This window comes from Carettochelys insculpta, chromosome 21 (genome assembly GCF_033958435.1).
Source record: "Carettochelys insculpta isolate YL-2023 chromosome 21, ASM3395843v1, whole genome shotgun sequence".
Taxonomy (NCBI): Eukaryota; Metazoa; Chordata; order Testudines; family Carettochelyidae; genus Carettochelys; species Carettochelys insculpta.
In genome coordinates this window covers 6,059,923-6,132,011 of record NC_134157.1, presented here as the reverse complement: position 1 = coordinate 6,132,011, position 72,089 = coordinate 6,059,923, and the positions used below count along the sequence as shown (strand labels likewise).

Sequence of the window (72,089 nt, the reverse complement as noted above, 5' to 3'; positions counted from 1 at the left end):
CCCAGCGTGTGTAAGAAAATAACACCGTAGAAAGGAAAAATCTGTATTAATCGGTATGTAACTGTGAATACGCATGTATAAAAACAGTAACATCGTTCAAGATGTTAAAGGAGAAGGATGAACCTGAGACGCAGCAGCCGATTGTGCTGCACGCCCCCCATGAAATTTCATGCCCCCCATTTGCACACGCTTGTGTTAGTGGATGGCTTAGCATTAGCTGTATGTGGCTGCAGCTGTTTTGCAGGTCAGCTGGCAAGCAAGGGTTGGACCCTGGTCTTTGAGGCTGCCTTTAGTGAGGGGGCACTTCACTGCTTCTCTGCCAGCATGCTGCTATTTTGCTTCCATTTGTGAATGAACAGCAGCTATCTCATTGGTTCTAGCTTCTTCGGTAGGCATGGGTGGAGAGAGGAGGGGAGAGGACCAGGCGTGTGTTAAATGGCATGTTCTCATTTGGATTCACATTGCACATGAAAGGCAAGCAGAAAGCCAATTAGTAACCTCTGAACTAGCCCACTCTTATCTCCCAGAACACATGTCATCTGCCAGGCGTTCTTTTCCTCTGCCCCCTCCCTGTGTCCCTGTCTTCTCTTTCCCAGTGAAAGAAGCGGGTGATGGAGCCAGTTCCTGAGCTAGAGATGTCCCGCACAGGCCATGATTTTGTGAATTACCTGCAGCTTCCTCAGTCACCCCACTTCCCAGTGTCACCTCCCCTCCCTCTCCTCCTGCATTTTGGCTCTGAGGAGGAAATCGCTGGCCACCACGAGAAGGGAGCGGAGTAGCTGAGCAGCCCCTGGAGTGAGGTTTGTTGCTGAACACAAACAGTAAGATAAGAAGGCTGCCTGGCTTAGGCTGCTGGCCCTGAGATTGTGCTACACACACACACACAGAGAGAGAGAGAGAGAGAGAGAGAGAGAGAGCGAGCGCGCGAGAGAGAGCGCTTTTCTAGCTGGTATGACTGGGGCAAAGCTGTCCCGGGCAGTCAGGGTCTGAAGAAGCTTGAGCTGCTAATACGTTCTGGGCACTGGCATGGGAGAATACATTGCTGGCATCCACTCTAGCAAGGAACTAACACTGCTGCAAAGAAATACTCAGCTGGCATGCTAGTTGACATGACTAGAAGGCACTGATGAGAGGCAGATTTCTCTCCTGGGTTATGTTAACACTACAGAGTTGTTCTGGAATAGCTTATTCCTTAGTCATTATTCCAAAACAAGCTATTCTGAAATAACCTGTCCACATTATAGGGACACCCCAAAATAAGCAAACTTATTCCAAAATAGCGTGTCCATGCACAATAGAGCTTATGTCAGATTAGAGTGGTTGCAGGGACTCTAATCTGAAATAGGCTATGTCTACACGGCAGTGTTGTTTCTGCATAAGCTATTCCAGAATAGTCTATTTTTAAATAGATTTTTCAGAATAGTGGCTGTATAGATAGGGGCTGTGTCTACACATGCCCTTTCCTCTGGAATGGGCATGGTAATGAGCAATCTGGAAGATGCTAATGACGCCCGGATGTAAATTTCCCACGCATATGGCCACATGATTCGGAGTCTGGAAGAAGGTCTTCCAGACTCCAAAATATTCCTGTAGATGCACGGCCCACTGGGATCTCCTGGAAGGAAACCTTCCTTCCAGAAGCTCCCTCTTCCTCAAAATTTTGGGACACCCCTACCCTGATCATTGGCACTGTGCGGGATTAGCCAGAGGAACAAGCAGAAGAGCTGGTCGACCCTGGCTGCATGTTTTTGAGAAATTTTGAGGAAGAAGGGGCTTCCAAAAGGAGGGTTTCCTTCTGGGAGATCCCCGTGGCTCGTGTGTCTACCTGGCAATCTTGGCATCTGGGAGAGCTTCTTCCAGACTCCGAATCACATGGCTATATGCTAATGAGGCACGGGAAATTTATATCTGTGCGTCATTAACATCTTCCGGGCTGCTCATTACCATGCCAAAGGGGCATGTGTAAATGCAGCCATGGAATAGGAGCTGTTTTGGAATAAGTGCTGTTCCTCCTAGAATGAGGTTTATAGAATTTAAAATAATCTGTCCGCCATTTCAAAATAGCAGTCTTGCTGTGTGGACACTCGCCAAGTTATTCCAGAATAGCGGCTGTTATGCTGAAATAACTTGTCTGTATAGACATACCCCTGGAATCCTGGCCTCTGTGGGGATGGCGGGGCTGTTAGCATGGTCCTAAGAGAATACCCTGTTCAGCACATCCCCGAGTGAAGCTGATTGTGGTGGCATTCTGGGCACCATGGGAGTAGCGTTGCCATGAGGAGACCCATGCGGCTGGGAGTTCTACTAACAGGGCAGGGCTGTCCAGCTAACAAGCCACGAATGCCATCTGGGGCTTCGATTTCAGCCGCGATGCTGTGGGGTCTGCAACTGCCAGTGCTCTGCTCTGTTCCCTTGTGTTTAATTCCAAGTTTACGGTGCAGAGCCCTGTGCTCTCACAGGGCCCCTGCACATCAGAAGACGTCAGCGAGGTTAATAGCTCCAATTCCCAGCTGGGAGGGAGGATTCAGAGAGCCCCATTAATGCAATGCAGGGAAGCAGGGGGCACAGACTCCTAAGCACCAGAGCACCTTGATGGAAAGGAGTGAGATAAAATGCAGCCAGGGCCGACCACCTCTCCTGCTTGCCCACTGCCTGCTCTCCTCCAGGGGTCAACGGAGCTTTTTTCAGCAGCATGGTAATTGTGTGTTTACAGGAAAATTGACAGATGGGAGTTTCAGTGTATCGCAGAGGCAGATGGTAGGAGAGGAGGGTGGGAACAGCCTGGCAAGCGACTGCCAACCAGATCGCCTTGTGCCAAAGGCGCAACATATGTCTGCCTTATGCAAAGCACCAATGTTTTGCCCCCGAAAACTTACTGTCACTGAGCTGTGGTTAGACAATTCTTTTGCCTGGGTCTCCTCTGGCTAATCATGCATGGTGCCAATGACCAGGGTCAGGTCCCCCTTTCTCAGCTAGAGATGAGCCCAGCTTTGAAACTCTACCTTCCCTGCCCCAAGAGTGGAAATTTGAACCTAGAGCTGAACTGTGCTCTGGTCCTACAGGCGGATTGGTGCTGTAGACCAGGGTGAGCAAAGTGGGGGAGTGGGCCCTGGGGGGGGTGTTGAAATTGTGTAAGGGCAGGTGCAACATGATTGGCCATGAGGCTGTTGCACCTGGTTGGAACCCTGCAGGGAGCATACAGGAATGCTGCCCCATCTGTGCCCTGGAATCCCCACTCCCCTATCCCCAGCACGTTGCTCTGAACCACACCCATTTCTCTGAGAAAAAGTGGGCAGTTTGTCCCACTGATGTGCAAACAGGACAAATGCCTCCTTTTGGGCTGGCTGGGACAGGGCTTACAAATGGGGCTGTCCCGACCCAAACAGGCTGTACGGTCACCAATGCTGCATGTGGCTCTGGAGCCGCAAGTTGCAGACCCCTTAGCTTGGAAAACCTCACTTTCCTTTCACTATGTGGATGAGTGAGAGAAGTACAAAAGTGAGTTTGCATTGGGCTCTTGTGCTGCTTCCCGCCAAGCCTAGGTGTTTTCCTGCTGCATGGCTTTGGACCATACCTTGTGCTAGCCGTGAAAATGCCCAGCTCAGGGCACTGTTGTTATGCGCAGCAGGAGCCACGCTCTGCTCTCCTCATTGGGCCATCTGCAGAGATCAGTTCTCATGCCAGGCAGACGTGGCCCGCCTAGGACAGCCTCTCGGATCTCATTCCCCCAGTCCTTCCCTGACCACGTTGGAATCTGCTTCACAGACCCATAGGCCTTGCTGTCTGTTGTCTGGGAAGGGTAGCCGTGTTTGTCTGTAGCTTCACAAAAACCAAGCAGTTCTGTAACACCTTAAAGACTAGCCAATGTGTTTATTAGGCAAGGAGCTTATCCACAAAAGCTCATTACCTAATAAATAAATGTGTTAGTCTTCAAGGTGCCACAGAACTGCTTGTTTTTATGGTGTCTGAGAGGTGAAGCAAAGTAACCCAGATACAAAATTCCTTAGTGTCAGTCCCCTAAATTCCATCTCCAGAGCGGGCGGGGAGGACAGCTGTATGTACTGGGCTGATGCTGGGGTCATCTTCTTCCCATGCCGCTGACAGTCAGGGCGTGAGGGAAAAGTACACAGCTTTTATGCATGTTAAGTATCGGAGGGGTAGCTGTGTTAGTCTGGATCTGTAACAGCAACGAAGGGTCCTATAAGGTGCCACAGGACCCTTCGTAGCTTTTATGCATGACTCTCACTCCTGGCCAGTGAGGAGAGAGGGCAGGGGAGTAATTCTTACAAGCCATGTACTTTTTCCTCACGCCCTGATAGGGGAACAGGAAGAAGAGCACACAGCATCCCGGTTTGCACAGCTGCTGCCCTCCTGAAGTGGTGCCCGTGTTTCGTCGGCTTGTCCGAATGGCCTGAGACTGAGCTTCCTGGAGCAGAGAGCAGCATTTCTTCAGTGTTTGGAAACTCGCACCATGGGGACAGCCATCAATAAGACTAGTGAGAGGGAGAAGAGACAGGCAGAAAGCTACAAGCGATGCTGAAACAAGCACTAGGACTTTTGGCATCTGTGGTGAGGTGGCATGTGTTCCTCTGGCCCTTTCTAATTACCTAGAGATGTGGATGGACTGGGTAACTCCAGGTTTTACAGTCATTAATTGTAGGCTCAATTTCCATGGCTGGTGGACTGCTAGAAGGGCATTGGGCAGTAGGCTGGATTCAACATTATGTAATGAAGGACCAAGAAGAGAAAAAGTACACTGGATATTTCTAGCATGCTTGACCTCCAAGCCATGCATAAACATTGCTATGCTTGGTATTAAGGATCCCTTCATTAGCCTGCTCTTATTACAAAGAGAGACCAATGCATGTGTGATCACATCCTTACAGCAGCCCTGTGAAGTGACTACATCAGTATTGTTTATCCCATTTTACTAGTGGGAAAATTGACACACAAAGGGCTTGAAGCAATGGGCTTAAACTGCAGCAAGGGAAGTTTTGGCTGGGCGTTAAGAAAAACTTCCTATCTGTCAGGGTGGTTAAACACTGGAATAAATTGCCTAGGGAGGCTGTGGAATCTCCATCACTGGAGATATTTAAGAGCAGGTTAGATAGACACCTATCAGGAATGGTTTAGATGGTGCTTGGTCCTGCCCTGAGGGCAGGAGACTTGACTTGCTGACCTCTAGAAGTCACTTCCAGTTCTAGCATTCTATGATTCTATGAAATTAATTGCCAGCACTTAAGAAATATCACCAAAATGAAGCTGCTGTTGGGGTGGAAGAGGCCCAGTGTTTAACAACACATGGCAAAATTAATGACAGAACAGTGTAGGACAGAGAGTGAAGGATGCTGTAGCCATGCAAAACTGTATGGAGTGGAAATATAGACAAGATATTGCATTCATAGCCATGTCTTTATGAAAAGCAGCATGGGATAGTTAATGGCCATAGATGATCAGGGCCTGGGCTGGATGTCTCCTCTGAAAGCTGTTTTTTTTCCAGTGTTCCTGTCAGAAGAACTGCGTTCAGCCAGCTGCTTGAATCCAGTTTTTCAAGCTCTGTCCAGGTTTTCCATCTCATCTTCAGAGCCCACGCTATTAAATTGTCAACAAGAAGCTGTTAAGCAAGGAGTCCACATTTATGGGGCAGAATAGTAAATTTGGGAATGATCAGGCCGCTCAAACAATAGATAAATCATTGGTAGCAGCACCTATTTTGCTACTGCGGGGAGACCACGCTTGCAAGCTGTAGTGCCTACATCCAATGGAGCCAAGAGTTGTCATGCAGTTCCGGGGCTGTTAGCTGAATCCTGCCAGGTGCTGAATGTTCTCAGCTCCCACTAAATCAAGGCTCTCAGCACATTGCTAGTTTAGGTTCTTTGTGCTCCTTGAGCTGGGGCTGAATCCTTTAATAGGGATCTGAGAAAACTTTCCTCCGGCGGGGGCCTGAAGGATGGTGTGATTGATAGCTGCAAAGCAAGAAGATTGCATTCATGACAGTTCAGGAGACAGAGAAGTCAAATGCTGGTGTTCTGTATGGAAACACAGTGTGCCCTGTCACTACGGATATTTTGGTGTGACAATGTTGTCAGGTTTATTAACTGGACGTTGCGCAGTAAAGCCTGTAACTGAGTCTCCTCTTCCTGTCTTGGTCACTTGCATTTGAATCACAGAGAAAAGACCAGCCCTGAAAAGGGCTGTGAATGCACCTTTGCCTCATGCAATATAATTAATGGAGGTTAAATGAGCTGCCTGTGCTGATGCATCAGCTGCAGGCCAGATGCTAAGTCCATTTGTTATATATCTGGGCCATGGCTAATGAAATGTGAGCAAATGGCCTGATTTATTCCATGGCAGACTTGGCAGATTTGTGGTGGCCCAAGCAGGTTTCACAAGGGATGAGGCAGATTCTTTCTTTCTTTCTTTCTCTGGAGTAATTAACAAAGCAGCCGCACTGGCCCTTCACCAGGAGAGTGGTTTGTAAGAGGCAAGCATGGGGATTGCAGACAGCTGAGGGTTCCAGAAAGGGGTTCATTTGTTTCCTTCAGCGAACTGGTTGCATGATGTCACAAGGATTCCTGGTCCTTGAAAGGCCTAGTCAAGAAGTGACATCTCTTGGCACAGTTCCTCCAAGATGCTAAGCTGAGGTATGGCGTGGGAGTGAGGCCAGGTTGAGGGGCACTGCTCTTTTAAGAACCCTTCTGTGATTCTGATGGGGATTTTGGACCGAAGTTCTGCCAGGCCCTGAAGAACCCATCCCAATCTGGCATAGGACTCAGGGACTTTGAGGGGATTCCCCACCGACAGCCATCCTGCTGAGGTGCTTTGAATGAAGCTGTCTCTTCTTTATATGAACACACATTCTTGGCATATGCATTTCAAGCTCCCCAGCAATCCATGGCTATGACCCCCTAACTGTGTCCTTCAGCCAATTCCCACAGGACAATCCGATCCCACAAATGATATCCACATCTTCCCTCTGCTTCTTCTCCTGGCATCTCAGAGCCTTTGCCAGGACCCAGTGAAGTCTAGCCCAGGATGTGGGATGCTGAGTAGTATCAATGGGGTGGCTTCAAGTCAGCACTGGACAGACCAATGGGATGCAGTGGATTTCATGCTTTGGCCATGTAAGCGTAGGGTGTTCCAAAGGGTCCTTGACCCTTCCTGAATGAGTCCTCCTGTCCTCAGTGTTCCAAGGCCCAATGCATCCTTGATGAAACTCCATTGAGATACCCATTTGTTTTCCCTATCTGGGTATCTATCTTAAAGCCAGCCAACTGCAGTGTAAGCCATTCGCTCCCCTGAACACCAGGCCTTTGGGAACCACTGCTCTTCAGCCAGGGCAAGATTTGTGGGCATACTACACGCGGGAATATGGAGACAAATCTATCATTCCACTGGCCATATGGGTGTGGAGGATGTGATTTGAGGCGTGCGTTTCCACTGCCATTGGGCCAGGTAGCAGCTCTAGCAGCTTGGCTGTCTGATTTGCTGATACGAAGAGCTGTTGTATGTCCTTTCACCTCTTGCACATCTGTGGGTTTTCTCCCTCCCCTGTGTTCTCCTCTTTGTGCCTTTATTAGGCAAGGTCCTATCACCTGCTTTTATCTGCGACTGTACCTAATCTCTGACAGCACCTGGCATGGGGTGTGAGATGGACAGAACGCATCAGCTCTCTCTGTGTTGCTTTTTTGTTGTTCTTGTTTTGATGTGTGTTGGTCTGTACGGAAACACGGCAGCCTTCAGAGCCTGCTTTAGCAGCTCCAGTGCTGCTTGCTAAGCAGGAGAGGCCTAAACTGAGGGGCCCGCATGCTTCAGCGCAAAGGCTCTTTGCTCAGTGTAGTGTGGCTCCTGCTCGCAGCCAGGTGCCCAGACTGCTCAGGTATGTGCCCCAGCACCTGGAGGGAGAAGTGTGTGGTGGTGGCAGCTCTGGTGAGACCCAGACATTGGGTTAGAGCAAGGGGAGGGCAGTTGTGGGGTGCCTGGCTCTGTGGGAGGGTTGGGGTGGGTGCTCTGGGTTACAGCAGGGAGGCTGGGGGTGCCTGCCTCTGGGGGTGAGGGAGGGTATTGAGCCACATCATATATATTTATTTTTTATATCTATAGCTATATTAAATACATATATAATATGTGGCTCTCTGAAGCAGGGGTGGCCTACCAATTAGAGCCTAAGAGCCAAAATAGCTTTGGATAGAGTTCAGTGGTTAGGGTGCTGGACTAGGACACAGGTGGCTAACTCCCATAGAGTGTTAGGCACCCGAGTACCTTTCTAAATCATGTCCTGGAGTTCCTTTCTCAGCTCTACCACTGCACAGCTAGGTGACCTTGGGCAAGTCCCTTTACATCTGTGCCTGTCACCACTGCAATCAGGACAGGAGACTGCCACATGTGCAGACATACTTGAGCCTGCCCTTGACCTATGTAGAGCAAAGCTAGCTCAAATAACAATAGTCCTGGAGCCTTCAATGCACGTTTGAGTGGCCACTGTCTGTGCAATAGGAAGGGAAGTAGCAGCAACTCAGGTGGCTCAAGCTAGCTCAAAGCTCCCATGTGCCTACCTGTGCTCTGAATCATGCTGCCCAACTGCAGTGCAAACACCCTAAGTGTCTCCTCCTGCCTTTTGTGTTTTCAGCTGGCCAGCTCTTTGGGGGAAGTCCTGTCTCTTATCATGGGTATGGTCTGCTTGCCGCAAAGCCAGGCTCTGCTCTTGGTAAGGCCTTGCAATGCTACTGCAATAAATCATAAACACAGCACCTTCCTTAGAGCTGTGCTTACAAGGAGCAAGACTTGAAGGGTCTCTGGGTTCCAGCTGGCTAGGTGGGTTATGCGGCTGTGGGTTTTGTACTGAATGTTTAATTCTTTATTTAAAAAAAGTAGCAGGTGTGGTGCTATGGGAAAGTGGTAGATTAAAGTCTGGAAAATGATGCCCACTAATCATGGGCAATAGGTGAAGTTGCTGGCTGGGGAGGCAGCCTGTGGCCCCGCCCTTAACTCCACCCAGGCCACACCTCCTCCCCAATGCTTCCCTCCCTTCCCACTGTTTCCCTTTTCCCTCCCCTCTCTGCTCACCCCTTCCAGCCAAATGCTGAAGCCAAATATAGCAAATATTTGAAGGAGAAAAAATATAAAACCTCTTATAAAATGTCTTTCCAAAGCAAATGGTGCACGTTTGCCAGATTGTGCATACTGGACGTACAGAATGTACCTAATTAAAAGCACTAAATCTGGGAACAAAAATGTCAGCCACAGTTTGTTTTTATATATACCCTGAATTTTGTCTGAGATTTATTTGCAAAAATGTTGTAGTAAGGGCAAGTTACCTGTCCTGCAGAATATGGCATTAAATATGATGGAATTATGGTGAAGCTCTTCTCTGTTGTACGTTTTCTTCATCATCACTGTGTCAGAACTGATTTTATATTTTAAATGTGTTCTTAATGTCTTTGTTTCAGGGCATTTAAATACTCAGTAATCTGGAATGATTACTTTTTTGAAGACTTATTTTTAATTGTCATGAACACACTAAACGGCTCTGATTAAAGTTCATTGCTTTTGGAAAAAGGGGACACTAATTTATTGTGTGTCATTTCCATAACAAGACATGTTTATGAAATGTCACCAGATGTTTATGTTAAAAATAGGTTTCCAAAGATTTTAGGAATAACAAAGGATTTTCTGTCTTAGTAAAGTGCTGATTTTGGTGGTGGATTCCGTTAAAATTAGCTCATCAGAGATTCAGAGGTAAAGAAAGGGAAATGGACTTGGGCTGTTGTCTCTTTTAGGGCTCTGTTCAACGGGGGTTCAAAGGAGATTGGGGTAGATAGAAAAAACAGGAAGATACTAGAAACAAGATTTTATACCATAGTAATTAAAATTAAAATGGGTATTTTAGATAAGGTTGGTCTTTTGAAGCATTTATTTAAAAAACGAGATGTATGAAGATCCAAACATTTAAAGCCAAAGTTGAATACTCAGATTGTGCATCTAAACATCTCTGAAAGGATTTTTGTTAGGTAAGACTTCAAAAATTTCAGCGACAAACTAATGAAATGTTTAAAGCGAACTTTAAGCTAAGGTCCTGTAGACAGTACTGCCACTAAATTCTGGGTTGGCACCTGCCTGTGAAATGGCTTCATTGCCACTTAATGGCTCTTTCACAGGTTCATTGTTATGCTAATGCTCTCAAGCTGGAAGCCTTTTCACTTTCAGATCCACTTTGAAGGAAGATTCACCATTTTGCAAGCTGCAATGACCTGCTGTGAGAGCCTTCAGGCCTGGTCATAAAGGAAGACGAGAATGGTTGAGCACTAGGACCCATTGGAGGTACTGCCTTCCCTAGCTTCTTATACCCACTGCCCATGCCACTAATTATTCCCACAGCAGATACATCTCAATCCCAGCAGTGCAACCATCCCCTCAAACGGCCCTGGGCATGTGTCTGAGCCTTCCTCACTGGTTTATCCAGCTGCACTGTCTAGCTGCTGATCCGGTGGACAGGAAACTGGACTATCAAAGGAGCTGGTGTCTAGTTTGAGCTCTGCCACTGACCTTGGGCAAATCACATCAATATGTGTGCCTCAGTTTCCTCACCTTCTACACAGAAACATACCCCCACTTCAGAGCTATGTCATAAGGATCTCTTGTGCCCAAGTTCTCCAACTGCTGCTACAAGCCCATTCAATCTTTCACGGTGCTTTAACTAACATGGAGGCAGACAGAGTCTATATTTTACAGCCCTGTAAATCATCGAAGAGTCTGGTCTGAACCTTGGAGTCATGCATTATTTATGTCTCTGTCACTAAAGCCAATCTGCAGGAAGAGGGGTAAGTTTCGACTCCATCCAGTGCATGGAATTTTGTTGAGAGCCGGTGATGGAGGCTTTGCTCAAGAGCGAAACCCTTCGCCACTCTGTGCCTCAGTTTCCCCACGTATCATGATATTGTTGTAACTATCATTAAAGTTCCTTTTCAGCTTATTTCCTCTTCCCCCTTCAAAAGAATACTAAATCAGTTTGTTTGCGCTGCTCTAGCACCTAGCAGTCTGGACCATTTTGCGAGGTGCTGTGTCAACACACAGGGCTTTTTTCCGTTAAAAAACAGAGAAGCAGATATGTCTCCGTACCCTCCCACCCTTCCAGGGATTCTGCAGCTGGGGCTGCTGGCTGATCAGGAGGCTCTGGGTCCTGGGCTGTGCTCCTGCAGGAGGCTGGGGCTCTGGCTCTGGCCCTGCACTGCTGCAGAGCTGGCGAGGGCTCCAGTTGCCTCAAACTGAAGTAGGGTGCAAGGGCTCCAACTCCCAGCCCCATGCTGCTGGGGGTCACTGGGAGCAGAGCTCCCACTAGCAACCCCACTTGCAGGATCCCCAGCTGCAGGGGAACATGGGTGCCGAGGTGCCAGTACTCTGTACCAGCACGTGCAGCCAGAAAAAAAGCCCTGCCAATACAGAACAAGTAAGTGCCCCTCCTTGCATCATGGGAGTCAGGCCAGGCCAAGTTCATTATGGATGGTCACCTGCACAGGTGTTACCGCAGGGAGCCCCATGGAGGAATGATGCAGTTTTGGGACATTCACCAGGTGCAGCCACCTTTTTAAAATCTGACCCATCATCTTCAGAGATGCAGCAAAAGCCTGCAATGGCCACTGTCTCTAAAAATCGGCCCCCCAGGAATGGAAGGCAGTGGAAGCTGAAATGAATGTGGAGATTCTTGTTCAACATGGCAGCTGTCTCAGCCGTAAGGGAGCCAGGGAGGAGTAAATCTGCCACTCTGGGACGGACGGGGGCTGTACAGGAGAGCTCGACTGTATCTAACTCAGCTAGGAGAATAGAAAAACATTAACAAAATATACAGTGTCGGAGTGGTGTGAGAAATGCATCTTTCTTCAGTGAGTTCCTGGACAAATACCGAAACTCATTCAGTGACTCATAACCTCTGAATTCTATGTAATATAATCCTGGTAATAGCAAAGAGATTTAACGGGGAAGATCAGATGAAAAGGAGCTTTGAGCCACTGGATGACAGAGTCAGCAAATTGATTGACATGGGGGAGCTCAATGCACTGGATTTGATAACCTCCCCCCGCCCCATTCTCAAAGGCAAAATTCTGCTCCATGTGACTTGATCTGAAAGATGCAAATGACAAGAGCATGAAACCAGCCTGAAGAGTGGAAGGGAGAAGAAGGGTGAAGGAAACAAGCAAGAGGGAGGGAAGGAGGCATATATAAACCCACTAGGAGGCCAGAGGGGCCTTGGCTTAGCAAATGAAGAGGAGGGTTAAAGGTATATTGATCCATGCAAAGAAAACATATTTTCACTGTATTTCATCCCCCTTATAGATGATCCTGCATCAAATAAAAAAAAGGTCCATTTCCAAGTCAGGCTTTACAGATCTTTCCAACAATACAACAGATAAATGTCTGTTTGCTGATAGTGAAAGTGCCAAAGGGTGATACAAGCTGAGCTGAGGGAAAAGAGGAGGCTGAACATCATAAAATGCAGAGGAAGGTGATCGGCAAAGCAGGAGCCAAGGACATGAGCCTGATGGGAAGCAAGGCAGCTGAGCCCAAGGTGAGAGGGGCAGAGCACGCAGGTGAGGATTGGAGTGGTAAATGTGACGAATTTTCATTTTGTGGTTACTTCTAAGACTGTATAATTGGGTGTCTTGTGAGGGTTGCTGAGCATTAGCTTTACAGTGTAACTGCACCTGCATCCCCTCCACTCAGGGTACCAACTTAGGCATGGGTCGCTGCCCATGAGAGGTGACCACTGCCAGCTGGAAATCTCTCCCTCCCACCTTACCAGTTTTTTAAAGCTGTGTAGTTCCCTGCATCACACTGCGATAGGGTCAGCCTACGAGCCTGCCTAAACAGGCTAGCGTCTGCACATTGCTGTCTCTCTGAGGGCTCTGAACAATGTGTTGCCAGCAGTTACCAGTGACCATACAATTCTTTCTAAGCAGGCACATTTATTCTTAAGGTGAAAGTGCTACAAAGAAAACACTCAAACAATAAAAATAACTTTGCACATGCTAGAAAGCTTACCAACGGTCACTTGGATGGAGGCCTAGTAGGTGAAGTCCCTTCAACCCTTCTGCAAGTAATGTGCCTCCTTCCCCGCCCCCACTTAAATACACTTAATCAGAAAGCAGAATCTGAATCTATTTCAACTCATGCTGTTTATCCAAAAGACCTTTCTCTGCCTCTTGGTCTCTAGAGAATTGGTGCACTTGAGTGTCTTCAGGTGGTTCCTTGTGGGAAGGGAGGACGTGTTACAATCTGGCTGATGTGCCGTAATCACTCCACGTAGAACACGATCACACGTAAAGGATTCATTTAAACCAAAGGGCCACAACAGTAATGCAGGAAGTTGCCCTAACTATCACACTGGCTATCCAGGAAAAGGTACAATGTCATAGAATCGTAGAACCCTAGGGTTGGAAAGGACCTCAGAAGGTCATTGAGTGCAGCTGCCTGCCCAAAGCAGGATCAACCCCAACTAAATCATTCCAGCCAGGACTTTGTCAAGCTGGGCCATAAAAACCTCTAGGGACGGAGATTCCACCACTTCTCTTGGTAACGCATTCCAGTGCTTCACCACCCTCCTGGTGAAATAGTTTTTCCTAATATCCAACTTACAACTCTCCCTCTGTAACTTGAGACCATTGCTCCTTGTTCTGCCATCTGTCACTGCTGAAAACAAAAAGCAGTCAAGTAGCACTAGCCTCTCTCCATCCTTTTTAGAGCCCCACTTCAGGAAGGTGAAGGCTTCTAACAAATTGTCCCCTCAGTCTTCTCCTCTGCAGGCTGAATAAGCCCAAATCCCTCAGCCTCTCCTCATAGGTCATGTGCTCCAACCCCTTAATAATTTTCATTGCTCTCTGCTGAACCTGCTCCAATGCATCCACATCCTTTCTATAATGGGGGACCCAGAACTGGATGCAATACTCCAGATGTGGCCTCACCAGTGCTGAGTACAGGGGAATAATAACTTCTCTAGATCTGCTGAAAATGCTTCTTCTAATGCACTCCAATATGCCCTTAGCCTTCTTGGCTACAAGGCACAATGTTGACTCATATCCAGCCTCTCATACACTGTAATCCCCAGGTCCTTGACCTTGGTCTCTAGAGCTGGCTGAAACAGACCCTAAGCAAGATACTAGTGTTTTCATTTGTTAACTTTTTTCAGAATTGCCACCAAACCAAAGATCTGTTATCCAGAGTGGGGAGCTGAGACTGGGAGATCTCACATGTCTCATGGGAATGCCCTAGCCACCAGGCTACAGGTTCTAGGATCAGGGTTGCAGTGGGGTAGAGGCTTCCAAGCTTCAGTAGTTGTCCTGTCCTCCTACTGTTTTATGAATGGGCAAAACTATTCATGTCAGATTAGTGAATAGTTTCAGGCTGATCAAAACTGTATGTCGAGCCAGAGAGCTGAGCAAAAACATTTTGGAGAACTAGCCTATTTGTCACACCCATTTTAACTGCAATGATTATTTAGCTGCAATTTCATCCCAGACGAGGCCACGCACATGATGAAGCAGAGGAACAAATAATAATGAGTTTTCATTTATCCAATCAGAGAGCAGAATTAACACCCTGTGATGCAGATGCCCACCTGTACAACACAGTTTGTGAACAGTGTATTCACAAGTGAACCAGGCATGCCCACCTGCTTCCTGCATGCTCCTGCCTTTCCAGACCCCCATCTCACCTGCCTCTGGTACCCTCTCTCCCTTCCAGACCCTCACTGGCTCCCCGCTCCCTCTCACACCCACACCCCTCTCCTGCCTCCTCCCATCCTGGTCAGACCCCCACCCCCAGCCTGGTCCTGCACCCTCTGTCACACCCAGACCCCCACCGCATACCTATTTCCTGGCAGCCCCTGCCATACTGAGCCCCACATTTTTGGCCTGACCCCAGAGCCTAGAGGGGCCCACAGAATGTACTAGCCCTGCCCCCCTAGGCTCTGGGGCGGGGGGGGCTGGTGTGCAAAGGGACTGAGGGGTGTGTCTCCTTTTTGTTTGCTTTGTTTTTTTTTTCAGTCAGGGACCCCATCAGTGAGGGTTTTTTTGGGGATTTTTTTGCTTTTGTGGCTTCTGACTCATTTGTCCATGGGTCAGTGACCCCAACCTGAAAAGGATACCCCCTGCTTGGAGGCTCTTTATGGGCTCTATATGGTAGGGGCTTTCCCTCACTTTGCCCAGCTGCATTCACAACAGAGGCAAATCTGCTGGCCCATTTATCACAACAGTCCCTGAGCTGTAGACAGGCTAGGAACTATGCAGACTGGAGGCAGTTTGGATGTAGTCTGTGAATGGTCATGAGCTGCACATTGCAGGCTATATGATGGGGAGAGAAGTTAAAGTGACTCCTACTGAAGTGCTGTGGTGGCTGGGTTGGTCCCGGGCTATTGGACAGGGAAGGTGGGTGAGGTCATCATATCTTTTAGCAAGCAGTGGCAACTGGTGAGGATGGTTCTGGGGCGGGCCACCAGCCACATGCCCCTGCCCTGCCTTGACCCACCTCACCCATGCTCTGCTCATGTCGCTCCCACTCCCTTCCCTGGCTCTGCCTCGGTGGCCCCCATGGGCACCCCCTCCCTACCACATGTTGCCCCGCACTGGTAGGGCACTTATCAAGTCTCTCCACCCTTGCCCTGCTGGCAGCTCAGTCATGCTCCCACTGGACGTTCTCTTAGGCTGTCTCTAGACTGCAGGCTTCTGTTGGGATACCGGAGTTCTCTCAGCAGAGGTCTGCCCTGTCGGGAGCATTCTGCCGACATCTCTGTCTTCCTCATGGAACGAGGCAGAGATGTCTGGGCACAGGGGTTTTCCCAATATTTGGCCCCTTGTGGACTGGCCAAATGTAGGGACAGCCTCTCCCATCAGCAGATATGCAAATGTGGTGTACAGTTTGTGTATCTTCTGCACGCCGTTCTCAGAAATCCAGATACAGCCTTGGTGATTTTAGCTCTGCTCTGAAGCACGGTCCTGCCACAAGTGATTTCAGATCTAATGGAACAATTTAAAAATAACAAAGGAGGCCCCTAATGCAGCCTGTTTAGCTCTATTTTAGGAACAGGGAGGATAAACAGGTTGACCCAGCATTGCAGCAAACCCCCTCAGCGTATGCCTAGGAGCCTACCCCGTCCTTCTTAGTCTCACAGGACTGATACTGGAGGTTTTTACATTGACAGTGGTTTCCTTCATTGGAAAAGGCTCAGCACAGTCTGTCTTTTTCTGTATTCCCTCCATAATTACAAGCATTGGTGATCATATTTCACGCCTCCTGCTTTTAAAGCTAACATTATTTGTGACCCGGCACCAGCCAATTGATCACAGTGAGCACAACACCACTCCATCTAGCACATCCAGGCAAATGGCAGCAAACTGTATTTACATAGTCACACCCAGAATCGCTCTCCAATTCCAGCTAGCCATCAGGGAAGCATTCAGTTAGAACCGGGTTACAGCTGGCCCAGAGGTGAGTGGTGTGTGGATTATGGGGGCGGGGGGGGGGCGGGGCGTGGAACCAGCCATATGCCCCTGCCCTGCCCTGCCCCCTCTCCTTTTCTGCCCTCCCCTTCCCTGCCCAGGGCCCTCTCCAGCTACCCCTACTTCATCCATTCCCCACCCTCTCCTGGTCCTGCTCCGCCCACACCCACTTCTTCCTGCAGATGAGCTGGGGCCCTTGTAGCGAGTGCGAGGCGGTCCACGCTTTCCAGAAGCAGGGCAGCCTGAGAGTACTGTGAGCTAGGAAGTGCTTCAGGCAGGGGGCTGGACTAGATGACCTCTGAAGGTCCCTGCCAGCCCTAGGATTCTATGATTCTAAGTGTGCACTGTTCTCCCGCCATGCCGCTGTGGTGGACAGGCAGGAGCGCCCCTGCACACATCGGAAGCGGCTTGCTGCTGACAGTGCGTGGCAGGGGGAATGATGAGGTGGCGGTCACGTGACCCCATGTGCAACCCTCATGCCTAGCCTATGAGTTGGACCAACACCTGTTAGCAAGAGAGACAAGCTTTTCTGCTTACACAGACGTACGGTCAATAAAAACCATCAGCCACCTGGCAACTCCCACTGAAGAGTTCTGGGCGCTGGGCTCTTTCGTAGGCTCTGCTGTGGTACTTTGCTTTACCACAGGGAGACTGAGGCACAAAAGATGAAATAAATGAATTGACCAAATGCAAAGAAGAGATGATAGTGCTCATCTTTATAAAGCACTTTCAGGCACTCACGTGAAAGGCAGTACAGGCCTGGTTGCTCGGCTTATCACCCACCTTTCGGAAAATGCCTTGAGATGCCTTGCAATGATAAGGCTCTATAGGCTGTGCAGAGATAAATTCCCTGTGAAATGTGTTTTGCTAGAGATATTGATGTAGCATATAATCTTATCAAGGAACTTTGACCAAAAAACGAATTCTGTCACCTGCACAAAGGGGCTTTGGTCGAACTCTTGGGTCACAGTTTTCGGAACAGAAATTCTGGAAAGTTGTTACAGTTCTCCTTCGAGGACCTGAGAGGGAATATAATCCGCAATGACATGTCAGTCTAAAAATATAAAATACAAAAAAAAAAAAAATCCACCTGCAAATCCACCAATGCTGGCATAAGAGAGCTGAGGTGGATTTGCAAAGCAAATGTCTCAGAAGCTGTAGGAGTGGCTGGAACAAGAAAGGGGGCAGGTCACCATAGGGATAAAGGGTAAAGAAGACAGCATATTCAGAGGGTAAGGTGCAATCAATTAGCCCAGAAAGATACCTGACACTCAGAAATAATAATTACTCTCTGATACAGTTTACATTATCCAGAACCGGAAGAATTCAGTATGACCTCGAATGAAACTGGAGCTAACTCTAGGATAGGTTGTGATGTGGACTATATACACATCCAAGAGAGGAATCCTCTTTTGAATGACTACCCAAGCTCCAAACCCCCTCTTGCCCAACACAAGCCCTCCCATGCCTGACCTTGCCCCAGGCATGCACCGGATCACAGCTTGCAAGGAAGGTACCACACACCAATGAGCCCTCTAATTTTTTCCATCCATGTACAGAATACATTTTGTTATGTGCACTGAGGCATGTGTGGATGTGAACCACACATGCTGCCCACTGCGAGTGGCTGAGAGTGTGCTGCTAATCAGTTGGATGGCACCTGAATCTCTCCTGGGCAGCTGCCCAAGTGCTCAGCTTACAGGGAACATTGCCTTGCACCGTAATTTGCTATGCCTAAGAGAATCTCCTCCAAACATTTGCAGGCTCTTTATGGGCTATATGTCACCCAGAAGCCCAGATCCCTCTCCTACAACATAAAGTGGGGATGAGAATTGCCATCCTAGCTTAGACCAGTTCCAAGCAGAGTGCTAAGTGCCTGATTGCATATTTCAGTTCATTGGTTTGCACTGGTAGAGCATTATCATCTACCTATGGGTGAAATTCCCAGCCCAGCAGAAGCCTCTGCTCCTAGGGGGCAGCAGCCGGCTGAGTAACTGTAAAGCAAGATAGTTACTGAGCAGGAACCAGTCACCAGCTCAAAGGTTGAGCCCAGGCTCCCAAGTTACTGCAGCTGATCTTTATTTTCCTTAAACTCAACAGACAGCATCTTCAGAACTTAATTTGATTTTGATTGATTTTTGAAACTTGAGACACTTCTAAACTAATTTTCAGTGTATTACTCTTGTCAAGGCTTAAAGATTTTGTCAGTGAGAATTTGCTGAACAGACGCAGTAATTTTGTTTCTCATTCTGGCAGATCACCCCTAAAGAGGGAAGTGGGGAAGGAGGAGGAGTATTATAGCAGCAGTTATTAGAATATACGTTGCAATTATTCTGCTGCTATTTATGGGATGTTTAGAGCAATTTCTCCCAGAAAGCACTAGGAGATGGATCTGAGCTAACACGCAGAGAGAGGGGGAATGAAAGGAAAGACAGCAAGCTCCGGTAATGTCTCATGCTACACATCCAGCAGTCAAAACAGAGCTTTACTTCTGGGATGGGACTACAGCAGATCTCTGGGATCTGCGCTCCCCCAGAATTCAGATCTGAATGGCGCAGATCTGACCTACCTTGATAATGGTTTGCAGTGGGGTGAAAGTAACTTCAAATTGCTTGTAGGTACTGTCCTAATGCAACCCTGGTCCCTGCCAGCTTTTGCCGCACACCTGCTTACTTTCGACCTCCTGTCTGCAAAAGAAGACCCAAGAGTTCTCCATCCAGAGGTTGTGGCCACTGTTCCCTGTAAGCTGGGCACTTGCGCAGCCAACCAGGAGAGATTCATGTACCAGCCAGCTGATTAGCAGAATGCCCACAGCTGGCAGCATGTGTTTCTACTAGTGGTGCATGTCACACATTTCTTGGTGCACATAAAAAAACTTATTCAGCTCATGGGTGGAAAAAAGTAAAAGGGACCCTGAATGTGGCACCCAGATAGAGTCATGAAAAGATGTCAGGGAGTTACCTCTTGGTGAAGATGCTGGAGAGTCACTTGCCTTCCCTACACTACTAACTGGGACAGGAATCCTAGCCAGACACTGGCTTGTGTAGGAGGGCATATATAGATCATATCTTTCTAGTCCAGCCAGTTTTTATGTTGCTTTCACAGTACTAACAATAAGTGAACTGTGTCAGACAGATAGCAGGTTTCTGCTTTGGGCAGCTTATGGGTTCCCTGTAGTACAGAGAACAATATAGAACAAATACAGGATGGTGAGAATCCATGTGAACCTGTATGCTCCATGGAACAGGGGTCTTTAGGAAACAGATGCAATTGAGTTTATATATACATTATGCAGCCCTGTCTTGCTGACACTTAATATAGGAAAACCTGCATTCAGTTGCCACTCCCTTTGGGAAGCTGGGACAAATTTCAGGGTCTTGCAGGTCATTTGTCCAGTGGGGTAGAATCTGGGTATTTTCTGAGCGTATCTTGTTTCATTTACACTCTATGCACCAGTCCTTGAACAGAGATGGTCAGGCAGCATGTGGTGTAACTCTCCTTTCAGGAATGTCAGCCAAAACAACAATACCCAACTGCCAGGAGTCAGTTTGCTTTAGTCTCTCTACTTAGAATCAGTTCTTGGAGAAGAGAGGAAACCTCCCAGGAGCTTGCCACAGCTCCTGAGGATCCTGCAACAACACCAAGAAAACTGCAGCATTTCTTTAGAGACAGGGGAAATATTCGCAGGGTAAGGAAAATAACTTGGAAACATATGTACAATAGCACTATGTGGTGATTCCTGCCAAATACAACAATGCTGCCAACCTTACGGATTAATCTAGCCAGTGCAAAATGAGCATGCAGTGCTATCAAATTGCTCACGTCGCATAGTTGCAAGTGGCTACACAAAGTTGCAAGACAACTACAGTGAGGGCCAATAAAACACAGTAGCTGCGTCTACACGTGCATGCTACTTCGAAGCAGCGGCACCAACTTCGAAATAGCGCCCGTCGCGGCTACACGCGTCGGGCGCTATTTCAAAGTTAACTTCGACGTTAGGCGGCGAGACGTCGAAGTCGCTAACCTCATGAGGAGATAGGAATAGCGCCCTACTTCGACGTTCAACGTCGAAGTAGGGACCGTGTAGACGATCCGCGTCCCGCAACGTCAAAATTGCCGGGTCCTCCATGGCGGCCATCAGCTGGGGGGTTGAGAGATGCTCTCTCTCCAGCCCCTGCGGGGCTCTATGGTCACCGTGGGCAGCAGCCCTTAGCCCAGGGCTTCTGGCTGCTTCTGCGGCAGCTGGGGATCTATGCTGCAGGCACAGGGTCTGCAACCAGTTGTCGGCTCTGTGTATCTTGTGTTGTTTAGTGCAACTGTGTCTGGGAGGGGCCCTTTAAGGGAGCGGCTTGCTGTTGAGTCCGCCCTGTGACCCTGTCTGCAGCTGTGCCTGGCATCCCTATTTCGATGTGTGCTACTTTGACGTGTAGACGTTCCCTCGCTGCGCCTATTTCGATGTTGGGCTGAGCAACGTCGAAGTTGAACATCGACGTTGCCGGCCCTGGAGGACGTGTAGACGTTATTAATCGAAATAGACTATTTCGATGTTGCAACATCGAAATAGACTATTTCGATGTTGGCTGCACGTGTAGACGTAGCCAGTATGAGCAAAAAGGACAAAAAGACTGGCTATAAGAGAAATATGGCCAAACAGAGGATATGTCTACACTTGGCAGAAGATCGACCCAGACGTTATCCATCTTCTGGGGTACAATTTTGCATGTCTGATAAAGATGTGCGAAATTGATCTCTCTGGGGTTGGCAGTCAACCCCGTATACTCCTGTTCTCGCGAGGAGTAGGGATGAATGCTCCTGTAGACCTCTGTCAGTGAAGACAGACATTACAGTCAACTGCAGATATGTCAATTCTAGCTATGCCATTGCCGTAGCTAGAATTGTATATCTGCAGTCCACCGTAAGGTCTAGCGTAGACCAAGACTGCAAGAGGTCTTTGTGGAGAGGAAGGAAGAAATTAACGTGTTACTTTGTGGCAATGCAACCATCTCTGGGGAGGGCCTTCACAGCTATTGAACAACTAACTCACTGTGCAGTAGGCCAGGGAATAAAGGGAAACTGGCTACTTTATCTGATGAGATGAATGGGCTTTGTTTAATTTTTCCCTTTGATTTGCGGATGTTCTTCTTTGTTTGGGTGCATAATTGCATGACGCTGGCTAACATATGAAATGCTATAGATACAATGACCTCCCTGACCCGGCCCGCATTTGTATTCGGAGCTCTCGTCTATTGCCGCCACCGTCTGCTCTCAATTCAGAGCTGGGCCTGGTGTTCTGGGGATCAGTATCTCTTGGGCTCCTTGGGGATGGCAATATTAAAAGTCCATCAGTGAGCTGCAAGAGAGGAATAACATTAGGCTTATAAAACACATCTCCCTTGCTGGCTCAAATGAGCCACGGCCAGAAGAGGAGCATGGTACGAGAACTCCATGCTGGCACCAGAAAGGTGGCTGCAGGGCCAGATAGCAGAAACCCTGTTGGATGAGGAGCTTAATGAAGGTGACCTTTCAGTGATGCTTCTTAACTCTGCGCATCTCAGGACATTCATTGCTTCTACTCCAGCCATCTCCTGCCCTCTGTCCCCTGGTTTCTACTGTTGCATTCCTACCTGGGAGAGGTTGCTTTTAGTCGCTGCCTCTTGGTCTGCACTTTTCTTGCTACATTTTGACTAATGCCTGAATTAATACCGGGGAGTCTGGGAGAGAGAGTTTAAAAAAAAAACCAAACCTGCGAGCATTAGACTCAGCTGCTTGGAAGATTTTTATATCTCTCCAGAATGCCCAGTTCTCTCCTCCTTTCTTTTTCTCTTTTAACTTGTTATGCAAGGAAAGACTTTTAGACTCAAAGAGAAACTTTCAATGCCCTGATTTGCTTGGACTTTTTGCTGTTTGGAGGGGGAAAAAAATGAAACCACAACATGCAGAAAATAAGACAGGTCAAAGTGCCAGTTTCAGCAACCAAACAATCCAGAAGGGTCACCGGCCCTGCATTCTGCACAGCTAGGGGCTTTCCTCTAACAGGGCAGACAGATCTACTTTCTGTTCACCTGCTGCCTCTTGCATCTCTCATGAATTATCATCATCTGTGTGATTGATATTGAAATGCAATGGCCGAGGGCTTGAGATGAAGTAGAATAATGGAGGGCCAATCTGCGTGAATGATATTTTGTTATTTCTGCCGGAGGGGGCCAAGGTTGGGAGGAGGAAGACAGGTATTAGGAACTATTTAACAGCTGCACTCCTGGAATGATTTTCAGTATAGAACACGGCTTGCTTTAACCCAGTGGTGTGCAAAGTGAGGTAGGGCAGGCTGCCTTGGGAGGAGGGGGAGGATTTCATAAGGAGAGTACGGGACAATCAGTTGCTGGGTCTCAGCCTCATCCATGTCATTAAAAATGCTGAAACATGTTCCTGTTTTTATTTATTGGAATATAAAATATGAATACAGTACACAGACATAAAGTGCTTATGGTCTACATACTTACTTTCTTACGCCCGCCAAACTTTTTTTTTTTTTAATATGACCATAACTGAAATTTTCATGGGTTTGGATTACAACATACAGGTTGCAGGGAGGGGGGCTGTTAATTGCAGAGATGAAAAGTGGAGCCCAACATAAAGCATTTGCTCATCCCTGCATTAGCCTGCTCACCTTCAGGCAATGTGCTGCGTTTGTATGTGCCTGTGGATGACAAGCTTTCTACTCACCAGTGTGAGGTATAGGAATAGGGTGGTATGTCTAGTTGCACGCCCCCGGTGGTGCTCTACTTGGGCTAAGTAGCAGGGAGGTGGCCGTGTTAGTCTGTATCTTCAAAAACAACAAGAAGTCCTGAGGCACCTTGTAGACTAACCAGTATTTTGGAGCATAAGCTTTCATGGGCAAAGACCCGCTTCATCAGATGCATCCTGATACCTCCCAATGCTCCAACTAAACCAAACAGAAACAACCAAGTAGAAACAATGGGTCTTTGCCCACGAAACCTTATGCTCCAAAATACCGGTTCGTCTATAATGTGCCACAGGACTTGTTGTTTCTGTTTGGTTGTTTCTACTTGGTTTAGTTGGAGCATCAGGATGTATGTAATTAGACTCGGCATATTTGCAAACAGTAAGCATGTGTATTTGGTTCCCAACTGTGCCTATATGGTTTCTTCATGTTATATAGAAAAAGAACAAAATACACAACAGCTATGCACACCTATTCAGGTATGGCTGTTGCAGAGAGTGTGCTTGTAACGAAGTAAGGTGTGTGTCGGGGGGGATGAGGATTTGAAGTTGAGGATTGTGTGGACACATGAGAACAAGGAGAGGGTCATGTCCTGAAAGACTGTTATAAAGTGTGCGTGTGTGTTATTTCACACAATGGTCCATAGCATTATGCTGTAACCTACCCTGGGGTGCCTATGGTGAGTTGAGCCACTGTGCTTCAATACTCTGATGAAGTGGGTCAGTCCCACAAAAGCTCATCACAGAATAAATTTTGTTAGTCTTTAAAGTGATACCTTTCTGCTGTTTTGGTTTGTTGGAGTACAGCCTAACATGGCTACTTCTCTGTTTTTTCACAAGAGCTACTGGTGGAAATAACCTCCCGTCTGTGGAACTCTCCCAGGGAAGGGTGGGTTGATTGTTTTGGTGAGAGTCAGATGAGGTGAGGTAGCTGATAAGGTTCTCTGGGCTCAATAGGCTGCTGAGCTCCTTGTTCTTAAAAGAACAAACAAATGCCTCCCTGCAGCTTTGAAAGGAACCACCACAACCTTAAGCTTGTCTGTGAGAACCGGAAGTGAAATTGACTAGATTACGGGCATGAAGCTGAACAGCCCAGTTTCCCAGTAGGGCAGAGAAAAGCAAATACATAGAGCAAGTTGAAGTAATTAATTAATATTTATACTGTGGCAGCACTTAAGGCCCAAACTGAGGGCCCCGTTGTGCTAAGCACTGTACAAGCCTACACGGCCAGACCTGCACCTGAGCTCAGCTCCCCGTGAAGCACTCAAATGATAAAGTCTGTAGCTTTTCAAAACTGCTTAGCATGCAGCAGCTTCCCCGGCTCTCAGTGGGAGCTGTAGGTGGGGCACAGTTGTGCTCATCTAGCACGTAGTGAATGACAGTGCCTGGCCTGAAGATCTTTCAGTAATGCTCTCCTTCCAGCTGTCTCTGCGGAAAGGTGGGACTAGCTGCAGAAGGAAGGGTGGTTGTTTTAAAAACAGGATCAAATTCAATCTTGGAATTGCTCCAGATTTAGTCAAGAATGTTTCATTTTTAATCTGACAGTGTCCGGGGTTGTCCTTCCTCCTGGCTGTCCTGATGTCCCTCCCTTGTGAGGGATGCTCCAGCATCTGCTGTGTCTCTGTGTGACACTTAAGCGGAGTAATTATTAGAAGCTATTTCCTCCAGTGCTGATTTCCCCTTCTTCTCTGGCTTCATTTTGTTTTCAAGGGCTCTCGCTCTCTCTTTTCTTCCCCCCTTTCAGGGAACAGGAGAAATATGGAGATTTCAGCTTACTTGAACTCTATCCCTCTATGTTTACAATACTTGGTGGTCACTGTTGTTAAGGGCCCACATTTCTCTGCCCCATGGAGGGGGGAAGCAAGGCCTCTTCTCACTTCCTCCATCCCCACTGGCTCAGGGTTGCAGTTTTCTGATTAACTCCTCTAGAAGGGAGCCAGATTCTTTTGATAATTCAGCAGGTTTACTGCAGCACCTACCTATCTATCTAACTTTCCATCTCTTCCCTGCACTCATTTTTAAGTTGACATAAACACTCTCTTCCCTGGGAACTAAATATCCTATATGCCATCAATAGATATCCCACTGGCAGATGATAGCACTTTTTATTCTACCTGCCAACCCCTTTATCGGGGATTTGTAGTTGCTACTGCCTCCTGACCAATGTTTCCTCTAATTTTTTCCATCCATAGAGAGAATAAATTTCGTTACGTGCACCAAGGCATGTTGGATGCACACGAAGAATAGAAACACATGCCGTCCACTGGGCTTGTTCCGCTGATCAGCTGCGCGGCACCTGAATCTCTCCTGGGCCGCTGCCCAAATGCTCAGCTTACAGGGAACTGTGCTGTGTGGACTCTTATGCACCAATGCCCGGCCAACACTGTCAGACCGTCTAGGTGTGAGGATTCCCATGCAGCAGTGCCCTCCAGATGTGGGCGAATGCTCTAAGCAGAGGGACCATACCACAGAGCAAGACTGCCATGAGATGGGTCGGCCACAGAAATGGAAAGGGTAAAGAACACTGTCTGTTAAGGATCCTAATCTGCTTCGGCGGATCTGACCTTTGGATTTGAAAGACCCTATTAATTGTGCAGGAGGGAAGTGGCTGCAATTCTTCCGCCAGTTTCCAAAGTTCAGTATCCATGAGTCAGTGTTCACGTGGCTGCAACATCCATAACGTGATGCTGATGCCAGTTAAGAAGCCAGATAGGAAGCATCGGTGATACATGCAACCGTTTGGACTGAGCACTCCTATTATTATCTCCCTCTGCCAGACACACACCCTCACCCTGCCATGAAACACACAAAAAATAAAACCAACAACATTCAAATACCATCTAAAAACTCCCTTCTTCTGTGAACCCACCAACACCAACACCTCTGTGAAAATGCCTTTCCCACCCAGCCCCACTACAACAGACTTTGGATGAGTCTCCATCAGTGTTAGCGCTAATGTCTTCCATCTGTGGGTGGAATAAATTTTGTCATGTGCACCAGCACATGAGCAGATGTGCACCACCCCTAGAAACAGATGCTGCTGGCTGCGGGTAGTTGTGGGCGCTCTGCTAATCAGGTGGGTGGCACCTGAATCTCTCCTAGGTGGTCATGCAGCTTATAGGAACACTGGTTCATAGAATCATACAATCCTAGGGTTGGAAGGGACCTCAGGAGGTCACCTAGTCCAGTCCCCTGCTTCAAGCAGGATCAACCCCCACTAAGTCATCCCAGCCAGGGCTTTGTCAAGCCAAGACTTAAAAACCTCGAGGGATGGAGAATCCACCACCTCTCTAGGCAACGCATTCCAGTGCTTCACCACCCGCCTGGTTCTTTGTAATCAATAGTGATTGATATTGCCCTGGTATATATTTGTACACAAGACCACCCGGTATGTGCTCTCACCTTGCACAGTGCCAGCAGACCCTTGACATACATCTGAGCTTGTTAATCTGGTATTAATGTGCTCCTTGGGTCCAACTAACACTGTGGCCTTGTCTGTAGCCATGAGGGTGCTGGGAGTGAATCCCAGCCCTTGTGTTAATTCCACCTCCAATCCTGAAAGGTGTGTGACAGCAAACCCTTTGAGTGAATCCTGTATTAGTTCACTCCCAGCTCTGGCCCTCTGATCCTCTTGTCATCTGAATGTCATACTACTGCCAGGTTTGCATATGTGGCCTCCTGCTGCTCCACCCACTGCAATCTGAGTCGAGCTGGGAGAGATCTGCTCAGCCTGAGACGGGTGAAACAAGTGCTTCATTTCAAACTGGGTTGAATAAATCAGGGGAGAGAGTGTTGGCTGGGGCAGTTCTGCACCCACCCTAAGGCAGGGTGGATGGATAAGAAGACCTAATAGGACATTTCTAGCCCTAGTATCCATGAGTTTGTGGTACATTCTTGGGTTGTATTCCTCCTGGTTGTCCTGCCCCTGCCCCTCATATGTCTTTTTGCAGGTTCTGAATATCTTCTCCAAAACGAACCTGTCTCTGGGCTCTTTGTAATATATGGACAAACATATGCCATTGCCTGTGACAGTCTAGGTTTGGGGGATCACGAGGACACTGTTTGCTGCAGGGCTCAGGACTTTATTAACTGCAAGTCAGACTCTGCGTTCTACCCCTCGCTATACTGCCTGGCCCAGGAATTACCATGTATTTGTAAGGGACAATTACCATAACAACTGCCTAGCAACACATGGAGTGGGCAGACCATACAGCTCCCTCGCAGGCATCACTGCTGGCCTGTCGCCGGGGAATGGAGAAGGGACAGATCTTGTTCATAAACACGTATAGCACCTGACATCCATCACAGGATGGGGCTTCACTCATCCATCCCTCTGGGCTGATGTAATATTTTGCAGTGTATTGCACGCTACATCATTAACATCAGGCATGATTCCTGGTCCTGTCTGCAAGCTAGGGGATAATGTAGCAAAGAGTGCAGTGTGAGCAGAAAAAGTTACTCCATAAAAAGCTGGCTTAAACAAGGCGAGGTGAGTTGTGCGTTGCTACCTTAGGGAGCAGCCTGTTTTTTCTCTCCCTGTTTAATGTGTTTTTGTACGTTACTATTCCAAATTCTAAGACAAAAAGTAGTGCTACAGAGCAACCTTCTAGCAAAATTATATTTTTTAAAAAATTCTCTCTGTATAAATATTCAATTTTTTCCCTTGCAGAAAAGAACAAACACAATTTACCGTGGAGAGCACTGTTCATCTACAAGGAGCCCGAAGCCTGTAACACCCCCACAGCCCACCATGAGGCATCCAAGAAGAACCTCTGTACCACACAGGAAGCTTTTGGCCAAGGACTTGGGGAAATAAACTCTTTTTTTTCTAAAATAGTTTAGTGCTAGACAGAGCAGAGCAGACCTATGCTCCACTTGGAATACAAGGGTTTAAGTCAAGTAAGTCAGAGCAGATAGAGGCTCAGCTGTTAGCAGATCCACATGGTATATGCCAAGATTTCCCAAAATGATTCATGATTTTGGGTGCTTTGGTTTATTTGTGATACCTTCAAGGACCTGATTTCCAGAGGGGTGTGTGCTCATTACTTTCTAAAAATCAGGTACCTTTAAGGCATCCCCAGTCGGGTTCCCAAATGTGGATGTGTCACGAGGCCCAACCCAGGCTTTCTGAAAACTGGCTTATGAAACCTTTACACAGAGTAAGACAGATTTATCTAGGCTTTTGGTCCCCTTTAGAGGTTGGTTTCTTTGGGTGATGAGCCCTTCTAAGAAGCTGAGTCCTCCCAGATCTGAGCTGGTTCAGTGTCGGTGCTTCTCGGCAGTGGGTAGTGAACTCCTGTGCTTTGTACTGGGGAGACCAGAGGATCAGGCCCAGATGACAAGATGGTGGGGAGCTCCAGAGGTTTGGAAAGTGGCATGATCAACACACCGGGGACAACCCCATGGGGACTTCTGCAATTCAACTCATCACTTGGGAAGGGTGAGGAGCTGAGATAGGATCAGGGCCTATGGCTTGGCTTATTGAGGGCCTCAGTCTGTTCCTATTACTCACACTGAATATTCCCTTACTCCCTGAGTAGTTCTGTTGAAAACATTATGGCTCCTCAAAGGGTAAAGGATGAGCCAGTGTAAGTAAAGGTGGCAGAAGCATGCAACACTGGCGCTACCATTCCGGAACCCAGAGAATGTATGCCACACTATTTCATTCCTCCTGGTGCTCTGCTTTGGAAAAAATAGGGACCAGCCACTATCAAACACCCACCCTGCATTTATTTGCCTTAGTTTCCCTTTTTTGCCCTTATCACTAACCTCTAATGCACAGATAAAGAAAGGTAACCCAGGCAGCAGGCTGCCTTTATCCCCGTTGTGGACTTTATGCAGTTCAATTATTTTTTTTTTCCCTTCTGCCTATGGAGCAACATAATCTCTTTCCTTTTTACCTGTTCACTTGTTCTCTCCTGCTCTCCAGGTTGATTCATATACCTTTGCGATGCATTCTTGGCCAATGTGTTTGTAGAAGTTAAGGCAATTGGCTGTGGAGCTGAGTATTCTGTTGTATGCAAATGTTGCTTAATGCATTTTTGGAGAGCTCTCAGAGACCGTGGGGATGGGGCTGATTTAAGAATCTAACTAGATTATAAGTAACACAATAGCATACAGACTAGAATCTCGGTTCCATTTAGGTGCCCCTCTTTCGCATTGCCTTCATTCCTCCTGTCTCTGGAAACTCCATCATCCAGCGTGGCAAATATTAGGGCCGTGCTGATTTAATTTGCCTCCTTATATAATTCTGCTGTTGATCAAGATAATATTGAGGAAGGGATTTGCTTCTGACCACACCCACTTCTTGGAAGACCACACCCATTCTTTCTGCAACTCCTGTGATTTGCTTCTGACCACGTCCCCTTCTTGGAAGGCCACACCCACTTTTTCTGCAAGTCACGTGATAAAATGAACAATCTTTGGGGCTCTTTCTCTGGTGTCATTTTACACCCTGATAGCAGTCAGTATTTTTCTTATATGCACATTAGGTACCTGATATGACAGATGAGCCCTAGTTATGTCTTACACTCATTTGTCCTCTTCGGTCATGTAATAATTATTTCCAGGTGTTGAGCTGCTTTGGTTTGAAAGGTTTATTTATTTGCCCTAGTTTTTTAATAGTTTTTATTAAACAATTGGTTTTTTCCAGTGGTTTCTTTTATGTAATTGGCTTTAGTTGGAAGTACAACTAAAAAAAATAAAATTAAAATGAAAAGAAAAAAGAGCTGAGAAGAATAGGACATCTTTTGAAAACTGTACAACTTTGCTTTTAGAAAGTACATCAAAGATACAGACTCCTGGTCACCTGGCTACTACTATTAATGATATTTATTAGTAATAGTTTTAGGACACCACTGCAGGAAGAACTGTAAATATAGTACGATATGAGGCCCCTGTCCAAACAGTTTGCAATCAAAGCTTAAAATGAAAGACTGGATATGACATGGGAGGCATGGAGCACACAGGAACACTGAAATGAACATGCTCAGTGTTGTAAGCGGTGGGTAGGAACTAGAGACAGGACCGAATGAGCACTCCCACTACAAAAGCAAATTTTGGATTTAATTGTCAAGTTTAAATCCAAATCTGAACTTTCCCTCAGTTTATAATGGGCCCCATGTAAAATCTTGGATTCTGTCAACAAAACTGGTGGAACATCCACACACAAAACGTGTTTATGTTGACAGTATGTCGACAAAAGTTGACACTTCCTCTGACAACCCTCTGCGTTCCCAGGTGAGGAAGAGCGCCATTTGTGGACAGGGTCCATCAACAAAAATGCTGAATGGATGCTCTGAGGCGCCTTCTCTTGACAGACAGGGTGTCCAGGACAATGGGCAGTCTGGCCAATCTGTCAACAGAATGGAGCGCTCTTCCGATGGGCTTTTTTGTGTGTGACCTCACACTGTAGACAGAAGTTTTGTTGGGAAATCTCTTCCTGACAGTGACTTCTGTTGACAGTTGGCTGTAGTGTAGCTGTAGCCCTTTTGTATGACATAGACACCTATTGGCTGTGTCTACACGTGCCCCAAACTTTGAAATGGCCATGCAAATGGCCATTTCGAAGTTTACTAATGAAGCGCTGAAATGCATATTCAGCGCTTCATTAGCATGCGGGCGGCAGTGGTGCTTCGAAATTGACGCGCCTTGCCGCCACGCGGCGCGTCCAGACGGGGCTCCTTTTCAAAAGGACGCCACCTTCTTCGAAGTCCCCTTATTCCCATGAGCTCATGTGAATAAGGGGACTTTGAAGTAGGCGGGGCCCTTTCGAAAAGGAGCCCCGTCTGGACGCGCCGCGCGGCGGCAAGGCGCGTCAATGTCGAAGCGCCGCTGCCGCCCGCATGCTAATGAAGCGCTGAATATGCATTTCAGCGCTTCATTAGTAAACTTCGAAATGGCCATTTGCATGGCCATTTCGAAGTTTGGGGCATGTGTAGACACAGCCATTGTGTGACATATTCACCCTGGAGATATCTCTCTACCTTCTGCCTTGACACGTGTGGTCTCAAGACTTTCTGCGAATAACCTGCTTTTATCTATTGGGCATGGGAACATATTTTTTTAGTTTAATAATTCTTCACATAGATTCCACATAAATATTGTGATAAAAAGTGTGACACAGGCTTTCAGTAGAGAGTTTATATGTCATTCGCTTGGTGAATCAGGGGATCCTTGTACAGTAGAGCTTTAGTGTTATGAACACATCAGGAATGGACATTGCTCATAACTCTGAAATGTTCATAACTCTGAATGAACCCTTATGCCTGTTCTTTCGAAAGGCAACAACTGAACATGGACTTAATACAGCTCTGAAATTCCACTGTGTTGAAGAAAATCTTGCTTCCTCTCTCTTTTTAGTAGTTTATATTTAACACAGTACTGTACTTTTCTTTCCTTCTTTCTCAAGGCATGCGGGGACTGGTTGGTTTGTAACTCTTGTGGTTGTAATTCTTCAGTTCTACTGTACCTTTATATACCTCTGTGCTCTCTGTCGTCATCCAGAGGTTTTTGTTTCATGTGTAACTTGATCCATCCCTAGTTGGAAGAGGCTGTGGTCCACATTTTGGCAGGTGGGTTTAATTATTCCTGTGCCACACCAGAAGACAAGCATCACAGCCGTAGATCAAGTCGTAGCCATTTGGTGGGGATCCATTACAATGTAAGCATGCTCTATCTGTAAGAACAAAATAAAACTTTTGCATTGTCTGCACCCCATTCTAGGAGTCCCCTGTGTTCAGAAGGAACTTTTACTGCAATTGGCTTTTATGAATCCACATGCCAAACCTCATCCTCGGGCACTTCACCCATTTTCATTGCAGGATTAACTTCTTTGCCATAAGACTGGCCTATAATGTCTAGTTCTTCTGTGTTTCTGTGAACATTTCCCCTTCCCAGAGCCAAAACACAGAGACTCACTGTGCATCCTGTGATTTTTTTTTAATGATCCTATCTCCATATCTGTTGGAACTGACAATAAAATGGCACCCTGAATAGCATGTGGTTGTCAGCACTGAGAAAACAGTTTGATTAGGAAGCACATTAATCTCAACATCATGAAGATAAGTCAGGAAAAAATAATCGGACTGGATTTTTGCAAAGCTTTCTTGTGGGGGACTTTTATCAAAACCAGTAATAATCCCATACATGGAGGCTCTTAGGTACTGCATTCAAGGAGCCCATATACCAGGATGATGAACATGACTTGAATGATAAGCTCTTTTGGGTCTGTTTTCAAGGCATGTGTGTGTATTCGCATGCAGTGAATTTTAAATGTGGTAGGATCTTTCTTCCTTTATTGTCAATGATTCCTTCTATAACCTTACTGCCAGGAACTGTTATTTCTGCCACAAAGTATTTTCAATAGAAAAAGTGAAGGGGAGATTAAATATGTGAGGAACATGGGTAACAACAGGGCTAAATTGAGTGATGTTCCTTGAACTGAAGGACTCCCATGACTATGCATGTGCCTGAACTTTACACTCCCTTTTTACCATTCAGGGACCTGCCGTTTTTGGGGCACAACAAAAAGAGTTCCAGCCCTGCATTCACCATGAAGTTCCAAGGTATTAGGATGTGTTATTGTTATTTAGTACTGCCTGGGGACCCCAGCCGAAAGCCGGGTGTCATTGCGGTAGGAAGTTTCGAAATAGGGTGAGGGACAAATCTTGCCCCAAAGAACTTGCAAACTAAACAGACCATGAGCAGGAGGAATGGAGAGAATGCACAACAGAGTTAGTGGTGGCTGGGCTTGTGAATTCTGTGTTAGTTCCACACTTTTTAAAGCTTTTAAGCTTTCTGATTGATTCAAGAAAAGCTGGGAGGGTTTTTCTGACCACGATTTGCAGCATGGTGTCTGTTGTGAGGGCTAAGTGATCACCTGACAATAACACATTGATTAGAGCTGGCTGCAAAATTTCGAATTTAGATTCAGATACATTTTTGGTCAAAGTTTTGTCAAGAAGTGGATAATTTTTTTTTTGTAAAAAATTGCAAATTTGATATTCTAAGACTAACGGTATCCAGGAATAATGCTCACATGCCTGGTATTCAAGTGTGCACTGAAACAGCTCTCAGCTTTCTGTCCACAGGCTCTGCCCTCCTGTCAGGCCATCTCTTGGTACCGCTGCCTTATTGTCTTAAATAGAGAGCTAAGCAGCTCTTTGCAATAATGACTCTAGTAACGGAGAGTGGCTGGGCTCCTGCTGGAGGCTCCCTGCTGGCTATGAAAAAGCACCGAAAGCAACTTTGCTTTGTAGGCACTGTGATGCTCATGGATTCCTCTGGACTGCTGGGCTTGTGTGTGTGTGTGTGTACTTTATATTAACTGATTGCTTAAATCAGGTCTCAGGGGCCAAACACCTAAGGGACCTGCAAGGATCAGTTGCCTTGTCAAGTTGGCTTTTTAATGAGAGGCCAGACAAAACGATAACAAGACCTCTGGAGCTGTTGAAAAGTTGACGTTAAACATAGAGTGCTGGCTACTCGGGAAAGCTCTCGCTGCAGATTTTGCTGTATATTTTATTGGAGCAGGGCAGTTTTATCCTGCTGCAGGATGTACATCATGGTGAAGTGGCACGACCACGTTGTCAGCACATGGGTGCATAACACTCGTTAGGCAATATTGAGCTCTGAGCTATGCAAGACACCCTTGCTGTTTTTGGGGCATATATTCTGGAGATCGCCGTGAACGATGAAATTGGCAATTACTGGAGGCAGGAGGACTTTGCAACACAGCACAACACTTTGTTGACTGTGTAACAGCAGGTAATACAATGCTAGTTAGCCTTATGTTAGGGACAAACAACATCAGCTTCAAAACAATAGATTTCCAATCAAACTTTAATGCAAAGAAAATACAGAACTGCACAGAAAATCCCTTAGCTGAATGCTAATCACCAGAAGCAGCTCTATGACCTTGCTCCCTGGGAATCTTACTGTCCCTCAGTGTTTGCAGGGCAAACAGAAGTCATTCATAAAAGAACGATGTGATGGGAAGCTGTTTAGACTTTCTTCTTTAACTCCTTAAAAATTTTCCGGTATGGCATCAGTGCAGCTTCAATTTCCCTTTTAACTTTCATGCTCCGTTCCTTTGAGGGATCATATTCAAACATCTTGCCAGTGAGTTGTTTTCTGTATCTGAAGAGCTCAGCAAGTGTTTCTAAATTCAACTTTCTGGTTGAAAGTCATCGCCTTTCCCTCTCCTTTAGCCTCTTGGCCACTGTCTGCATTGCTTGCTTTTCACTTCAGAGCCATAATTAAGGTGGTGTGCTAATTTTTTGCCTTGAATGTACTGAAAAAGCATCAGCAGGCTGCATCACGTGCTTGGGCTGGTGTGGTGCAGCACACTGTGAATATGTGGAGTCGTGAACAGTGAAACTGCGGATGGCGAGGTCTTCCTGTATAACCATGGGCCAGCGTAGGGCTATGTTTACACAGCAGTATTATTTTGGAATAAGCTGTTCTGGAAGAGATTTTCCAGAATAGCTTATTTCGAAATAGCGCGTCTACACACAAAGGCCGTTTCTACACATGCCACTTGTTCTGCAAGTGGCATGCTAATGAACAGCCCGGAAAATGCTAATGAGGCATGGATGTAAATTTCTGGCACCTCATTACTATATGGTCATGTGAGTCGAATTTTTATTAAGACAGGGCTTCCAGAAGGAGGATTTTCTTTTGGGAGATCCCCGGGGGCCACGCTTCTACACAACTATCTTGGAGTTCGGGAGGCCTTCTTCCAGACTCCAAATCATGTGACTATATGCTAATGAGGTGCCGGAAATTTACGTCCGTGCCTGATTCTCATTTTCTGGGCTGTTAGCATGCCGCTTTCAGAATAAGTGGCATGAGCAGAAACGGACAAAAAGAGTATTGAAATAGTACTCGACTATTTCAAAATACAACATCCGCACACAACAGAGCCTGTTTTGGACTAGAACCCTGGAAGCATGATAGCTTATATTGAAATAACCCTTATCCCCCATCTATACAGCCCCTATTCCAAAATATCTATTTTGGAATAGGTGCTATTCCTTTTAGAAGGAGGTTTACAGAATTCAGAATTAGCCATCAGCTATTCCAAAATTATTTGAAACTAATGGTTTTGCTGTGTAGACGCTCACAAAGTTATTTTGGAATAGCATCTGCTATTGTGAAATAACTTTGCTGTGTAGACACACCCGCAGAGAGGTGGAATAGACCATTCCATAGAGCCCTGCTTGGCTGGGGCTGCCTGGACCAACCTGAAGTGGGTTTGCTCAGGAGCTGGTGGGAAAGGGGAGAGTGAGAAGAATAGAAAAGTGGGCAGAACTTTAATTCAGCTGATGCTGGTCTCCAAGGGCAGCCAGTGCAGTTAGCTCTCTTTCTGCATGCTGGCACTCCTTAAGTTCCTGACCAACAATCATGCATGATCATCCACTTCTTTGAAGCAAGGGGGCCAAAGAGCAGGAATTGTGCACCCTGGAGGTGTCTTGTTGGTTATATCGACATTGCACATCCTTTGTGGTGGGTTGACGGTATGTGCAGGTGTAGGCCGCATGGAGAAGCAAGCTGTGACTCCACACATCCATGGGAGGCTGGGGTGGGGTGAGGCAGCGGGACACTAAATGGCTAACAATGACTGGGTAGATGTGGGAGGCATGGGGGATGTGGGGCGACAGCTTCCATGCGCCTCGGGCAAGGTGGAGGGACACCAGCTCCTGGAAGGGGTGAGTCTAGCTCTGGGGCTGGGGCAGCCAGACCTCAGGCCTCCTGCAGCACACCATGCTGGGCCCCAGGGCTGTCTGAAGCACACACCGCAGCACTCCATTCGTGATTTAAAGGGCCACAGTAGCAACGGCAGCAGTGGGAGCCTCAGGCCCCTTTAAGTCCTGGGCCCTGGGGCAACTGCCCACTTTGCTCTCTCCATCGGCGGGCCTGGGGCGACACTGCATAAAGATAGGACTGAACGTGGGGGGAACGTATCCTACATAGCCCTCCACACACCTAAGCTGTGCCTCACTGCACATGGGTATCTATAGCCATGCTGGGGAAAGCAGTGTCTGTACTCTGCTCACTGCTGTAAGAAGTGTGCAGGGTAGACTTACCCTGTGGCACAGTGCCAGCCATAAATGCTCCCAAAGTCATGCCCCAGGCCATAATTAGTATCTATTATTAATTATTATTAGTAATAATGTGTAATGATCTATCCAGAGCAATGCACAGCACAATTTGTCTCCTTAGGCAGAAGTTAAAATATTCTAATAGGAAAATAAAAGAATCATCATATTTCACGTACCCAAAAGGAAGCCGGGATGCCTGCCACAAGATCCCAACAGTAATCTTTTAATTAATAAAACTGAAAATGGGTTCAGGATTTGTACTTAATAAGGATTCATCAAGACAGTCCTTAATGGGCTATTAAGAGACTTAAGATGGAATTCATAGCAGCTTACTTGGAGATCCCTCACACCAAAATAACCCAACTCTTTTTCAGCTATATAATGGTCTAATAAATATTGGAAGGGACAGTTCTGCTTTCACTGCTGTGTGTGCCTTTCAGAATAGATAAGGCTTATGCAACAGAAAGCCATCCAGCATACACCGAGAGCTCCCAGAAACCAGTTTTTCAAAAACTGTCATTGAGAGTCATTAATTATCTGCAGGTCCCATTTGTCCTGAGTTGATGGCTGATTTTGTGGACTCTCGGATGGTTTTCATTAATTCATGAATATGAGTTGTAATGTACTTCCTGTTTGAACAATTGTTCCACTAGCACAGGGGCAGGCAAGATATGGTCTGCTGACTTGACCCAGCCCACCAAGCCTTTCAATCTGGCCTGCATCCTACCCTGCTGGTACCCTCAGGTAGGGAGCAGCCCCACTCCTCTTTAAGTGGCTGGCTGCACTGTGTGGCTTCTCTGAACCACACATCAGGGAAGTAGGTAGACAGGCTTCCCACATTGCCCCTGCCCCTCTGCTCAATCTCTCAGTTCCTATTGGCTGCAAACTGGCCAATGGGAGATGACACGTTGTGCTAAGGGTGGGGGCAGTGTGTGAAGCTTCTTCCTGCTGCATCAAGCACAGAGAGCCACATGGAGCAGCCAGAAGTTTGGAGCAGCCTGGGACTGTCACAGGTGGGGAGCCTGTATTGGAGTCCCTCAGGGCTGCTGTCTGGAAGCAGCCTAGGTAAGGGCCATCTGATCAAAGCCTGCCTCTTGCAACCCACCCCTTCCTGTACCCCAGCTGCCTACCCTAGGTCACCACCCCTTCCTGCCCCAAACCCTCTACACTCCCTTCCTCCTCACCCCAGGTCACAATCCCCTCCCAGTCCCTGTGACACCCCTACTCCAGCCCAGAATCCTCTCTTATACCAATACCCACTCCCAGGCTCCTGTATTCCTCGCTATCGTGGACTAAGGGAGGAGCTACAGATAACACTGATACATCATCCAGTAATCCCCTCACAGAGGAGCATGTATCAAAACAAAAAGCAGTCAAGTAGCACTTTAAAGACTAGCAAAATAGTTTATTAGGTGAGCTTTCGTGGGACAGACCCACTTCTTCAGACAATATCCAGACCAGAACAGACTCAATATTTAAGACACAGAGAACCAAAAACAGTAAGCAAGGAGGACAAATCAGAAAAAGATAATCAAGGTGAGCAAATCAGAGAGTGGAGGGGGAGGGGTGGAGCACGTGTATCAATATAACTGTACGAGACTGATCCTGAAATCAGAATCTTACATCTATTCAGAGCCCAACAGATTACATGCAGCCCAGTGCAGGATTGGAGCCAGGTGAGTGAACTCTAGAATTACACGAGGCCCATGGAACACTATATGCTCTATTTTTAATACTGAGACAAGCAGCATTTTTTAATTGAAATGGTCTTCAAACCTAAACTGAAAAGCTGAACACAATTAAATTGGGCCAGTGAATCTGATCTGATCAGGTTCAACAAAGAGAAGTGCAGAATCCTGCACTTGGGACGGAAGAATCCTAATCATTGTTACAGGCTGGGGATGGACTGGTTAAATAGTGGTACAGAAGGGGATTACAGTGGATGAGAGGCTGGATATGAGTCACCAGTGTGCCCTTGTAGCCAAGAAGGCTAATGGCATACTGGGGTGCATTACAAGAAACAATTCCAGCAGATCTAGAGAAGTTATTGTTCCCATGTACTCGGCATGAGTGAGGCCACATCAGCAGTACTGTGTCCAGTTCTGGGGCCTCCAGTACAGAGAGGATGTGGCTGTGCTGGAGCAGGTTCAGCAGAGGCAACCAAAACGATTAAGGGGCTGCAGCACATGACCTATGAGGAGAGGCTGAGGGATGTGGGCTTGTTTAGTTGCAGAAGAGAAGACTGAGGGGTGATTTGACAGCAGCCTTAATCTTCCTGAAAGGGGGTTCTGAATAGGATGGAGAGAGGCTGTTCTCAGTAGTGAAGGATGGCAGAATATGGAGCAATGATCTCAAGTTACAGAGTGGGAGGGAGGTGTAGGTTGGAAAAAAACTGGGAGGGCGGTGAAGCACTGGAATGCATTACCTACAGAGGTGGTGGAGTCTCCATCCCTAGCGGTTTTAAAGTCCCAGTTTGACAAAGTCCTGGCTGGGATGATTTGGTGGCGGTTGATGCTGGTTTGGGGAGTGGACTGGACTCAATGACCTCCTGAGGTTGCTTCCAGCCCTAGGAGTCTGTGATTCTATGATTCAGTGAAAAAATCAAAAAGTGAAACTCAGGTTTCACCAAGCTCAGTACTGTGTCTATTTGTACCTATTTGTCAGATGATGTCCCCCTGTCCTAGGAACGTCCTTCAGGACACTAGAAATGTCCTAGTTCTTCCTGTCATCTTTCAAAGAGTTACTCGTCATGTTCTGGGATGAACAATCACAGACAGCCCCATGGACTGAATAGCGAGCACAGGGTGATGGACAGCACAGGCAACAAGAACAGGGTGGGTGTTCACTTGGAGCTGCTCTTTTGTTTAAAATTAATTGTAATGACACTTGTTTGGTGCTTTATGATAAATGGAAGAATCATCCACTGAGGCTCACACTATGCACAGTCTTTGAGCCAGCAAAGCTATGTTGGTTTGAGATGCCATTTTTATGCTGATATGGGCACACCACATCCCCAGTTAAATGAATGGAAGCTTTGCCATTGATTTTAGTGGGCCCAGAATTTTACCTATCTTGACAGCAGCATTGTCCTTCTCCAGCAGAGCTTGGATCCTGTTTAATTTTCAGACTTTGTCTTCACCTGCCATATTTTTGTGAATACACAGGAACCACTGAGTGCTCACGAATAAGGGGTAATGACTATAAATTGCAGACGAGCCAAAACCTGGCACTTTCTGTTTTTTTGACATTATTTTATTTTTACATCCAGCCAGCTGTTCCCAATAATTTGTAAGACATTGACTGTGTGTGCCTTTGTCGCCCCCTGGAGGATAAACTTTAGAAGAGGTTTGTGAATCTGTAGCTGGTACAAGGCTAGCAGAGAGGGTTGCTTAGCTCAAAGAGTGCAGCTGATGCTTTTAAATCCAGTGGTCAGTCACAGGGTCACTCCCCATTTGTGATATTGTTATAAACATGGTAATCAAAGAGAGTAAGTGGGTCAAACCCTTTCTCTCCCGCCTTGATGGACTTTTATGGGTTTCCCTCCTGATATGCCTGAGGAATCTTTAACTCCCCACTGTGGAGAATGCTACGGTTCTGAGCATTATAGGCTTGATCAGAGCACACTTTTTTATGATTGCAGTCCTTTCTCATTCACAAACTGCCCAGATGTCTGTATTCTTCCAAGAGCCATGGGGAGAGTGGGGCATTGCCCATCCCTTTGCATGTTATACACAGCCCATTTGCATGTTACACTTTGCCCAAGTGGCATGTAGATGAGCTCCCATGGCCCCTCACAGGAAGAGCCAGGCAGCAGGGAACGTCTGGGTGCCTGATGAGCATTGGTTTTTCTGGTAGGCAGTGTGCAATATCACATCAGCCAGCTGTTTCCTGGCAGCAAATAACCTCATTCTCATTCAGACCCCAAATAAAGGTTATTACCAGCCTGAGCCAAACACTGAGGCCTGAGCAGTACCTGCCTTTTCCTATGCAGACCCTTCTCAACTGGCCTGTGCATCCCCCTATGCATCCCCCATTCTCTGTCTCTCACCCCTTCATTTGTTGGCGTTGGGATTTCCAGCAGACCATTCACCTCCCTGCTTCAAGCACCTCTTGGTTATTAAAATGCAGCTCAGGATGGTTCACGTTGCCTAGTACATTATCATTCCTCGTTAGAGACCCCTCCAAGGCCTGTGATATGCCTGCACTGACTTTATAATTACAAAGTCAATTTCTAAACAGACATTTGCAAATAAGTCAATTTAAATACCGAGATTTGCAAACAATAATTAAGCAGTAGCTTCTTTTTTAATATCTATCTATCTATATATATATAATTAATGCCTGGGGGCTTTTCATTTTACCTTGCGACTGTGTAGCTTGCAATTGTTTGTCGAGCCTTAGCATTCTCGGAAAGCAAATCAAAGCATTGATGGGTTTTGCAGGCTGCTTAAGGAAGCACCTTACCTTTCCCCTTGCACATACCATGTTCTGTGCAATCTTCTTTCACCCCAAACAACTCACAGCAGAGCAGTCGACCTACAGCTTTTGCCATCAGTGTATGGAGGAGCCCTGACCTCCTAGGATATGGAGAGGGCAGGCACCAGAGGGCAAAAGCACAACTGCAGAATGGCTCTGTGAGTAGATGGGAAATCAGGCCTGAGGCTGGGTCTACACTAGGCAGGTAAGTTGATTGTTGATACAGAATTCTAGCTATGGCAACTGCACAGCTAGAATCCACTTATCTGCAATCAACTTACTTGGCTGTCCTTACTAGGGAAGGATGACGGGAAAGCTCCTTCCACAATGGCGAGGAATACAGGGGTCGACTGCCAAACCCTAATAGGTCGATTTCGCACATCTCCCATAGGCACATGAAACTGAACCCCAGAAGATTGATCCAGCAGTCTTGCCCTTCCCTTGGGGGCTTCTCTGGGCCTCAGGATGCTCGGGTTAAGATGCCCTGTGCTCTCATCATGCTCTTGTTCTTCATTTCTCCCAGCAGAGCTCCAATGGCTCCAGTGACCAGACACTGTTAGTCCTGGAGCCTCTCTCAGCACTTGCAACCCCCTAGTCAGCAGCCCAGCAATGACCTTGACCAACCACTTTCTGTCCCTGCTTAGTGGTTCCCGTTTACTCTGTAGGTCACTTTCCTTTTCACAGCACCTGACTCAAGCTGGCCTCAGCTGTCTGCACCACTTGATTGCCTCCTCTGCCCCAAAACATCCACTGGGATGTCTCTCGTGCAGCCCTCACAGCAGGTGAATCACTGCTGGGCTTTTTCTTTCCAGCTCACCTATCTCCATCAGCCTGGGTCACAGCTCCTCTTCTAGCTCAGCTCTCGCATGGCCTTTGTGCTTCCCAGAAGACTCAATCAAGCTTGTTGCACGAGCCACCCATTGGCCTGTGTTTCCCTGAGGACTTCGGGCCTAGTAACTGTGTGAGACAGCACATGGCCCCCTGCACAGGTCAGTGAAGGCACCTGACCTGCAGCACTCTACAGAAGTCTTGAAGAAGTGCTCTGCTCCGATATTGGGGTGTCCAAACTCTTCCCTGCAATATTTATTTCCAAGCGGGCCTGTCAGCAAGGTCACTAATAAGAATAGGGCAGGATTACGGAGCTGTACTTGGTATGGAGAAAAATCTACTGGGAATCAGGCAGAGGCAGGTGATTTGAGTATGGGTTTGGCCATGAGGAAAGACCAATGCTCTAGTTCTGACTGTCCCACAGACATGTTCCAGCATTTTACTTTGTGCCTCAGTTTCCCTAACTGTGCTGTGAGGATCATGACTGAGCTCTGACTCATGAGGATAAACACGCTGATTTTTGTGACCCAGTCTGAGATCCTTTCATGGAAGTTGCTGCAAGTCATGCAACCTTCACAGTTATAAACTCAGTTCACTTGTGATGGGAGGTAGAGACACATCCTGGGTCTCATGCAGCATTCTCAGGAAAACCCCGGTGATTTCAATGGGGTTACACAGCGTACATCGACCCCAGAATTCTGAGCCTTCTTGTGCCTTGATTCTTGTTGCACCCAATGCTGGCCCATGGGTGTAATGCAATAGACTCTAATGGGCACTTTGCCCATAGCACCCTATCCAGATATAACCACCCCAACAATCAGCATATATTCAAGCTGCACAGACCTTGCTGTCAGCACAGGCAAGACTGCTGAGAGCAGACCCTCTGGCACCTCGGAACCAAACACTATACATACCAGCAACGATTATATAACCCTCCTTCTCCCTTTTTATGGGTGTGTGAAGACAATAACTTAAAACACTTGCTGCTGTTCAGCACAGAAACAAATAACAGAACAATGCCCGCTGTGATGCATTTCAGTGGTGTAACTCGGGCCTGCCACTGTTCTATTAAATTATAAATATCTATCGCTTGACGAAGCCAGGGCTGTTTGGCCTGGAAGGGAGTGTAAAAAACACAAATAAATAAATAAAAAAGCCAAACCCTGAGCTGCAGTTGCTATAGCAATTAACAACAGGCATCCTTCTTCGGGAGCCAGAGATGCTGATGCAGCTAAAACAAATGTTTGTGAACGGCCATGGCGGGGATGGAGACGAATTAGGGAGCGCTGGCCTTGAGCCTCAATGTAATCCAATTCTAAATAAATCATAAATCTAAGTGCAGACTGGCAAGCTGGAGAGAATACCAATGTGGGGAAGGTGAAGGCAGGGCAGCAGCGGTTAGGAAGTGGGAGCAGAGGCAAGGAGAGAGCCCAAAAGGGCAAGTTAGCAGTTTGGTTCTCCAGGCAAAGTACAGCACTCCCATCCAGCACTCGCTCCTGCGGGGCTGAGCCTCATTTCAATTTTTCACTCCACGCCAAGGCCGAAGCTACATGTTAGTACAGCTGGGGAGCTCTAGGGTACTCCAGTGCGGAGGTAGCTCTTGTGCATGACCCAGAACAGAAGCCCTTGTACCAGGTGAACTCCCCCCTTACAACATGGGGAGCTACCTGTATCCAGAGAACCCCAGAGCCGAGCACTCCCCTCGTCTTTGGGCCCTTCCACTGAGGTCAGTAGCAAAATGTTCATTGACTTCAGCAGAAGCAAGATGCATGGGTTTGCAAGCTGCCTCCCTTGCCTTCCAGCAGGTGATGCTATAGACCAGCTACTCCCATGAGTTGGACACTGGACCCCAATCCAGCTAACAGCCAAGCAGAGCCTGAGATGCTGCCTTTGAGCTTGATCTCAAAGCACCAGCTCCCTCCCACAAATGCTTAGTGGCCGATGTGGTGCAGGCCCACCTTTCAAGCCTGGAACTCATAGGCCACTGGGCTTCCAGTTGGAAAAGTGGGTCAGCTTGAAGTTTTCCTCGTGATCCCCCTCTCTCTTCCGCTTTCAGGAGAGAGCGTCCTCAGCTTACACATCAGCACTCTGGCTTCTCCTGCTGCAGTCTCCCTTCCCTTCCCTTCGCTTCCCAGACTACCCCTCCTCACCATAATAACAGTGGCAGGCCATGCCCCAGAGAGACATCCTCAAAAGGGATGGTAGGAAAGAGGGAGGGTGATTGTTGGCCTGCAGCGGAACAGCTTCCTGTACACAGAACCTAAGGGTCAGCAGAGGTCAAGGGAGCAGAGGCAAGAGGAGGAGACGCTGGTGCCTGATCTGATTTGCAGGTCACATCACAGAAAGGCCAAGGAATCACCTGGATCCACACACCAGGATGCATACTAGTTTTCCTTGTCGTTCCATACATCAGTGACCGCTTGAGGGCACTCCCCTGCTGCAAGGGGTTCTGGGCTGAGTTACGAACCAGGGCTAGCTCTAGTCTCTGACTTTCTTCGCATGGATTCAGCCTTGATGCAGAGTGAAAAATGGAAATGGGGCCAGTTCAGTCAAGAGCGTGTCTGTGAAATTAATGAGCCCTTTCACCTCCCACACCAGATAATTACATCTTTCAATTAAATGAACTCTTGTGCTGACCAGGATTGTATAAATTAACTCAACGCGCTGCATCTTTGCAGGCTGCCAAACCTTTCAGACTGCAAAATCTGCAAGAGCCTCCAGATCCTCAGAGTGGGGTAAGGTGAGATCCTTAGGGGCTGAGCACCCATCCTGCCTTCAACCCAGAGGAGCCAAAAAGGAGGACCAACCACTGTCACATTGAATGCAGCCTGATGATGCAATAGCACACTCCAGTCAAGAGCAAAAAGTTTCATCCATTGGCCTGCATTAGCTTTCCTCTCGGACAAGCATATAGTTCACTGGGTCAGACCATGCACCATGACCTAAAACATTTGAGTATTATTCCACCCTGGCTCTACCACTGATCTGTTACGTGATCTTGGGCAAGTCATTCTCTCCCTCTCTGGTTCAGTTTCCTCTCCCCAGTCTTTCTCTGTCTTGTCTAGAGAGACTGTAAGATATTTGGGGCCCAGCTGTCTCTCATTACGTGCATATAGAACCCCTAGCACAATAGGCCTCTGATCTCAGTTGGGAGTGCTAATGTGGTATCATAAATGATAATTGCATGAAACCTGGCCTCTCTTGGCCTTTAATGAGGAGCTATAGAAGGGTCAAGAAAGGCAGGCTGCTGATAATAATCTTCAAATTTGTGAAGGGCTGTTACAAAGAGGATGGCAATCAATCGCCCATCGTGTCAACTCAAGTTAGGACAAGAAGTAATGGGCTTAATTGGCAATGAGAGAGATTCAGGTTAGATACAATGAAAAACATCGAACTGTGAGCATAGTTCAGCTCTGAAACAGGTTCCAAGGGAGGCTGTGGAATCCCTGTAATTTTCTTAAGAACAGGTTAGATATATTCTTGTCACAAACCTATGATTGGTCCTGTCTCAACACAGGGGCTGGACTAGGAGATCTCCTAGAATCAATTCTAGCTTTACTTTTCTGTGATTCTATAATTAAGCCCTGGCTGATGAAACCAGCCACCACCCTCTTCTTCTCCCATTACTGCTTGTTCCTGCCAGGGGAGCCCCTGGCCAGGTTGGATGGGAGGTCCTGTCTCTGCACTCACAGAAGTGGGGGAGCCTCAGGCAGAGGGGGCAGGACTAGAGCAGCCAATCTTCCAGGGCCCCTGGAGCTTCACAGAATGCACCACCTGGCACTCTGCCAGTGGTTTAAAGGCTCTGGGGCTCTGCAGCTGGGAGCCCTGAGTCCCTTTGAATCGCCATGTCCCTGGGCCTGGTTTCTTGGTGGGACCCTGTAGAACTGAGCTGCTGGGAGGCCTGTCACTGGTGGGACATGTGTCATAGGAGGAGGGGACTCATAAGAGCTGGAAGGCTGTTATGAGCCCCCTAACCCTGATCCTGCTAATTGGAGAGTGTGTTGGCAGAGACTCATCACTGAGTCCAGTTAAGAAGAGGTCTTGTACTTGGCCACAAATAATTCCCCACAGATGAATGTTGCTTTGCAACAGCAAACTATACAAGTGGCTCAGTGCATTAGGGCATCTCTGCTACGTCTACACGTGAAGCCAACATCGAAATAGGCTATTTCGATGAATAACGTCTACACGTCCTCCAGGGCTGGCAACGTCGATGTTCAACTTCGACGTTGCGTGGCACCACATCGAAATAGGCGCTGCGAGGGTACGTCTACACGCCAAAGTAGCACACATCGAAATAAGGGTGCCAGGCACAGCTGCAGACAGGGTCACAGGGCGGACTCAACAGCAAGCCGCTCCCTTAAAGGGCCCCTCCCAGACACAGTTGCACTAAACAACACAAGATACACAGAGCCGACAACTGGTTGCAGACCCTGTGCATGCAGCATGGATCCCCAGATGCCGCAGCAGCAGCCAAAAACCCTGGGCTAAGGGCTGCTGCCCACGGTGACCATAGAGCCCCGCAGGGGCTGGAGAGAGAGCATCTCTCAACCCCCCAGCTGATGGCCACCATGGAGGACCCGGCAATTTCGACGTTGCGGGACGCGGATCGTCTACACGGTCCCTACTTCGACGTTGAACGTCGAAGTAGGGCGCTATTCCGATCCCCTCATGAGGTTAGCGACTTCGACGTCTCGCCGCCTAACGTCGAAGTTAACTTCGAAATAGCGCCCGACGCGTGTAGCCGCGACGGGCGCTATGTCGAAGTTAGTGCCGCTACTTTGAAGTAGCGTGCACGTGTAGACACAGCTGTGTCCTGGGGCAAGGGGAAGGACACCACTTCCTCCCAGGTCTAGCTGCTTAGCCTTCCACTCCCCTTTCTCCTCAGGGAGTGCATGAGGTAGGGTACACTAAGAGTAGTTCTTGATTACTTAAAGACACAGGATCAGATTCTCAGCTGCTGCATGTCACCTTAGCTGCAACACAGCCTCACCAATTTACACCAGCTGTAGACCTGGTTGAACTTATTATTAATGAATACATTTACTTATAACCCTGCCCCAAAGAGCTTATAGGCCAGCGATAGTATTTCTGCAGCTCCTATCACTGTGGTGTCTGAGGGCTTCCAACTGGTTGAGGAGGATGGGAGCACTATATCACATTTAAGCACCTACCACTACCTTGCTCAATCCACACTCCACACCCACCAGTGTGTAGGCACAGCAGAGGTGCTGGTGAGGTGATGGAGCTGCTGCTTCATGGCAAATGTTAGGCAACAATATTTTATCACTCTCTCCACTTTCTATTTGTTTTTTCTTCCTCTCTGTAGCTGGATGCACCCAATGTGGTCTTTATCACCACTCCGTAAATCCAGCCGCCGTCTCTAAAGCACAGCAGGCAGCTGCTGTGACCATGTAATTCAGCACCAACAGTCAGACAATGGCTAAAACTGCTGAGGCTGTGTTTTCCTTTTAAACACACACACACAATTTCAATTAAGACAATTAGTGGTGACCAAGGTCAACCGAAAAGCTTCAACTAAACCAGCACAAAGTCTCATATCATCTGCGGTGTCATGGAGCTGTCTGAAACATGCCACCCTGGCAGCCTATGCCTGCCAGATTAAAGGGTTTAAACACTCTCTGTTGTCCCTTTCCAACACCCACCCCTGCCCCATGCAATCTCTTCTAATGGAATAAACCTAGGCACTAATCTTCAGTCTTTATAGCTCGTCATTAATCTGGCCCATGACAAGGCACTCAATGGGAGAGGGGAGCTTCTTTGTCTTTTACAGCCCTCCTGGTATTTCTGTCCCACTTACTCTTGTCAGCCAGGGTGCTTGCCCGTCTCGTCACCTTGGGGGGACTGCAAGATGCAGATTTATCCTTCAACAACCTTTTCGCTTATTGCACTTGCTTCCGGGTTTTGTGTTCTCTCTTTCACTGTCAGCCTGTAACTAAAACAAAGTGAAAACAAAACTATAGCAGGAGAGCTGACAAGCCACCCACCCTTCTCCCACTGACAGTGGTTTCCTACTGGTGGACCTGGAACTACCCCAGATTTCCACTGGTGTGGGGATAAACACTCAAGTACTCCACCTGGGATTAGGGGGACTGTAGTTCCCTAGCTGGAATATAGGACACCCTTGTGTGGGGGTGGCTCCCTGGCTTCAGCTGCCAAGCAAGTACAGCTCCCTGCCTGCTCCACATTTCAGGGCACTGGGAATGGAGTTGTTGCCCCATGGAGAGGACCTCCCTAGCTGCCCCATGCCCTAGGGTGCTGCAAAAAGGGTGACAGCCACTCCTCCAGCACAAATATAGGGCAAGTAGCTCCTTTGTTAAAATAAATCGGGACGTCTTCCTGGAGCCCTAAACACGTGGCTGTTCCAGCCAAAACAGGACGGATGCTACCCTACCTGGGATGGTTCTGGAAAGATTTATTCTCTTATATGGGGGTTTTCAACCGTAGTTTAGAAGTGCCTGCAGTGTCTGACTGGTACTAAAGTTGTGATCATTCCAGGCGCAGAGCAGCAGCTAATAAAATCTGCTGTGTATTTGTGTGGAACAGACCCACTTGTTAACTCTCCTGGGAGAAGAACCTGAGTTAAACAAGTCTGGCAACTTCACCTGGTCCCTGGGTGTAAACAGCAGGAAAGGAAGAGCTTGCTCTGGATTTCAGCGCCCTCCACTAATGGACTCGAAAGCAGTCTGGTCGGGTGGTGCAGTGGTGAAGCCTCTTAGCCAAAGGGAAGATGCAGGGCTGCAGTGTGCAGGATTTCTAATGAAAGGGGGAAGGGGTGGGCCTCCATAACACCAGGCATAGCAAATATCGCATGACCCACACAATCACCAGCTCAAATCTGCTCTGTCTTGGTAATGATTTTCACTCTGGCAGCTGTTCAGTGGCTGAGGTAAAACAGCATGGAGGTCCCAGCTCGGATGCTGGTGGACTGTTACCCACAGAACCAAAAACCACCTGCACAGTTAGCACTAATTGGTGCCCTTGTTAACAGTTGCTGCTAAGAGGCCAAGTGCTGAATGAACCTGCACACTGAACTACCTTCTTTTAAAGGTGTTCCCTCCAATTAAGGTTTGAAGAACAGCTGGGGGAAGCTTGCTCTGTGGAGAAGCCAATGACTCCAGATTCCACCAGGGATATCCAGTCCCTTTCAACAAACCTACACTGAGCTCTGAGAGGGACAGCCTGGTTTGCCCAGGGGCAGGAGGAAAGCCTCACCACTGAGTAGGGGAGGTTAATTACAGGAAACTTTCCATAAGTCTTTGTCCATGTGTGACACCGGCACAATACAGCTTATTGTTTTTTAACGGGTGCACATCAGGGATGACCCCCACCCTTTGCCCATCCCTCCCGGCCAAGAGGAGCCATCTCAAGCTTTAGTGGCCCCCAAGAAGCACCACTGAAGGGGCTATTGTGGGCAGCAACAGAGGAGATTAATTTTAAGAGTATCACAGTTTGCCACTGGTATAATGAAAAAGCGCGCTGCCAGCTGCATGGAATTATTACTGCAGGATCTTCGCACACAAATGGTATACGCCCACGAGCCCTGCTGAAAATCACCATACGACCCCATGCTTTTTGTCAGGAGATCTCAAAGCACTTCACAAGCTGCAGTGTGTTTATTTTCACAAGCACCTCTCTGTTGTCCACATTGTTAGAATCAAGGCACAGGGAGGCTAAGTAACTCGCCCATGCTGCCACTGGCAGTCTGTGGCAGAGCAGAGAAGGGCCATGAGGTAAGTCAAAGGCCTAGAGTAGTGCTCTAATCCACTGCAGAACATTTTTCCTCTTTTCCGCATGCAATTATTTCATCAGCTCAGAGGGCTGGTCTAGACCAGGTCATTTAAAATGCAGTGCCGCCTGCAGCTCAGCTGATCGCAGCACAAAGCACCAGTGTAGGTGCACTGAGGTGGGGTAGCCTTCCTGCGGAGGGGGCTGAGAGCAAACAGGCAGGAGTGCTGTCCAGAGCAGACAGCATCTGATGGCTGTGTGCTTTCAGGTGCTCTGACACCAGAGAGCTGGGCCTGGAATGAAACCTCAGCCACATCTACTTCTGTGGATTCCTCATGAGAGTGGCAATTTCTGAGTAAAATGGGAGTTAAATCATGAGATCACGAGCAAGGTTTCAAATGCTTTTCCCACGGACAGCCACACAGGAGCTACCCCGCCCTAAATAAAGTGATGTGGTTTATCTCCAGGCCATTAATTTCAAAGTATTTCAAAAGACCGTGAGAATTCATTTACATCTCGATAAATAAGCTATCAAGCTAACAAGTGGGGGCAAGAGACAGCAGGGTTATTCCCCAGCAGGGAAGAGAAAGTTTCTCTGAAATTAAAGAAGAAGGCAGAGCCAATCTTTAAACAAGCCATTGAATAGACAGGATAAAAAATATCCCTGACATTTGAGAGTAATAAAAGTGAGACTTAAATTTTATTTGGCAGCCCTGTTTGCCATGCCAGGTGCAGCCTGGTCTCCATGGTCAGCTCCAGGTGTATGCCAAGGGCAAAGGGTATCTGCCTGCATGGCTGGGGAGGGTGAAGAGAACCCTAAGGAGCAGAGTTGAGGTTGGGGGTTGCAGGGGACCGAAGGGAGGGAGGAGGGTGGAGGCTGATGGGATGGGAGGGCTGTATAGGTGGTGGGTTCGGAGCATGCGGGGGGAGTGCTGGGAAGGAGAAGTGAAGGTGATGGGGATTGATGGTGTGGATGGTGCTGTGGGGGCTGGAGGACAGGGTTAATTGCTAAGCAGAGAGGCAGATATGGGGGATAAGCCCTGAAGTGGGCCAAAATCACTGTATGCCATGTGGGAGAATAGGTGATGTTATCAGCCGTGCGCTCACACCCTGTGGAGTTCTAGGGGGAGTACAAACATCAAGAGACCGCTCTAAAAGAACAGAACTTGATCCTTTAACAAATGCCTCGAACTTGGGTGCCAATCACATGGTTTTGAGGGGTCCAACTCACAATTTTTCATCTCTTGGAGTTGGCAGTACTGAGAGAGACACAGAGAGATAGAAAGGCTGGGTCAGCAGAAGGCCTTCAGCTATGGGATTGGCTTCCCCAGATGGATTGAGAGAGACCAAAGCTACTTTCTGGGCACAGGGCAAAGCCTTCCTGTCTTTTCTCAGCAGCCCTTCAACCAGGGTGTTGGTGTCTGGAATATTGCTAGTAAATAAACCTTCCCCTGAGACAGGGAACTGTTCAGGTGCAGGAGAAAAATGGCAAATTCTGCTGTGGTGAGCTAGGCAGATCCAGCTGTGACAAGTCACACACAGCCAGCTGTTCCTGCTGACCTAGTTCAGCTTTGGCCTGTCACACAGAGCCAGCTGTGGCTATGGTTAGTCTTGTGGGTCAGTGGGGCCAAACGCACATCCACTTGATGCTCTGCAGAGAAAACTCTGTCGCTAGGCGAAGGTGTATCTGCTACTGAGCTAGGAGCTCTGTTCTGACGAGTCCCTGCCATTCCAGAGGAGCTCATTAAACTGCACCTAACAGTTCTGCTTCTATTTCAAAACTTGGTGGAAGGAGTGAAAGGCCCCATATCCCATCACAGCCGTTCCCTTTGTTTGCATCTTATCTCTTTCCTTCCCTCTTCCTGTTCTTGCTTTCTTCCTCACTCACATGTACTGGCTCCCCCCCAGGAAGCCAGCTAATTATTTCCTGAATGCCCCCCAGTGTTACTCTGCTGTGAGAACCTTTTCCACTGAGACTTCTCACCCACTTACAGTTCTCTGTGTGACAAAAGGTTTCTCAGTTTGCCTCTGAATGGGCATTTCTTTCATTTCTACATTTAGTCCTTTCGCTTCCCCGCCTGCACTTGGGCTGGGAATAGAAACTTCACTTGACATTACTGAAACCATTGTCAATTAAATCCCTTCTTAACTGTCCTTCCTTCCAGTTTTTGTGGGGGGTCCCCCTTCATTCTCCCAAACCTTTCATAGGCTGATACAGCCCTTTATCACATCAGCGTTAAACAAACAGAACAACAAATAAGAAAGTTTTCCTGTTTGCAAAGGTAATGAAGAGGAGCAATCAGTTACACATTTGCACATCAAACCTGAGTCCGGTTGACCCTGCCTGAGCCTGGTTAGGCAGCAGTGCAGGGCCCTGTTAAACAGGTCTTCCAATTGCATGTGGATGGTGTTCTCATGGCTGGATGCGTGAACAGTCTTGTATCATACCACGAGCACCAGCTGCGATCAGGGGCCTATTGCGCTAATGTCCCGGGACCAAGAGTTTACAGTATAGGAATAGAAGAAAGGCCATTGTATTATCCCCAGTCACGGAGACCAACTGAGGCATAGACAGATTAAGGCTTTGTCTATACGGCAGGAATGACTGGAGCCTGTGTGAGGGGCGGGTGTAGAGAGGGGGTCCCAGAGGGGCAGGGAGATGGTATGTGGGGGCAACCCATTTAATAATTAAAACTGTGGCTGGGGCATGTGGGGGGTGCACCTCTCAAGTGCTTTCACGAGTCACCTGTGTCTACTGCCAAGTTTAAAGTGCTGTTCCAGCACTGTGGTCATGGCATGAGTGCTGGGAGAGAGCTCTCACAGTACTGTAGATAAACTGTCTCTATTGTTGCTAACAGAATTGGCAGCCTGTTTACAGGTCTGGTCAAAGAGTTAGCGGGGCTGGGACGGTGGGTGGGACCCCAGGTAGCAGGCTGACAGTGGGGTCTAGTTGGTGTATGGGACCCAAGGCGGAATGCTGACAGTGGGGTCTGGTTGGTGGGTGGGACCCAAGGCGGAATGCTGACAGTGGGGTCTGATTGGTGGGTGGGACCCAAGACGGAATGCTGACAATGGGGTCTGGTTGTTGTATGGGACCCAATGTGGAATGCTGACAGTGGGGTCTGGTTGTTGGATGGGACCCAAGGCGGAATGCTGACAGTGGGGTCTGGTTGGTGGGTGGGACCCAAGGCGGAATGCTGACAGTGGGGTCTGGTTGGTGGGTGGGACCCAAGGCGGAATGCTGACAGTAGGGTCTGGTTGTTGGATGGGACCCAAGGCGGAATGCTGACAGTGGGGTCTGGTTGGTGGGTGGGACCCAAGGCGGAATGTTGACAGTGGGGTCTGGTTGGCGGGTGGGACCCAAGGCGGAATGCTGACAGTGGGGTCTGGTTGGCGGGTGGGACCCGAGGTGGAATGCTGACAGTGGGGTCTGGTTGGCGGATGGGACCCGAGGCGGAATGCTGACAGTGGGGTCTGGTTGGTGGGTGGGACCCAAGGTGGAATGCTGACAGTGGGGTGTGGTTGATGGGTGGGACCCAAGGTGGAATGCTGACAGTGGGGTCTGGTTGGTGGGCAGGACCCAAGGTGGAATGCTGACAGTGGGGTCTGGTTGGTGGGCAGGACCCAAGGCGGAATGCTGACAGTAGGGTCTGACCAGTGGATGTTGGATGCTACAGTCAATTGGAGCATGAGGTCCTGAAGGCATGGTGCCCTAGACAACTACCTTGCTTGCCTTTCCCTAAGGCTGGGCCTCCTCTTTACACTGGTGCTTTACAGCACTGTAACTCACTGTGCTCAAGGTGCCTGCATTTTTTCACAGCCCTGAGGGAGAAAGTTACAGCACAGAAGAATGGCAGTGTACACAAGTGACTTGACCCTGGCTACAGAACAATACTGAGCTAGGGCAAGATTTTGAATGCAGATGTCCTCATTTTCAGGCTCCCAGCCCAGTGCGTTAACCCCAGGACCATTCCTCTTCCTGCTGCTGAGCCTCAGCTATTGAAAATCCTGACTCTCTGCTCAGTATTAAAAATGGTCCACTTTTCTGGGAAAATGATTTTCCTTTGATTTTTAGTTGCAAAGTTGCTGGAGAGGAGATGTAAGAGCCAGGAGATTTTGAGCAGTATAAAGAGACTGGGATCTCAGCTATTCTGCCAGACAGTAGCCTTAAGATGGGGACACTGAAATAAAGGGAGAAGGTTTGTTTCTCTGGAGTGATGTCTATGCAGAAGAGAATGCAATATACCTGACAAAGCAGACATTATAGACACATAATAATGACTAAATAAGTAAATACTGACAAAGGATTTTTGGAGGAATCATAGCAAAGATGAGGTTTAAAGTGGAATTTGAAAGAGGACAGTGAAGTTCCTTTGTGGGTGGCCTCCTGTCATCTGTGAGGGGCAGTGTGGGTATGAGAACAGACGACAATGCAACATGCTCAAGCTGTAGCCTCAGGCTGACTTTGGTACCCACCAGAAAATGAGAGGTGCCAACTTTGAGGAGCATTTTGTTCAGCAGAAAATACTTGTTCGGTGAACGTTCCAGCTGACAGCATCTTCTCTTGGTAGTGCATGAGCAAATCAGTCTGGGGAAACTAGATCTGATTCAAGCCTTGGAGTCAAGTTCAAAGCTTAGAGTAACCTGTGTGTTCAAGGTGAGTTGATTTGTTCTCCCTCTTTTTTTTCAGGTACCTCTGTGCCTCCTGGTCGTGGGTGGAAGGATAAATTCTGAAATACCCATGATAAAGGCTGGCTTCATGACATTGTCAGCCTGACTAGACATAGAAAATATCGCATATCCTCCTATTTGATTGAAAGGAGATGTTGCTGTTCTTTCATCTGTCTTCTGTACCTTTAAATGTACAGGAGTTTTCCCCCATTTTGTGTTTCAAGTCCCATACAGAATGCTATGGGGTGAGGCACACGCTGCTTCATTCGCTTTCACTCTGCCATGGACACTATCATATTTCAGATTAAGAAAATGAACCAAAAAAAAAAAAGAAAAAAATCAAACTCCTCTGGAATCAAAGAACATATTCTGTGGGTGCAAAGCATCAAAGAAAGCACCACAACACTACAATGCAGAAGGTCCTCAGACCTCCCTGTCCCCACATAATCCCATTTTGCAGACCCACATGGATCAGAGAAGGCGCAGGAAAGCAAACACAGCTCTGGATTCACTGCTGACCCAAACCTCCAGGCCTCTGGAAGTTTGTCCATCATTGTACTGCAAGAGCAGAGACATTAATTAGTTGCTGTTTCACCTCTTCCCTGTGTCAGATCAGCTGTTAATTCCAGGCCCACGGCCATGTCATAACCACTTTTATCGAGCAGTTTCAAAACAGGGCCCCAATGAACCTTTTTGTCATTCAAGCAATGAAAGAGACTATCAATGCCTCCCAGCTCTGCAAAGGCTTCTGAGCCCAGCCTCAGAGCATCCAAAATCCATCAGTGCTAATTAAGGCTTAGTTAAAGGCTGCAGGCTGCTTTTATTGGTCTGTAAGGCAGAGTGGCACCTGCAAGCCCTAAGACCTGGCTCCTGACAGAAGCAACAGCAAACAACAGGCCCTGCTGTGACCTGCATTTACAAGACTCATTTACTGCACTGAAGGCATCAACTTCTTGGAAATCAAAGGGACAAATGAGTTTTGAGCCCCTGCTGTTTAAGATGGACTTCTCACTGGGGCAAAGCTGCCACCTGGCTGGCCTAATGTTTCCTTAATCTTTGTGGCTGTGGTGCTCCTGTGCTGTGCTTCAACAGCTGAGTTAGGAAAACACCTCTGAACAGGGGCAGAACACATTACTGTTAGCTCTCTAACATCCCCCAGCTCTCCGAGATCATGCCTCTAGGCCACTGGCTGATTTTTGGGAGAAAGAGGGGCCACAGTGGTCTAACTAAATCAATGCCAGGCACAAATTGTAATAATTTACTTGTCCTCCTCCTTTGAGCAAAAGCAGAGTCCTGAACTCTGTTCTATTCTGGTTCTCATAATACCTTCACCCCCATAGCATCTGAGTGCCTCCCAGTCAGGCAGTAAGAGAGGGGACTAACATCTGTCACGTGTTCATTCCATTTTAGGTGAAATGGGTGCTTGTTCCTCTCCTTGCAGCATGGGCTATACCTATAGTCCATTCCCAAATTCCTGACCAATCAAGGTCCACTTCTTCTCTACCCTGAGTCTGCACCTGCAGTCCATTCCTGATTGACATGAAAGTCCATCTCAGGGTCCTTCCTGTCTATCACTTTCACCCTGGGCCATATGATGGTTGTTCTTCCTCTAGGCCAGGTACTGGGCAAAAAAGGGGGAGATGGAAGGACTCAGCACACAAGTGGTACGAACTGTGTTCTTGCTATTTTTTTCCACACGTGCAGAATAAATGTTGTTATGTGCACCAAAGCATGTACAGAGATGCACCGCCAATGGAAACACATGCTGTCACCCATGGGAGGCTGTGAGTGCTCTGCTAATCAACTGGCCGGCATTTGGCTCTCTCTTGGATGCCCCACCCCTCAAGTGCTTGGCTTATAGGGAACATGGGTTAGTACATTTTCACTAGGAATATGTTAAAGTTTGCCTCCCAGGGGAGCAGTCTGCCCTTATGGGTGGTGATAATTCCTCTTGCTTCATCTCAGTCCCCACAACATCCATGCCTTCCTCTACATTTCTCTCTTAATCTCCCTGGGACACAAGTGACACTGTCTCATTATGTGGTATTTATCTGTTCCATTCTGCTGGCATATGGTTCTCTGATCCCTTCTCAAATGTTTAGAGGGATAGTTAAATGTAGGGAATGTTTCTTCACCTTGTAACTGAATTACATGGGTATGGACTAGTTTCTACCATCTTCTCTCAGGCTAAACAGTGGCTTAGTGCCACAAGTATTGGTAGTGCTCAGGGTGGCACAATATGAGTTTATCTCAGGGGCAGCCAATATGCAGCCCATGGGACAATGTGATTTGCCTGAATTAGTCCCTGGTAAGCTGCCACACACATTATGTATATGTGCAACCATCGGTACAATCACTTGTAACTGCTATTGGCCACAGATCACCATTCCCAGCCAATGGAAGCCATGGGAAGCAACAAGGATTGGGATACTACTTTCTGCAGTTTCCATTGGCTGGGAACAGAGATCCCCAGCCAATGGAAGCCTCATGAGGCTGTACCTGTGCAGGAAAATAAAGCATCTGGTGTCCTGCTAGGAGCTAACTCTGTCAAACTGTGTCCAGCCAGCGGGCTGCTTATTGACAATTGCTGAACTATCTCAGGCCCAGAAGGCACATGCAAATGAAGGGAAATGGTGGAACAGCTGGAGGAAGCTGAGAGAGTAATGGAGTCTAAAAGCGAAGCTTCTTTTTCATACCAGAGCCAGGATTTATCTAGTTTAGTTCCTGATGTGCTCTGCCATCATCACAGTATTACCATTTCTCCTCATAACATCCCTGGGAGGTAGGGCACTTCTATTACCCAGTTACGTGGAAGGGGAACTAAGGTACAGCACGTAGGTCTCCACTGAGGTTCGGCATGAGTGGCAGACCCCTGTCAGTTGCCTCATGCTCCTGAGGCTCTGTAGCCTTCCAAGTGCAGGCTTCCGCACAAGTTCTGGGGCTCTCCCACCTCACAGAGTCCTACAACCAAGGCTCCAGCCCAAAGCCGGAGGTCTACACTGCCCAGGAACCTGCTCCTCATCGGCCTGTCCACTGGCACAGGCCCGCTGTGGGTTTTTAATTTCAGTGTTGACCAGGTTTGCCAACAGTGTGGGGCAAAGGGGGGCGTTATCCTGGGGGCTGGCCTTTCAAAGAAGCCCAGAGCTCCATCCGCCACCACTGCTGAAGTAGCAGCAGTGGTGGACGGAGCCCTGGTCTTCTTTGAAACACTGAAACAGTGCTGTGTCGCTGCTCTGCATGCGGCTTGGAGGGAGCATGGGTGGGGGTGGCTGTGGCTGACTGCTCTAAGCCCTGTTCTTTCCACCTGTTTCCCTGCCCCTTCCGGGGTTGGGGAGCTGGGCACTCCTCCCACCTTGCCTCCAGGCCTGTGGTGGTTGACAGCCGCACTGGTGTAGATTTACCCTGAGAGGCAAAATGGCTTGCCCAGGAAGTCTATGGTGGGAGTAGGGACTCAGCCAGTTCCCTCAAGCACTCAGCCACTGACCTAAGCACAAGATCCCATCTGTTGCTGTTGAAAGTCTGTGGTGAAAGCAGCCCTCACAGGCAGGATGGTGTAAGTCAGGAGAGACTCCGCCAAGGACAATGGAGTGGAACTTGTGTGAAGCCAGCGCTATCGGGGAATCTCCTCCACATCTGACTCACACCAGTTTAACACTGGCAGTTTTTCTCCTGTTTTACACCATCGTGAGCAAGGATAGGATCAGCCCCCTTCCCAGGGACCACTACAAAATATTCCAAAGAACCCAAACACTCACCTTGAAGCTGACACACTAAAGCCCTGCTCCCCCGGGCTGAATTCCCCTGCATCCGTCACCTGCCTGGCTGCCCTGAGAAAATATGACTCCTGGCACTTTAAACTGCAAGCGTCAGACTGTCCGTAACACGAGGGAGGAGGAAGCAGGATTGATGTCACCTTTTTATCGCATTCCCGGCTAGAGACGAGCAGTTAGATTTTTTAATGGACTTAAAAGCTTGGCCCCAGTAAAGCAGCACTTAAAGCAAATTAACAGGACAGATGGATGACTGTCAGAAAAACAGCCTTTTTAGTTGTCTTTTGATAAACTCCCCAAGTTGGGAGCAGGAATGGCAGCCAGCCGAGCGAGAGAGGAATTAGTCACAATAGGCAACGTCCCTGGGACCTCTGCCTCCTGGCTCAATTCACCATTATTAAGCACCCCTGAAATCCCAGAAGGGCATTGATGCTCCTGATGGCAACTATTTGTTGTTTGTGTTGTGAGAGCACTTGGGGGCCCCAGTCAAGGGTCAGGACCCCGTTGTTCGAAGTGCTACACAAACACTGGAGAAAATGGGATGAAAATGGCAAGGAAAGAGCATTTAAGCAGCTATTTGTTTTGCCAGTCATTTGCTGTAACTGTTCTGAAGAAATTTGAAATCCATTAGCTCATGAGTGTTCGCAGGGAGGAAGGGTTTTGTGGGTCAGTTTAATGTCAGAGAAAAGGGGCGACTTTATTATCTGTTATATACTAAAGCCACCTCCTGACCAGGGCATGTTTGTGCCAGGTGCTGTGCAAGCTCACAGCAAGAGACAGCCTCAGCCTGGAGATCTTACTGTGTAATTATACAAGGCAAGTATCATCCTTGGATTGCCGGGGTGGGAGGGAATCTAAAGCAGACACTGACTTCCCCCCATCACGCAGGGAGTTTACAGCACAGCCCATCAAACAGGGAGTTTACATGCATCCTGCTTGGCAGCCCTCTGCCTTGGCCCCAGTATCGCCCTTCCTCCAAGGCCGACAACCCATGGGTTCATATCCTCTAGCTACAAAACAGCACACAAACCAGTGCCAGCTCTCCACCCATGTCCTGCCAGAGAGCTCAGTGCTGAAGAGTAGGGACAACGTGTGGTGGAGGGAAAGGAATCAGTTCACAGCCTATGGGTGCTCTGCTCCAACCAGCAGTAAAGGGCCTAATTGGGTCTGGGGCTACCCCCAAATGGGCTAGATCCAGTGCTGGGTGAGTTGCGGAGAGTAACTGCCCCAGAGAATCACAGCTTCTCCCCTTTTAGCCCTGGAGGGGCAGTTCCACCAAAGACTGCTGCAGCTTATTTCCCCCATGCTGAGCTGGGGTGTGTGTGGCTGGGGAGCATGGGCCCTACCCTCTCTTTGACCGCTTCCTGCCTGCTCTCTTCAGAGATCACCTAGTGCTGGGCACCAGACCTGGGCCTGCTGGCGGATAGGGCAAGGAAAAGGGGAAACTGCCCTTCGGCCCAGAGATTCAAAAGGCCCCGGAGCTGTCAGTGCTGCTCCTGAGGCAGTGATGACAGCCCTTGAAATCACCACAGGAAGCTCATGCGGCACGCTTCGGGCAGCACTGAGACCTGCCTGCATGAGGCTGGCTAGCTGCAGCCCTGCCCTTCCGCCAAGGCCCAGGGCCTGGCTTTTGTGGCCAGACGAGCACGGCAGTTGCCTTGGGCCCTGTGCTGGGCCCTGAAGTGAGTGTGCTGCCCTTGGGCACCTGCCATCGGCTAGGCCCTGCTGCAGCATGCCGGCTTGGGCCCCCCACAGAGAACCCCCCTCCCGCCGCTCAGCCCCACTGCTCAGTTGTGAGCTCCACCTCCCTCTCACATGGCTGAGCAGAGGGCTGTGTCCTTCCTCACCCTCCTGCTGGGCTGAGGGTACGTGGTTGGCTAGGCAGGTGTCTCGGTTTCACTAGCAGCATCCCGACGATGCACATTGCAGCCCAGCATGGGGGAGGTCACGTCTATGAAGACAAGGGACCAGGGTGGAACCTGGAGCACCAGGGAGAGGGCAGCGCACAAGGAAGGTGAGGACGTGGCAAGGACAGTGCAACAGCCAGATCCTCTGTCACATGTGGTGGAAGGGTTAACTGTGTGCTTGTGAAGAAGATGTCTAGAAGTGGCACTTCATGTAAACCCCAGGTATGAGGCCAAGGGTCCAAGCCCAGAATTGTCAAGGCCAAAGAGAACCTTGTCCCCAACCTCTTCCACTGCTGCTCCTATGCAGGAACAGCTTTATTGGGCAGGCGCATGTGATGGGGATTCATAGCCCCAAACAGCTTGCTGTGTCGTGCTCAGAAGATGAATTATGACACAGGCCCCAGTGTGCCTCTCACAAGCTGTCCCCTCGTATATTGAGACCCGGCCTAAGCCAGGCAGGAGTGTGGAGGAAGCAGATGGCAGGTTGGCAGAGTGATTAAAGCCCTGGATATCCGTTTTAATGAATTGCCCACCCAGCAGATTAAATATTGCAATAGTCAGTCCCATTCTACATCGTCAGTAATCTCAGCCTTATTTACAGCATGTGTGAAAAGCTGTGCATTTTCCTCCACAGTGCGGTGTGTCATCTCAGGCAGAATTATAACACGGGATGGAAAAGGAAGCGGTGGATTTTATCTGAAGCCCACTGAACGGACTCTGCAGGCACAGGCACCTCAATAACTACTTTGTAACATGATTCAAGGAGGCAAATGGGGTGCAATTTATCCACACATACATGAGAATTTTGATGAGCCCTGGGGACTTGATTTTTCTGTCCGATCATCACAGTTACTCCACCTGCTCAGAAAGTGGTGACTGAGAAATCCTAGGTTATTTCCTTACAGTCAAAATGTGCTTCATACACTAGCACATGGAAATCAAAAGCCCTTTGAGACCAGGATCCCCTGGAGGCCTCACTGAGGTTACTTAACTGGGGAAAATTGCAAAGAAAGGGCAGGCGGTCTCCCATACGGGTGGTCATTCTAATATTCTGATCTACCAAGCTAGCCGCAAAACAGCTCCCCCACTACCTCCCTGGTTACATAGAGGCCAAAACACAATCCCCTTAATACTGTGGTGTCCAAGCAGTTCTGATGCTAGCCGGCTAGCCACATTATTCTAAAATTTTTTTCAAGCCAACTAGTGACACTCAGCTGGCCAAATAGACACACTTGGCTAATGGCTTGCATCTTGGACACCATGGCTCTAAAGTAACCTAACTTCTGGGTTCCCTCACAGATAGCCATGTCAAATTTGGGCACTTTCTCTCTCAGGTTAATGAATATTTTAGAGCTCACCCAAATACTTGCTTACAAACAAATCTGAAATTTAGTTAAAAAGGAACGAGAGAGAGAGAGAGAGAGAGAGAGAGAGAGAGTATTGGTTAAAAGACCATTACACTCACATACCTGAATATGATTCTAAGATCAGTTTCAGGACAGAGATCATGAGCTTCAGAGTTGCACAGAATAGTTTCAGAATTAGTTCACTGATTATAGTCCAATGTTCATATCCAATAGTAACAGAGAGCAAGTCGTGCTATTCTTTAAAGTGCTACTTGACTGCTTTTTGTTCATATCCAATATCAGAGCAGTCCAGAACAGCATTGGAGACCACGGTGTTGTGATTCAGGTTTCCCTTGACAAAGCTTAAGCAGATTGGAGGTTAAAAGGATCAGGTCCCAAGCAGTCTCAGAGGGTAGTTGTTTATACAGTTTTCTAGTAGCCAGGTGACCATACAGCGCTGGGTGGCTTTTGAAAGAACCTTCAGTTTCCTAAGCCTTACTGGTGGTAATTAAACTATATAAAGTGCTCAATGGATAATTAGCTTTTGTTAACCATGCAGTTATCACAGATTATGAAGAGACATATAGACAATGACATTATTTCAGCCAAGACTTATATAAATGTTAATATTCCCTTTTGATCTCTGAATCAATAGCTACAATAATCGACAGGAACTGTCTGTTTACATGGCCAAAATCTAACCAGATGTAAGTGAACATACACAATTACTGTCACCTCTAATTTTCTAACAATACAGGTTTGCATTTCAAAGTTCTAGCCTATGGAACATGGAGGGGCCCTAACAGACATTTACATATGTTTCTAGTAGGTCTCTAGAGGATGGATCTGTGTATTTTAGCTTGCAGACTCCTTAACTTTTCCTAGCCACAGGTCACAGCCTCACTAATGCCTTGCTTCCCACTCCTTTGGTACTTACTTCTCTTGTATTTTTGCAGCTAGTCCGGTTTTATTTTATACTGTTAACAAGACTGAGTGTTATGTTGCTGAGTACATTTGGCATTGTTATAGGAACTCGGAGATATAGGCTGTGTTAGAAGATGTGTTAGAATTGTGTGCATAGCTAACTTTGAGATTTCAGAACAGTGGCACACATGAACAAGTCAAAAATGGTTATTTTGGATCAAATGAAACATTAGTTCAACTTAAATTGTTTTATTCAGTTTTTGAGGGCTTTTTTAAAAAAATACTTTTAAATTAAATTGAACCATTTTTGAAACAAAAAACAGTTAATGTAAAAAGAATAAAAAAACCTACATTTTTAAAAAAATTTTATTTTGAACCAAAGCAATTTTCCAAATTTGAAACATATTCAAGGAAAAATGTAGACTTGGCATCAACTCACTGTATCATTTTTGAAATTCTCTGTGGGTGAAATGTCTAGTTAAAGTGTACGTGCCAAATGCTACCATTACGTACAACTGCATGTGGTGTAGATCTCTATGTAATTATAGTGTCTTTGATTGCTATGAAATATCCCTTCACACCTCTAAGGGCTAGTCTATACTAGAAGTGACATTGGTACAATAATCAGAGAGGTAGCTGTGTTAGTCTGTATCTTTGAGAACAACAAGAAGTCCTGTGGCATTTTATAGACTAACAGATATTTTGGAGCATAAGCTTTCGTGGGCAAAGACCCGCTTCATCAGCTGCATCTGATGAAGTGGGTCTTTGCCCACAAAAGCTTATGCTCCATAATGTCTGTTAGTCTATAAGGTACCACAGGACTTGTTCTCATTGGTACAATAAATCCACTTCTGCAAGGTGGTAGCTATGTGTGCAGGAAAAGCTCTGCTGTCCAGATAGTACTATCCACAATGGTGCTTAGGTTGGTGTAACTTATATTGCTCAAGGGGGCTGGTTTATATCACTTGTTGAAGTATGCAGTTAATATAAACCTGGACTAAAGATGGCTCTGTCTGCAGGCACTGGTAGTCGTTTTGGGTTCATTTCATTGCAGGCCATTAGAGTGAAGACATACCCACCAAACTCTTCACTGAAGACTTTGCATTTGTCCTGTCTAATTTGGTTCCCTTCCCCTCAGATTGAGGAAGGCACTTATACAAGTGCTTAACTGCATCCACATTGAGAGGAATACTTATGCTAGGTCTATACTACAGATAGCAGCCAACCACCAATGTGCAATTTTAGCTAAGTGAATTGCATAGCTAAAATCAATATATCAGCGATAGATTTTAATGTCTGTTTGCATGTCACTTGCAAGGAGTTCGGGGTCAACTTTGACCCTGGAAAGCACCATTTCATGAAGTGCAAAACAAAACCGCAGAAGACTGACCCTGAACAGGTCGATTTCTGCAATAGTATAGACCTAGTCACATGCTTAAAGACAATCATGTGCATGCATAATACCCTGATAGGGATGCTCTCCTGGACTGGGATCTTGCTGCTGAAAGTTGTCTCTCTGTGTTGTCTGTGTGTAGAGAAACACAACCCTCTGCAATTCCACTAAAGTCAGTCCCATTGCACAGGTGTAAATGAGAGAAGATCTGCTATTGGCATCTGTGTCTGGTTCTGGGGGTGCCTTTCTTTTCCAATTCCTCTGACCCAAATTTAGACAAGGTGTTTGCTATTATTTATTATTTACATTACTGGCGCACCGGGGGCCTTCATCATGGACCAGGATTTCATGGTGTTAGGCCCTGTACAAACACAGCACAGAAAGTTGGTCCTTACATCAAAAGGCTTACTAGCTATAAGAGAAAATAGAAAGATGGGTGTAGATGTGCAAGGGAAAACAATCAGGCTGTATTGCTTGGGAGGGTGGCAGTGGTCTCTGCACACCAACTGCCTAGCCATTGTCTAGTTTTTTGTAGACATCGTGGAGTTTTGAGGAGGGGGACAAAGAGGAAGATGTGTGTCTGCTTATGGGGATCACATTTTATGGTCTATGGGAACTGGGATCTCAGTCCAGTGCTCTCAGTCCAGGTCCTAAGGAGGACATTCCAAATATTTAGGACTCACTTTGATAGCCAAGAACCAGAGCTGTCCCTAGGGAGGTGTGGGACACAGGACAGCCCACTTCCACCCCAGGCTTCACCTGCCACCCCTTCTCTTCCTGCCTCTGCTTCAATGGCATCCCATCCCTACTGCACCCCTTCTTGCAAACCCATGCCTCTGCTCCACACCTGCTGCTCCTCTGCAGGCCCAAATCTGCTCCAACCCCTCTCTCCCCCTGCCCCCAGGATTCTACCCCAACTCACTCCTGCTCAACCCCTACCCTATGTTCGTTCTGTCCCCTCCTCTCCCAAGTGACACAGGGAACCAGCAGGACGGAGCCAGCTGTGCTACCATCAGTCCCCACATTTTCCAGGCACCATGTCCCTGTTATATGGGGAAAGCCCTCAAAGCACAGAGCCTATAGTAACCACCTTGAACTGTCCAATGGACCAGGTGGCTCTGCCAGTGACTGAAGGTAGGAAAATGGAACCATGCTTTCAACTCTAAGCCTTGCCTGATTTAAGATTTTCTCTGAAACAAAAAATATTGCACTGTTGCGAATACAGGCAGGGTCATGGTGGACATGCGTTATGGCCAGCCCCAAATGTTCAAAAATAAAAAGAATACTGCATCTTTATTTTTACATAATTTCATGAATTTAGGGGAGCTGGATGCATGATTTGTCTTCTGCTTCATGAGCCTTTAGAGGCTCCCATGTTTGAAGCTTTTTCAGCATCCACAAGAGCTAAAATCTTAATTTTTTCTTTAAGAATGAAGGCTGAAATCATCACATAGTCACTGGACTCCAGGACCCGGGGCTTTAAGGAAAACAATAATTATCGTGACACTTACTGCACATTCATGAGAATTGGTAACACTTAGTCTGCCCTTCCCAAAACCTCTCAGGTATTTAGACATCCAGCTGCCATTGAAATCAACCTGATTCAAAACAAACACTTCATCTTGGGTTTCTTACCTCCTAATCACCAAGCTATTCTGGGGTTGGTCTCACGCTCTCTCTGCATGACCAGAATTCCATCCTAGACCTGAAACCTTTCCAACAAAATGATCACCAAATAATTAAGGTTCTGTGAAGTATTTTGGTTTCCACGGGGAAAAAAAGAAAAAGTTTTTCATGGGGGAAAAAAGTTTTTCTCTTTTTTTAACCAACTCTACCTTTTACATGTGTTTATTACTACTATAAATGATGACAATAGTTGCAGGATAATGGAGAATTTAGAGCATAGACTCTCTTAATTACAACTCAGAAGTATGTCTGAGTAAATTTCCATGCAATGTCTATTTATATATTGCCACCCCTGGTTTCTGAACTTTTGTGCATCTCAGTAATAATATCCCATTACTAAACTGTAATTTATGTGTGCATCATTTGTAGTATTGAACAGCTGTTATCCTCTCTAAACTGCTTGCCTGCCATATTGCATAGATAATAATATCTAATCCATATTAATTGTAAATATACAGATTGTCTCCTGAGTGAGGCAAAGTTTGTGAACAGCACAAACCAGCCGGTGCCAGGATATGTTAACATTAAGCCTGACACCTCAGCCTCTCACTGTCACGTCAGGAATAAAGCAGAGCCAACAGCACAAGTTAAGAATGGCATCTGAGCTTTAATAGCCTGAGGGGTTATGGCAGTGGCTGCAGGCAATGATTTCATCATATCTCACAAGCTAAAGAGGGTTGAATCAATAAGAAACCTCTGTAGGAAACTGCTGCAGGAAGTGGGACTGAAATTATTCAGTAGACGGTGATTTTTCTTTTTCTGCAGCCACAGTGGTATGTTTGCAGTGGAGCAGGTTATGTAGATGCACCTCAGGTGCAAGGTGTGATGCTCAGGGTTGCAGGCAGTGTTCCCTCTAAGTTTTTCCATCCATGGGCAGAATAAATTTTATATTGTGCACTAAGGCATGTGTGGATGTGCACAACTTTAGAAGCACATGCTGCCAGCTGTGGGTGGTTGTGGGCATTCTGCTGTTCAGCTAGACGGCACCTGAATCTCTCCTGGGTGGCTGCTCAAGCACACAGCCTACTGGGAACACTGGTCTCAGGGTATCCAGCTGAGGTAACTCCATTAGGATGCACTGCAAGAAATGGGATGGCCGATCCCCAAAGCTGGTGGTTACTCCAATATTTATATTCACCAAGTCCATAAAAATAGCTTCTGTATTCATTGGTCAATCAGAGTCCAACCCACACAGCACCCTTAAAATAACCCAGCCTCTGGCCATCGCCCAGATACTCCCATCAAAAAAAAGTTCTAACACTCCCAAAGGATTGGAGACACTACCTGCAAGGTGAATGAGTATTTCATATCTTATCCCAAACACACACATATGGCTAAAGACACATAACTAAAGAGTTATGAAAGAAAGAAAAAAGAGAGCGTATTGGTTGAAAGACTAGTATACCTCCAAACTTCAGTTCAATTCTTGAGGCTCAGTTGCACATTTGAGATGGTGATCTTGTAGTTGCAAAATAGTTCTTTAAGAATTTAGTCCATGGGTCTAGTCCAAACCCATATCCAGGGTGACTCCAGCTGACTGGGACCGCGATCTTTGTGGATAGGTTCCTCTGTATGAAACCTCAACCAGATCTGAGGCCTTAAGTCAATGTCCATTAAAAAGGGGCAGCGGGGCCCAGAGTTGCCACGGGCTTGGGGGCAAGGTGTGTGTGTGGGGGAAGGGGAAGGGGCAGGGGGTTCTACTTTCCCAGAATGGGCAGAGACTTGGATGGAAGGGGTGGAGCCAAGAGCAGTTAGCTCCAATCACACTGCTGGGGCTTCCCCGCAACCCTCTGGAGCCATGCAGAGCAGTGGTGTGATGCTCCTGCAGCATTTCAAAATGGTCTGGCGCTCACAGCCATCACTGCTTACAGCTGGGAGCTCTGGGCCCCTTTGAAGTGCCAGGCCCCAATGCAGTTGGCCCCTTTGCCCCGCATTGGTGGGCCTCAAAATGGGCATCAGGATATTCTGGGATCTCATTTCTTATGGCTTGCAGCTTTCCCTGGAACCAAAAGGTTCTTGTCCAAATGGATTTTATACCTTTGCAGCAGCCAGTTGGCCTGGGAGAGCACAACAGGCTTTTGACATAGCCTTCTATCTCCCAAACGTCATGGTAATTAGCACATGATAATGTATTCATTAAACAATTCACATGCAGTTCACACAACCTTCAGAAAGACATATGAACAATAACATGACTCCCATCAAATTTGACCTTAAATGTTAATATTCCCTTCTGGTGTGGAATGAAAGCCAGAGTAAGAGACAAGGATTGTTTGTTCACGTCATAAGACCTGAACAAACACCTTCCATTCAGCTGCTCAAACAACACAACCTGGCCTTTCAGCTTTCTATCCTAGCCTAATGTAACAGCCTACTTACGTACACATCTTTCCAAGTCTTAAAATGAGGCACTAGACCAGAAAGGGTTAATCAGCTCCTAAGCTGACTGAGCCAGGGTCTATCTTTAAATCAGATGCCTCATACTTCAATCAGATAACAGCATTTGTACAGGGCAAGACTGGGTAACTCTCTGAGCACGTGACTAGTGTCTTGGGTGGGCTTGGACTGGTTGCTGGGCTCATGCCTCCTGGTGGTGGTCGGTAAAAGGTAACTCTAGTGTTTGACCACTTGTGTTCATAAGCAGCCTGTCCCCTAGCACTCAATCCGAGAGTGGGAAGTCTTGTGTACTGATTATATTCCAGCTTGGGCAGTTATGCTGCTCTAAATTCCCTCTTCGTCCATAGCACCCTGAAAGCTGTGTGGTATGGAGCTCACTGAGAACGAACTCCCACAGTAAAGCACTGACCAAAGGACACATTCTACCGCCCCAGCAAGCCCTTCTCACAAGCCAGTCTCTCCATACTTGACTTCTCCATCCTTGTACTCCAAAGAGACCTTCAAAATGATGAGCCTGGGAGCTTAAGTTCGTAACTGTGCTAGATGCTAAAAATCGGGGCCTTAATAACGATGCTGGATTTATGGTTTATGACAACAATCTATAACCAGCTAACTAATGCCTCCCTCTCCCCCAGACAGGTGTTAACAAGCCACTTCACCTTGAAGGGTCTCTTCAGGCCTGCTGTCGGGAGGTCAGTGGGCTAAACTGGCCTGGGAATTCAAAAGGGCCCAGGACTGCCAGTCGCTTCTGCAACAGCAGCTGCTGGGATCCCTGGGACACTTTAGATCTCTGTCAGAGGCAAGTGGCATGTTCTGGGTGGCGCTGAAGTCTGGTTGTGGTGAGGGGGCTGAGTGCAACGTTTTCTGGATTGTACTGAGGGCTGACTGCCTCCTGCCACATCCCTGTCAGCTGAAGCTACGCCCCTTCTGGGAGCATGGAGCCACCCTCCCCTGTCCTTGCCCAGGTGCTGGGAAATCTGTGGGCCATCCTGTCTCCCTTACACTTTCTAGAATATGTGCTAAACAACTTATTCTAAAGAATCGATTTCACCTTATATTTAGCTGTGACTTGTACCTTTCCCAAACCAGAAGAGTTCCCTGTAGCTTGAAAACTTGTCCCTTTCACCAGCAGAAGTTGGTCAATTTCCTTTAAAATTGCTGCCCACAAGAACAGTAATTGTGAATTAGAAGAAATTACACCAAAAGTCCCTAGCTGTTTACAATAAAAGTAATTATAAGACCAGGAAGAAGCACCTTCTCATATATACAGACTTAACGTGGCAGATTATTAAGTAGTAAGAAAAGACTGTGGCTCTTTAGAAAGTGACTAAAACTCATATCATTCAGCTAATATCTGGCCCCAAGGACCCAGGCACCACGGCAAATCTGCAGAAGTGAATATCAGCAATTTAGCGTGACCTTGGCTTATTCTGCAAAAAGCCACAGGAAATGTAATGGTTGCAAATGTGTATGTGTCAGTCCAAACCAATCCTGGAAGCTGGTAAAGTGGAAGAGTTTTCAGTATTTTGATGGGAAATGGTTGGCACTTGTGTATTTTTAAAAGAAACTTTTAAGAAAGCAAATGTTTTGCTCATCAGCTGAAATCCTACGGCAGTAGGTTTGATTTAAAAACCTGGGTCCTGATCGTGCAATCTGATTCATTCCTGCAGACTCCCTCCCACACATGCACCCCACAGAGACCTGTTGATGCCTTCAGACAGCAGCTTCATGGGGACAAAAGTTTTCACCAACAGGGATCCAAACTCAGAACTGGGGCTTTGGCTAGGAACAGAATAAAACAGTGATGTGACATGCTGAGTTCCGGTAGATATTGCGACGCTGGGGTGTAAATTGAGGGTTAGTTAGGCTGGAAACATTCAAAGAGAAACCCACTGTCTGAGAGATTTAAAACCAGACTGAACAGAGCACTAAAAAATATACAATAGCTAACAACCTTGTGGTGGTAGAGGGTTGGATTAGCCGACCTAGGTCTATTCTGTCTCTGGTTCCAATGTACAAGAATAGAACCTTAATGAACACAGGACATATTTTTCTTTCACCTTCCCTCAAACTCTCTTCAAATTGCCTCTACTTTTCTCCTCTGTGTGTGACTGCAAAGACTGTGTCAAAAGATGCAGTGGCTGTGTGTCTTTTTTTTTCTTTTTTCCTCTTCAGAGCCAAGTTTAACTAGGGGAACATTCTTCGCTATTGCCAGTAGAGCCCGGTAGAGGGAGACAATCCTCTGTGTTTATTGTGTGAGTGATTTTTTTTTTCACCCCCGCTCTCCAACACGTTCTGTATCAGGGTTTTTTATTGTTGTTATTGTGTTGAAATACTGTTTTTATGAAAAAATATCTATAAATGACCCACTCCTCACAGTTAGAGAAGAGATTAGATTAAAAATTCTACAGGGAGAGTGAACACATGGAAACAATCTACTTGTGGGGTGAAAGAAAAGAGCAAATTGGAGTGAATAGAGTCAGTCTGTCTCTCTTACATACACATATCATACCGACAGAGGTGAATACACAATCACAGCTCATATTCTGTGTGTATTATGTGTATTATGCATGGCGATTAGTGAGCTAGGGAAGTGTGGGGGAAGCAGGCACACTTATCCACCTGTGGATTGTGCATGGGCACAGGCATTTCACAGCTCTAGTGAGTGGTTGCATTTCTGGATGCGGATGTGAGTGGCTCGCTGCACCTCCCTATCCAATGACACATGGCAGGAGGTGGTTGGGAGAAGAGCGGCATAGAACTGCAACTACGGGAGATGGACTTGTGCGAGAGGGTGCCTGTGTAATGGACGCAGACCTGGGACCTCGGAAACAGTGCAGGATCCTCTACAGTTTGAGCCAGCTGCCTCCCAGCTAAGGCTGTAGCAGAGACTCATTTTTTCTCTCTGCAAGTAGTCCAGGGGCGACCATGTGGGACAGCTAACCACACCCAGCAGGTGTGTGGGTTACACAGGCATGGTACAAGGATGGGGAAAGTATGTTTTGATTGTGCAGGCATGTGTGGAGGACGGGCTGTGCAGCTGGCTGTATGTGAGCATAGGGAGTCAGGGAGGAGGTGTGCTTGTGTGTGCACAGCCAGTGTGATGAGTGCACAGCATACCTGAGATTGCCAAGCCCGCCTGTGGAATTCAGGTGTGCAAATTCCAGTAATTATAATGGGAACTGGACAGATAGCCACAGATAGCTGAGACAGCCTCAGCCTGCGTGGGGGAGGTTCATTTTGGTGTGTTCATAGGGGAGCGTGCAGGTAGCTGGTGTGAGTGAGAGTTGCCTGCATGTGTGAGCAGAGAGGGCGTGTGTGTGTGTGTGTGTGTGTGTGTGTGTGTGTGTGTGTGTGTGTGGGAGATGCTCGTAAACGCACAGTAAGTGCCTCAGACTAGTTTCTGAATGCCAGCAGCATTGTAATGGCTTCTGAGTGGCTGTTGGGGCTGTGTGTGTGAGCATGTGGATACAGGGGTGCACACGCCTGTGTCTGAGGTTCCTTTCTGAGCAGGCGTGGGAGGAGACATAGGTGGCTCTGTGAAGTGAGTGTCTCTGAGTGTCTGTGCGAGGCTATGGACCCTGTAGGATGTACGTGTTAGATAGGAGAGTGTTTGAGTCTGCGTGTAACAGCGAGAGTGTCTTCGGGTAGCTATGTGTGTAAGGTGCCTTCAGCCCACTGATGGGGGAAGGGGCAAAGGAGGCTTATACCGTGGGACCAGGCGATTCAAAGGGTCTCGGGGCTCCCAGCTGCTGCTGCTTCTGCTGCTCTAAATGCTGGGGTGGTCAGGGGCACGCGACGGTCCACCTCTTTCCGCCCTTGGCCACTCCTCTTCCGGGGTGTGCAAAGCCAGGTGTCTTCCCCACCCCTAGCCCCAGGTCTGCAGTGGCTGTCAGCCCCACTGGGCAACTTTCAGCATGGGTATGAGAGCTGCTAGTCCCCAACACACACACACACACACACACACACACACACACACACACACAATGCCATATCATAAGTGGCTGTTGTCTGTGCTGTCTCCAATGCCTGGCAGAAATTTGAGCTCAGAAGGCTGGGTAGCAGTTGGAGTCCAAAACAACCACAGACAACAAAGGATGAAAGGAACCAAGCAAATGAAACAAGCTTTTTGAAGTCCCCACAGAAATAGCCCTTCGTTATATTTAGCAAATCCCATGACTCCTGCAGAACAAAGCCATTGTCATCAGTAAAAAAAACAGGGTGGAAACACGGGATAGAAGGCAGGTCATTTTAAACAGCTGCTAGTTCCAGGCCCGGTCTGAAGCCCCTTGAAATCTGTGGAAGGTTTCCTGATGTCATCAGTGGCCTTTGGATCAGGCCCTCATTTGGCATGTTGTCAGAGCCTTTGGCTCTGTCTTTTCCTCTAATGTGCTTATGCTTGCTCCTCAGCCTGGAGCAGGACATAAAATAACAGAATCATAGAACTGGAAAGAACGTCAGGAGGTCATCAGGTCCAGTCCCCTGCCCTCATAGCATGACCATGCACCATCTAGGTCATCCCTGGCAGGTGTTTGTCTAACCTGCTCCTAAATATATCTCCAGTGATGGACTTTCCACAACCTACCCAGACAATTATAACATGCTTCAGTA

The 72,089-nt window shown here is 47.5% G+C and overlaps 1 long non-coding RNA gene across 1 annotated transcript; it reads right to left on the bottom strand.

The window, feature by feature from the left end:
- Positions 1-31,157: 31,157 nt before the first annotated feature.
- On the bottom strand, positions 31,158-57,883 carry LOC142024055 (uncharacterized). The gene is made up of 3 exons (XR_012648382.1): positions 57,811-57,883; positions 47,457-47,591; positions 31,158-31,905 (listed from the first exon to the last, which is right to left on the bottom strand). It is a non-coding gene; the product is annotated as an uncharacterized LOC142024055 (long non-coding RNA).
- Positions 57,884-72,089: the final 14,206 nt, after the last annotated feature.